The following is a 72,089-nucleotide window of genomic DNA, read 5'->3' on the forward strand; positions in this document are numbered from 1 at the left end:
ATGTGGAGAGCTAACAAGGAGTCCTAGACACATCTCAGTACCTTTCTGACATGTGAGGTTCTATAGAGAAAAAAATAAGCCTTGACTTTTTCTAGTTTTGAGGAACACGTTCTTTAACTGTAAAGGCATCAGTATTTATCTGATTTTTCAGACAGAAAGAACCAGCAGCTTCAAACACCTACCTTTCTTTTCATCATTTACATTTTGAGATGCTAAAATGTGAGCAGTAAAAGAATTTAAGAGATCAGATCCCACATCCTCCCACAGAAAAGTAGAAGCCTGTGTTCCATAGACAGAGTCTAACTTGTTTCCAAAACAAAAATCTGTAACTAAATTTGAACTTTTGAAGACCCTTAATGGAGGCAGCACTGAATGCAGCACTAAATGCCAACTGGAATTTCTAGTGTCATTTCTAGAACATTTAGAATTATGGTGTGATTGCCTATAACAAATTCAACCTCAACAGATTAATCTCCTACAGCAAAAACTACTGCAGCTTTCTCTACAACAGAGCCAACATATTTAAGTCTCCATGATGTAGCATCAAATGTGCCAGAGGACATCCAGTCTCTTGAGAAGAGGAAGTAGGCCTTCATGTCTGGCATTTTCAAATCAAGGATTTGCCCTAAGTTTATTGCAAATGTAATCTTTCTGCATTAGAACTAGAAACTCTTCCTAACTGGATGAGTTCAAAGAGAATCAAAAGCTACAGAACGATTCTGTTTGGGTGCCTAATCAGAACTGCGGACTATCTGGTTGCTTAGAGCTAGGCACACTTTCATGTTCAGCTGAATAATTAAAATTGAATATTCTCCTGCAGAAAACAAGATACTCAGGGCCTAATTTGCAAAATGTTTAAGTATTATCAGCTTGAAGACTCTGTCAAGCTAGAGAGGAAGCACTAAAGAGCCCACAAGTATCTAGGCTTTAAGTTAGGATTTGGTTTCCCTCATCAGAAGTTTAGCTTTACAAGGAAACCAAAGCTGGGGGAAGATGTCTGTTGAATAGTGTCTCTGCTTCCCAGAGACCCCATCTGTTTCAGCCAGGAAGGATTACAAATAAATCCATATGATCCAGGTGCACTTGCTTCAGTCATAATAAATAGCAGAGTAATGGTGGACTTGGTAATTTTTATCAGCAATGCCTGGTAGTTGTGAATTGCTTTTCAATTCTGAGTCTTTTACAAGACTAATTTATCATCACTGGGCAGCAAGTATTAAGGTTGTCCCATGAACTGGGCTCTAAAAGTGGCTTCCTTTCAGAGTCTGAGCATGTATGACTCCAGAGTAATCTCCCTCTGACTCTCCAGCTTCAAGTACAGGACTTTTGATTGACATGTTCAGATCCAAAAATTAAGTGAGATTTAAAGCAGAACTAGATATCCAAAATGTCTGACTCCCAGAACTACACAGGGAAGTTTATACACCTACCATTTAACATTTTCCTACGATCTAAACAACTTAATAGGCTGCGTGGTGTCAGATCATACTAGGGTGCAGTGCTAAAATACCCAGACTGGTGGCAAATGTCATTCAGATAGATATAGTAGCTTCAAGTAGGTTCTTTATGCAGAATCACACATAGAGTAACATGGATGCATACCATGGATATACCTGTGGTATTTTCTGTTCTAGAGCTTGATTTTTTTTAAGTCAGCTTGGCTATCTGTGCCTGGCACTTGTCTCTGTGTTGACATAAACACGCTAATTTAAATAAAAATCCCCTTTTCTCAGGATTATGGGAGATGATCTGCATATTCTTACCCTACTGCAGTGCTAACCCCCTTTTCCCTGCTGTGTGAAGCATGCTGAGGTTCAAACAATTTCCAGGTTAATCTGCTGACCAAGATAAAATAAGACACTTCCCCCTCAAATTCCCATCCTTGAGAGAAAATTGTGTTGCCAATTATCATTTCTGAAAGGCAGGAAAAGCTGACTTCAGGATAAACATTGTCAAAACAGAATACATGAGCTTTAGGGAGCTTTAGGGGCAAGAAGAAATGTAGATGCCGGATGTATCTTCATTAAACAAAAAGGGAGTAAAACACTCACACATGTGGCATAATCCCCACAGATGTTGATGAGACAAAGATTTTTCCCATGGCAGTGGCATTCGACTTTCACTGGATTGAGAGCAAGAGGCTCTGTGGGTTTATGAGTGAACAGGTAATAGAATTTACAACTATGAACACAGTTTTATTCAAATGCCATTATAAGGATCCCTGTATAAAGAACTGTGGCTGGTTACTTTGAAACAGCTTAGCACTTTAAAAAGACAGCTTTTTATACTGCTTCCTCTCTGTTTCAACCTTTGTTGATTCAGATCTTTTCGTGTATAAAGATCCAGGAGGAACAAGAGAAACTAGATACGATGCCTATCTTTTACTAGAAGGGAAGAAGGTGGCACTGGAAATTATAGATATCACCAGATAACAAAACAGGAACCAAAATGCTTCTGTAAAAAGTCATTTAGGAGAAAAAAAAAGAGCTACATTTATGTCTGAAATTCAGAAGTGTTTTTGACGCTGTCTAGAATGATGTCCTCATTAACCAGCCAAGGATTTTGATTCTAGAAGGAACAACATAATGTAATACAAAATTAATTGAAAAGCTTCTTCCCTCATGAGCAACCTCCAGTGTCTCAGCAACATTAGGAATGCCTCAGCTAAAACACTGTCTGCTTTTAGACCCTGAACTTTTAGAAAGATGTAGACAAATCAAGAATCTGAGTAGAGTGCTAGCAATGACAAGAGCTTAAAAACCAGGGACCCATAAGGAGAGGTGGAACAAATTGAGATTTGATGTAGAGAAAGCTAGATTTAAATATAACAATATAATTATCTTCCTATCTATCATCTGCAGGGGTACTAGCATCAGAGTGTGTTGAACATGACAAAAATTATCCTCATTTCCATCAGAGATGCTCTACGTGGGCTATTTTTGAGCATAATTTTTAAGTTAACAAAACACTGTAACTGACCCGCAGGGAGGATTTTAAATCTGCACCAGAGATTAAATACACATTTGCAATAGACTGTACATACATTCAGTAGTTATACTAGTAGAGGGATCTTCAGCTACAGGCTCTAGAGAATTTATTAAAATAGGCCAAGTTACTCTGATGGAAGGCTGTCTGCATTTATGTATTTTTCTCAGCCATATTTTTTCCTTCATGTGTGGCACCAAGCAGCTTTATTTGACTTGGGAATCAGTCCAGCTATAACGCACTGAGCTGATTTTGTGTCTGTGATGTAATAGGAGCTCCTGAGGACCTGACGTTCATATTATATGAGAGCTTCTTTAGGACTAGCTCTAGTCTGGTCCCATGGACTGAATAGCAGTTCAAGCAGTTCAAGACTCAATAGCAGTTCAAGCACACCACGTGAGGTCCTGTAGCACAGCTGTGCTACAGATCTGAAATAAACCAGTCCTTTCCACGTTCACTCTATGGCGAGAACCAAACTGCATGCAGCAAATGGGGATAACCAAGACGTTCACTTCAGAAGACACAAAACATGAACATAGTTGCATGAGGATGATCAGGGGGCTGGAGCACCTCCCGTATGAAGACAGGCTGAGAAAGTTGGGGCTGTTGAGCCTGGAGAAGAGAAGGCTGCGTGGAGACCTCATAGCAGCCTTCCAGTATCTGAAGGGGGCCTCCTATAGGGATGCTGGGGATGGACTATTCATTAGGAACTGTAGTGACAGAACAAGGGGTAACAGATTCAAACTTAAACAGGGGAAGTTTAGATTGGATATAAGGAGGAAGTTCTTTACTGTAAGGGTGGCAAGGCAATGGAATGGGTTGCCCAAAGCTGTGAATGCTCCATCCTTGGCAGTGTTCAAGGCCAGGTTGAATGGAGTCTTGGGTGACATGGTTTAGTGTGAGGTGTCCCTGCCCATGGCAGGGGGGTTGAAACTAGATGATCTTAAGGTCCTTTCCAACCCTAACTATTCTATGATTCTATGATCTATTAATTCAGACTGGCTCCAGTGAATCTCTATACTGTACAGACACCACTAAAGATTCATGAAATCTTCAAGCTTTGAAACTGCTCCACATTGGATTGATGCACGTACTTGTCATATTTGACATTAAGGTTATTCTCCATTTCATTGATACTATGACCATAAGTATGACCACAGTAGCTCAGTTAAAAGTAGAAGTTATTTTTACTTAGGTGAACACCAAAATTTACCAACTATAACCATGAAGGAGTGCCCCTGTATTTCATCTCTGTTGATAACATTTTTTTCAAAGAAAATTTAGCATCACAAAAACAGAAAAAAAACCCAACCCTCAAACTATTAATAAATCTGGCAAGATCAGACTTATTCCTTTGAGTTCAAAATGCCATTTTTTAACAAGTATTTGATCTCTTTAGACAGAACATAAATATAAATGAAAGGGAATCTAAATGAATTTTCAGTTACATTTCAGTTACACTGTAAAAAGAGAAAACCACGGGTACTTAACTCAAATACAGATGTTAACTCAGGCACTTAAAAAAACAGATAGAGAACCTAAAAGAGTTTTAGTTTGGATCACAAGTTAGAGGTAGATCTCCCAATGGTCTTCACAATGGTTTGCATCCTGGAGGTTTTGTACTGTGCAGTCTAGAACACTTTTGGTAAAAGTAACCTGGAAACCCCTCCAATAGCAATCTTAACTGCAACCACTACTGGGCTGACCCAAGGCTGCCAAGACCACTGGTCCAAAAGAAAATCAGAAATAAATTAATATGCTTTTATCTCTTTATTCAGGTCCAAATGGGTCTTTTCTCTTTCAATACTGAAATAACTTCATACGTTAGTATAAATAATCCCCAAATTGCACTTCTGAAGATCTCATTTAGATCTGCCTAATCTGCACAGAGTTTTACTGTTTCAGTTGGTGCTTTAACAGGAAGCTCACTCTATAAAGTCCTTTATTACTTGAGTCACATACACCCGCTTGGTACATCAGATCCCAGTACTGTGCTTGCTGCAGTGCTCATTGAAATGTACTCTGTATAGAACATGCAGGAATAAAACAGAGCTGGTGTCCTGTTAACTGGGCAGCTGCTTCTGGATGAAAGCATCCTTGTAGCACAGAGCAACAGGAACCTGTGAAACAGATGATGGCAATTATATTTGGAACACTGGGGGTTTAGGGCTCAACTCTTATCACAGTGCATAAGCAAATTGTTGGGATGATATTGTATGACACTGCTGCTGGATCAGGCAATATCCAGTGTAATATAGCAATATCATGAAATTAATTATTCCATACATACTATGACTTTGTAATGTATTTTATAATGTATCTTTATTGTAAATCATATTCTTCTCACCCTCAGCAGTCATGCACAACAGGAAATTAAACAATATTAGCTCCTGATGCTTCTCTGCTTATTTACCTGTTAATTGAACAATAAACCATAGATGCTTGCAATTTTGTCTTCAAGTCTGCTCCAGAGGTGTTCTCCATTTAACTACCACTGTCACGTGCTTAAAATATGATGAAGTTGAGGATAAGAACAAAAAAAGGGACAAAGTAAGAAAATGATTGGTAACACAATGGAAGGCTCCAACCAGAAGTTGAGATCATTTATACAGGACAGCTTTTGAAAGTCATAAATATTTATGAATTTTTCTCAAACTCTACGTTTAGGTAATGAAGTTGTTGCCTTCCTCTGGCCTAGAGCCCAATTCTCCGACACAGATTTTACAAATACAGAAATTCCTGGAGGTATACCAGAATTGTGCAACAATTCTTGTGTTAGTTGTACATGATCTTCCCTGCACCTACACACTGTAACCCAGTGTCCCACGGGAAAGTGCTGTGCTATGCCTGACGTTTCTCCCAAAGAGGAATCACATGTGTCGCTACAATAGTAGGAATGCACCACAGTGCCTTTGTTAGGCTTGCATTTCCATTTCTCTGCCAGCACATCACTTTCTATTATACAAAAAGTCATATCACACAGACTATACTGCTAATTCAACTCATACCAATAAACCCCTATCATTGTTCCAACAATGATGCTTACACTGCACCAGAAGACATGGTGACCTTGAAGAATGTGAGAAGGTACTTGTCCAAAACCATGGGCTTTTGGATCTGTGGTAGCATGTTCTCATCAGCTGTGGTCAAACAATTAACAACTGTCAGAGGTTTTAAAGAATTCTAGAAGTTTCTGAACTTTAAACCTTCTCAGTGATTCTCCCTCTCTTGCTGTTACCAATGATCTCCACAAGAGAATCTGCAGGCTTCATTTTAAGCAGGTATCATTCAGTGACCTTAAGCTTCTCAGCTAGAGTCCATCAACAGCTCTTCATTCTCTGTTGTTTTTGTTTTGGGTGTTGGGTGGTTTGTTTTGGGGGTTTTTTTTTTTTGGTGGGGTTTGGGTGTTTGTGTGTTTTTTTTTGTTTGGTTGTTTGTTTGTTTTGTTTGTGTTTTTGGTGGTTGGTGGTGGTGTGGGGTGTGGGTGTTTTTGGGTGGTGTGTGGGTTTTTGTTGTTTGTTGTTGTGGGGTGTTTTGGGTGGGTGTGTGGGGTGGTGGTGTGGTTTTGTTGGTGGTGTTGTTGTTGTTTTTTTTGGTGTGGGTTTGTGTGTGTTGGTGTGTTTGGTTTGGGTTGGGGGGTGGGTGTGGGGGGGGTGGGGGTGGTTTTGTTGTGTGGGGGGTCCCACTCTCACACCCAGTAAATAAAGGCAAGCCATCTAAATTAAGAGTGCTTGGGCACTTCAGTGTGCGTTTTTTCTTCATTATGTTTAGCCAAGCCCTAATCAAAGCATAGGAACTGTTGGTTTCTAGTCCTTACCTGAAAATCCTGTTGCATTTCAGATGTGCCAGCATATACAACAGGGGGGATGGAGTTACATGTCTATGACAGAGGTTCTGCCCATGTGAGTTATTCCCCTTTTTGTTCTCAGTGTTACACGACATGTGTGAGTTCCTGCCCAGCTGAATCTTCTCCCATATGTGTGCCAACACACTGGCACAAAAGGTGAGTTTCATGCAGGCAGATCCACCTCCTGGGCTAGATTGGGCCTCAGGATATCTTATCAAATGAGGGGTTGCTAAGATTTCCACTTTACCAGCTGATAATTCAAGCCAGTTACAGCTAATCTGCACCATCACCCTTTTAAAAACTCACCTCCAGTACAAATCCATATCGTTCAGCAGCCCTTTCCATCCTCATCACTTCCACACTGTGTCTGCAAATTCAGTCACACTCAGGCCTGGACACAGACTGTGCCTCATTACTAAGGTTTTAGTGATACACACACTCTTGGAAACACACTGTTCCACACATTAAGAATAAGGAAATCAGTCTTGTTCCCCAGAAATTTCTGTGAGGGAATTCCTCATACTGGTGTGAGAGGAAGGTAGCTCTGACTGATACCTTTGCCTCAGTTGCAGTATTTTTAGGGGTTCTTTCCTTTTCCCAGCAGTTTATTTTGATAAAACTTGTAGAAAATCTATTTTGTGGGGTTCTTCATGTCTCTGTTGAACTGAAATCAGTCAACAGAGGAAACCAAGCAAAATTAAACTAACTTCTCATTCTGAGAGAGTAATCAAGCTGAGATTTACATTTCTTGAAAAGTATTTATCTCCCAAAAGTTCAGTGAGCAACAACTACAAATGGTACTTGAAAGCCATGTCACATTAAAGGATCAAAGGTTTCTCTTGTGGAGAGTGAATGGCTAGTGTGCAACATGCTGGGTATAGTCTGTGTCACTGAGCATACCACAGAAAACACGCCAGTTTTCTTTTGGGGATAAAAAGATGTAAAAAGGAGGGAGAGAATAAACCAGGTAGATGTGATTCATCTTGTTTGATGTAGCAATAGAAAAAAACTTGTCAACTTGAGCCATTCCCAGGGTCACAGAAAGAGGGGTAATAGTTTTCATTCCTACAGACGTGATACTTCTAGGATGTAAAATATCTCCTTTTTTGTGCTGCTTCTCAGGAAGGATTGGTCTTTTCTTTCTTCTCCCCTCAGGTCTTTCTACTGCCCTACCGCAGGTGCAACCTCCCCAGGCAGGCAAAGCTATCTGGATGAGCACTGGGCTGAAGAGAGCTCTCATGAGCTGGTTTGCTGTCAGTAAAAGCACATGAAAACCACAAACATCATGTCCAGGATTTGTCTGCCTTCAGTATTTCTCCTGCTCTGAGTGCAGAGAAGGAAAATTTCCTCCTACCTGAAGTACCCCTTTGAACGAATCCACACCTGCAGGTCTGGGTGAGGGTCTCGGGGGCAGGACAGAGCCGCGAGGGATGCCTCTGGCTCCACAGCAATGGCAGCAGGGACAGGGCAGGTCTATGTATGGTGCCCAACATACTGAAGAAGAGAGCTTTCCATAAGAGCTGCATTTTCAGCTTTCAAAGTGAATGTAAAGAAGTTTTAAAAGTGCTGTTCAACATGAATGATTGATGGAGATTCTCCAGCCCCCATTCATGGCACAGATTTTAGTACATCTTCAGTTACGACGGAGTTGGGTATTCGCCATAAGAACAACAGCTTTACTAAGAAATGTTTCATACTGTAAAACAAATACCTTTTAAAATGTAATTTACCGAGAAAGCAAGCAACTAATTTACTTCCCCTGGTATTTGTCAAACAGCCCTTCCTCTTTCTTTCATGTGTGGCTGCAGTGATGAACTCCAGAGCTCATCTCTTAATGATGCTGGCCTATAGCCAGGTCCTCAGCTTTCCTTTTACCGCATCCTAGGAGGACTAAGCCTGATTGTAAATGAGTAAATCTGAATCCTTTCCAGGAGGAGAAATCTTAGCTGCTGTAAAGCACCATAATCTGGCATAAAGCTCTGTTCCAGGTGTGTCTGAGCCATCATATGTGAGGGGAAAGGCAACCCATACCTCCATTTCTCCAGCTGACTCACTATCACCTAGGCATTGCTCATCTCCAACAACATCAATGCAGCTAGAAAACCAGCTAACTTTAGCATTTCCCTTTGGGATCTTTGTGTCATCCTGTGTCAATAGCATTTCAGCCCAGGAGAAAATCCAGCCCAATACAATTTAGCATGAGATGTATGGCAAAACAGTGCCCCCGTTGCCAGCAAATGTGTCATGGTTCCACATACCACTGTTAAAAACATAAAAGCAAGAGAAATAAAAAACAATCTCTGACAAGTAAGACACCAATTTCTTATTTATCAGCAAGCACCATAAATAAATGGCTCTGCATAAATAGGAACCAACCAAACCAAAACAGCCAATTGGCAAAAATGGAAAGTAGTGTAAAGCTGTAATTCATCCTACATGTTAAACCTCAGGAAGTGGTAGATAAGTAACTTCTATTTATATATAGAACTAAGTGTATAGAGTAGTTCACAAAAACCCTGATCCCAAACACCTGATCATGCGAAGTCCTGAACTTGCCAATATTTACTTGCAAGTGAAAACCAGACAAAAGCCTTATCAGCAAAAGAAGTGAGATCCGTATTGATAGAATGAACTGAATCAAGTAGTTGATGATTTATGTCATATCCTTACCAGCAATAGCTTTCTGCCCATATTGTATTTTGACTTATGTTTTCACATTGCTAACCTGAAGATTTCTAATGGATTTGGGGTCATTAAAGTTTGCTGTGGAGATCACCAGGTTATTAAGTTCATGGGCTTCAGGGGCAACAAAGCATCTCAAAACATTAAGCTGGCTGGTAACATCATGTGCGTAAAAAATAAGGTTGCAGCAACAAAGAACCTCTTTCAGAATCCTTATGACCATCTAAATTCTAATTGTCTGACCAAAGCTCCTTCTATACTGAAGACATCACATCTTAAATCATGTCTGCCTTATCCCTGACTTGCTGCAGTCCCTACTTGACAGCTTACAAGAGGTAAGCTTTTGAGGTTGAGACGGACATGAATCTCTCTCTTGATTACAGTAAAATTCAGAACTCAGCATACAACCCAGCTGTGACACTCATCCTGACTGGTAACTCCTCAGCAGGCCATGCATGCTACCAAGCAGCTGTCTGCTGGCCAAGTCTTGTCCAGGAGATGGCATCTGGATAGGGTGACCACTGAGTATTTTGTGGACAGGACAACTAAGAACTTCGGGTAAAAGCATACAGGTAGAAAGGGAATGCACACATCCATCATGATGGATGATGGATGTGTGCAGCTATTTCACCTGCAGATAAATACATCCTGCATCTGCTTCCCAAGAGAAAACCAAACCCCTCAAAAATAAAAAGCCAGACGATGGACATGCGTAAAAAAGTGCTTATGAACATAAGCCCCAACAGCAACATCAGCCACATCCCTCCTGAGGTGTTCAGAAAGGCTAACTGCTCATGGGATTCTAGAGAGAGGAACCAGCACAGGCCACGTTAGGCAAAAGGAAGAATCAGGTTTTCAACCTAATTTTTCTTTTCTGTCTCAAAGAGAAAACAAAGATGTTGCTACAAGAACTCATAAATCCCAAGTCAGTGATCTTCTGACATGCCCTGTTGCCATGGATATATGTCCTGAAAAGACAGCTCCAGACATCTTTACTTTGAAATTACCTCTGCACAGTTTCCTTTTCTGATAAAAGTTTGGGTTTTCTGCCAAAGAAAAGACCCAGAAGAAAGGACGGAATCTCATATAAAAACCTTTCTCTAAAAGGAGAAAGAATGTATTTTGAAGTCATTGAGTAAGCATGATTGATGGGTCTAAAGGAATTTGGAATGGCTCTGCTTCAGTAATTCAAGAAGTTACTGATGTTGATATTAATAAAATCATTCTAGAGCTTAAGATAGAAAAAAACTGAAAACATCTGGAAACAGATACTATCTACAAATTTATAAAAATAAGCAAGCCCCTTTTAATCTTACCTATATTTCAAGTCATAGCAGAAGTCCAGACTTTTTTTTCTTCTTTTTAAAGTCCTTTTTAAGGGCTCCTTCTCTGAATTTTAAGCTGTATGCTGGCTTGGGTATTTTTGGCTTCCAAATGTTTGTTTATTGATTCAGCTAGTTTCTCAAAGCACCAGCATACGAACGTCTGAACCCCAGCAGGCTCATATATATCAATGCTTAGAGTTATTAATTTCCCTAAGCAGTACAGCCATTTGCAACCCGCTGCCATATGGCTCGCTTCTCTCCTCATCTTCTGTGCATGTTTTCATACATATAAACACACATGATACTCAATTTATTAAAAAATACCCTCAGCTTTCTCTGAATGTTTTCCTTAGCTGACAACAATCATACACCCTGTTTCCTCTCAGGTATCTTAATGGGAAGAAAATCAAAACAGCTCACAAAGCAGCACATCTTCCCTGGCCTGGCTTTTGAAGCATTTCTGTGAATGTGGGCTCTGTGCTGTCATCACAGGAACTCTAACCCACACCACAGCTAAAGGCACAAAAGTTGCCTCCATTAAAATAGAGAAGGAAGAGAGAGATGGCCCAGAAAGGGTGTGAAAGCAACATGCCGTGGTTCAGAAACTCATTGTCTCCCAGGAGCCCTTAGGGCCAGACCTAAAGATACATGCAACAGGCAGAATGAACAGCTTCAAAGAGAAAAATCATTACAGGTCAATCAGCAGCAATTTCAGTGATAAAGTGAATGAATTAGTATTCAGTGGATCTTACTTCTTTTCCCACAAAATCTCATTAGTTTTGATAAAAATAAACACGCATTACTCCTGCATCATTTCTTCCAACTTGAGGCATCTGCTCAGTACTTGACCTCTGAACTGTTTTAAGTTTGGGCATAATGCAATATGAGGCATCAGATATTAAATCCTCAGCAGAGGAAAAAAAAGGATTCATAACTGATGTTTTCACACAAAGCAGTTATCATGACATTACAACACATCTATGCCAGACTTAGAGGTGTTTGCTTTTTGATGTGGGACAACATCATGCATGGGAAAACTTAAACAATAAAGATGACAAACAAAAACGACCATACAGATTCCAAGAGGCCCTTGAATCAGGATTTCTTCACATTCAAGAACTTACTCCCAAGTGTAAATATGTGTTTTACCATGCAGCAAAATACTTATGCTTAAGGTCAGACTGCTGGCTTCACAACAGACAGACTTGTGATCAGGTTAATGAGGTTAATGAAGAATCTATGCTTTGCTGTGTGTAAAAAGTTACTGTCTGGAATTCACCCATCTTCCCCAATACTTTAAGGCAGTATGAATGTCTATAGGTGTGTGCATACATAGGTGTAAATGAAAACACAAATGTGCACACACAACTCTTGCACATGCAGAATACAACTAATACATTAAGAAAAAATAGTGGATCATGTACATTCATCATACCATAATAAAAGTGACTCTAAAATGATTTGATTTTTTAAAGTCGAGTTTCTTGTCTTGTTCTTGACAATTCCTTGCAAGTGCCAATTTAACACTGTCATGGTTTATAAAGGATATTTTGCCTAGATCAGTAAAGATTATAGCTAAATATTTTCCAGGTCTACATCTGAACATGTTAATTGACTCTATCATCATATTTTAATCAATACCCAGCTACCACATCATGATAAACAACTTTGTTAAAAGAAAATGATTTCTCAGAATTAACCTTTTTTTAAAAGGGGCAGAAAAATAAAAGACTCCAGCAAATGCTTCTCCAAACAAAGTAACACTGAACGTTGAGTTTGAATTTATCGACCAAAACCTGTACTTGATACTTGATTCTCCCTCAAATACTGCAGCTAAGTTGTTTTTTGACCTTGTTGACCTTTATCCATACTAGAAATGCAAACGCATTTTATGGGGAGGAGGGGAAACAGATCTCATCACATCTCCAGAGAGCTGTTATGAATGGCACATAGGACTGGTAGCACAAAATGTGTTAACTTAAAATACAACTTGTTATTACATGCTAATGTGTGATTGACTGCAGGCTTCAAGTTCATCTAATCTGCATACCAAGAACAGAAACTATAAATTGACAGAAGGCAAGGAAATTCATAAGTTATAGTGGTAATAATGTCCATTACAGAAACAAAGCACAGCAAACTGAAATAAAAGGCATCAGCCTTATTTGTTACTTTCACAGGATCTACTCCTCCATTAATGAGGAGCCACTTTTGACACAGGACATACATACGGACAAAATCCTTCCTCTTTTCCTTCACTCTCCTGCAAAATGCACCCCTGGGTTGAGGGAGAGAGAGAAGAAAGTGCAGCTCTCTCACCTTCTTCAATCTAGAAGGGTATGTCCCCATCATTTGGTTCTTGTACACAATGACAACACAAGAGGATGTAGCGTGCACTGTAACACAGGAATACACCTGAACACTTACCAACTCCCTGTTTACTACCTCTAAATTTTGACGTTGGTGGACCTGGGCCATGAAAAAGATTGCATGGGGGTTCTCACTGAAATAAACAGGGAGTGCAACAGTGCACCTTGCAGTGCAGACTTCACCCTAACAGAAAGCTCCTCCACATAACAACTATTATTTTAGAATCATAGAATACTTGGGGTTTGAAAGGACCTTAAGATCATCTAGTTCCAACCCCCCTGCCATGGGCAGGGACACCTCACACCAAACCATGTCACCCAAGGCTCTGTCCAACCTGGCCCTGAACACAATCTTGAACACTGCCAGGGATGTAGCATTCACAACCTCCCTGGGCAACCCATTCCAGTGCCTCACCACCCTCACAGTAAAGAACTTCTTCCTTATATCCAATCTAAACTTCCCCTGTTTAAGTTTTAACCCATTACCCCTTGTCCTATCACTACAGTCCCCAATGAAGAGCCCATCCCCACCATCATTATATGCCCCCTTCAAATACTAGAAGGCTGCTATGAGGTCTCCACACAGCCTTCTCTACTCCAGGCTGAACAGCCCCAACCTTCTCAGCCGATCTTCATATGAGAGGTGCTCCAGGCCCCTGATCATCCTCATGGCCCTCCTCTGGACTTGTTCCAACAGTTCCATGTTCTTTTTATATTGAGGACACCAGACCTCTACACTCACTCCAAGAGAGGTCTCATGAAAGCAGAGTTGAGGGGCAGGATCACCTCCTTCGACCTGCTGGTCACACTCCTTTTGACGCAGCCCAGGATATGGTTGGCTTTCTGGGCTGCAAGCACACACTGAAGCTGACTCACGTTCATTTTCTCATTGACCAGCATCCCCAAGTCCTTCTCTGCAGGGCTGCTCTGAATCTTTTCTCTGCCCAGCCTGTAGCTGTGCCTGGGATTGCCCTGACCCAGGTGTAGGACCTTGCACTTGTCATGGTTAAACATCATAAGGTTGGCATCAGCCCACCTCACAAGCGTGTCAAGGTCCCTCTGGATGGCATTCCTTCCCTCCAGTGTATCAACCAAACCACACAGCTTGGTGTCATCGGCAAACTTGCTGAGGGCGCACTCAATCCCACTGTCCATGTCAGCGACAAAGATGCTAAACAAGACCGGTCCCAACACTGATCCCTGAGGGACACCACTCGTAACTGGTCTCCAGCCGGACACTGACCATTGACCCCAACTCGTTTGCGCCATCCAGCCAGTTCTTTATCCATTGAGTGGTCCATTCATCAAATTGATGTCTCTAACTTAGAGACAAGGATGTCATGCGGGACAGTGTTGAATGCTTTGCACAAGTCCATTTTAAGGGATTCATTTTTATTTTTCAATTTTGTTTCAGTAGCATAGGAAGGATACATATTTGAAATGAACAGGAATCCTTTGGAATAATTAAAAAAACCCTTTATTAATAAGGTAACATTTTTTTCCATTTATTTAAACTAGTAAAGAAAATGCATGATACATTCCAAATACACAGCCAAGGAAAACACTGAAAAAGAATATTAGAAATAAATAATGCAAGTCTATAAAGGCCAAAAGTTTTCACAGAAATTCTGTAAACAGACTGTGATTGGGACCTCTCAGGAAGTACTGGGTCTTAAAATGTAAGATTTCAAGAAATAAAAAATTGAAGTAAGGTTCTCAGAAAACCACCTCTTTTAAATATCCACTTCCATACTTTGTATAAACGTACATTAATACACTAAACAAATAAGGATTAAAATTAAGTGTACACAGAAATGGAAATGCTGATAGGAAATGCCTCCCTGTGGCTTGCATCCATTTCATTCTGGTAGCTTGCTGTGCAACATGCATGCAAGGCTCCTCAAGGCAACAAATCCTTTAACTAATACAATAACCTTAACTCTCACAGAAAGCAAAATAGAAGAGAGACTATCCGACATTTCCTTTCCAACAACACCATGACTGCAATAGATGAGTTATATGGGATAAAGGGCTGAACTTCTTCCCCATGTTCAGTTTTTCCCAGGAGCAAACAAGAACTCCCTTGAGTTGTCATTCCATATCATAATTCTGCCTCTGAGGAGGTAACCATTTTACTTGACTTTGTTTTCTCTTTTTGCAGGACACAGCACAAGTTTCCAGGTATCACCCACAGCAATAAGATTTTGAGAAAGAAGTGCTGAAATTCTTCATCTATACTGAAGCTGCCTGCAATAGACCTGAGGTGACAAAACCCCTTCTCCTTTATTCCTGCATTCCCCAAATATCACAGTGTTCCTAACTCTGTGTTCCCAATGATTAAATCTCAGGTTACTAAGTAATATTCATATAAATCTATAAGCACTTTATGTTGCAAAGTAATCATCTATATAAAACCTTTTTTGATGGAGCTCCGCATGAACTCTACCACCTTGTTTGACATTACTGCCCAACAATGACAATGTAGATGCAAACCACACACGGAACAGTAATACATTCACTGAGCCTTTTTAAAAAACATTTTCAAGTCAGTTAAAAAAAAAACAAAACACAAAAACAAACAAATCAGAACAACCACCAAACACCAGAATGAGAAGGGAAGGTCTGCAAATCAAAGTCTGTTTTAACTTACGCAGATAAAAAACTTGACACTACTGGATATACAATACTGCTGCATGGAGGAGGAAAATCAGGTTCCTTGAAAGGCTCCTGCATTTGGAGGCATTTCTGCAAGTCGAAACTGCTTGTCTCCCTCTTCAGTTCTCACTACATGATTTAATAATTTCACTGACACAAGTCTGGAGAATTTACAGGAGAGTCAAAACAATCACAACTAAGAAACTGTAAGTCCATAAAAAAGGAACGCTTATTTTCCTCACAAGTAGATTTTTACAGAGGTCTGAAATAAGAGATGCACCATTAGGCCACCTGTTACAATTGTGTCTGTCTCAGTAATCTGTGGCTGTCTCAGTACTTTGGTACAACAGATCACAACAGCTTTCCTGCCAGTACACAACATATGAGACATTCTTTGCTATGGGGTTGTAAGTAAAATATGAATAAAAGAATGCAAAACACCCCAGGGTGGAGCCGTCACAACTGACCCGTTTTTGGTTTAACTGTATTGACAATGTCTATTTAAAATAAAACTAATACCACCAATGGGTAATCACACTGACCCTTACTTTGCTTCAGGAAAAAGCTACTAAAAGCTATTCTAGTGTCTCCTGAAATACGAACAAATTTTACTGCAAGTGTTAAGTCCCAAGTCAATAATCTAAATTTGCATATGCAACAAAATGATTCCATTTGAATTAATTACCTGTATAAGAAACATAATATTCCATTCATTCCATTTACATTTCACTTGATGCTACTGAATATTGAAATATTAAATAATTTTTTTTTTGGACAACAGCACTGGAATTTGGGATTTCTTTTCCTTACGATACACACTTCTTTGTATATTGTATGCTTGCAACAAAAGGCTTTATCTTTTTTATCTGACTACTTTTTTCATAGGTAAACAGTGGCATTTAAAAACAGAAATGAATTCTCAAAATTCACAAGTATGGGAAACAGTTGGAAAAAATAATGCATAAATCTATCCACCTATGCAGTAGCAGCTTCTGAAAACTGCTTTGAGAAAGCTGTTAGTGCAGAAGACATCTTCCCATAGATCTGAAAAAGCTTACTTCAGAGACAGCCAAGTTGAAAAACTTTCTATCTTACAGATAAATTTTAATGAAAAATTTTGATTCCCCTTTTTAAGCTTCAGCAGATAGTTCTGAACTTCTCAGAGCATTTACCTTGCCAATTCTTTAACAAATCATTAACACAAACTGCAGCAGAATATACTGAATAAATTAATTTCCAGAGTTCACCTTTATTAAAAACAAGGTTTTTGTTGTGAGAACAAATAATCTCTCACTTGTAGCTTGAAAGCCTAAGATAGGATCATTGGCTTCCAGGGTTGTTACTAGCTGCTTAGCAACCTGTCCGACTTGTCTTCCTTCCTTCCTGTTGTACAGAACTGTGGCCAGAGGAGTCGGCTGGCGATAGATGAAAACTCGTCGTAAACACTCACAGAGAGCAGCGTAGGAATAATCTGGAGCACAAGCCATGAACTTCTTGTCTTGCTTTGATGCTTGGACGTAACCTGCATAGCCCAAAAGGAAGTAGAAAAGCTCAGTAATATATTAGTTTCACCAGCATTTTAACTGGCTAAGACAAAAATCAAGCTTAGCTTAAAAAATAATAATGCAGTTAGAAACAAAAAAAGGAGAGAGATCTATGTCATTATTTAATAAGCCAATAGGTTTTGGAGGTCTGCAGTGGCCAATTTAATACCAATACATCTTCCCAACAGGTGCTTCTAATGCATGTGTGTGTACAGCTAGATACTGCTCCCACATCTAGCCTCTCAAGGTCTTTGATTTTCTCAGAAGGATCATAAAGCATGGATACACGTGACCCAATATTACTAGCCTAAGCAGAATAACCCTCTTCTCTCCTCTCATCTCCCAGTTTATAATTATATTTACAGTTTAAGATTTCTGAGCCTACCTAATCTTGAACAGGCACTTGGAACTTCCTTCAATTTAGAACTGCGTACTTTTCAACACAGTCACCTTTGCTAATGTTCACTAAGAAGAAAATCATTCCTTGCCTCTGTCATTACAGAACTCAATTAGTAAACAGATGTATTTCAGACCAATTTCCTTTCACACTTTCATAAAGAGACTTGAGACAAACTTTGTAAAGCGCTCTACCTGATCACTTTAGATCAGGTAAGATAATCTTCCTGAAAGGTTATCTGCTTAACTTCCATTGAACAATGCATGGCAATGGTTAACACTGAAAGACAGCATCTCTGAGAACAGCATGCATGACAAAGCTTACTTTTTTTTGGCTCTCCCTCTTCACTTACTATCAGAAGGTAAAGGTGAAAGTACTTGTACTGGAGCTGGCTGGGATGCGGTTAACTTTCTTCACAGCAGACCTCAAGATACTGTGTTTTGAATTTGTGACTAAAATACAATTTTGATCCAACAGGATTTTTTGGCTGTTGCTGAGCAGTGCCTGCACATTGCCACCATTGCTATTTTTGAAGCTCTGCCAGCCCCCAGTAGTCTGGGGATGCAGAAGAAGTTGGGAGGGGACACAACCAGGACAGCTGACCCAAAGAGCTCAACCCAAGAGTTTCTTGCTTTTGCTCTTCCTGTTCTCTCTCGTGTCCCACTGTGGGTAGAGAGGGGAATAGGAAGAGCAAGCAGCTCTGTGGTGCTTAGGTGTCCACCTGGGCTAATCCACAACAGGATCATCACACTTCAACATGCATTTCAAGCCTTGAGGTTATTATGGTTGTTCTTTTCTTGTTGTTTGGTTTGGGGCTTTTTTGCTTGTTTTGTGGTTGGGTTGTTTGTTTTCTATAATGTTAATCTGACTTCTAAATTTACAAATGCTTGCTACTGTCCTCAAAACACCATCTCTGTTCAAAGCCAGCTTCGCAGTTTTCACCACAAAACAACTAGTAAATATATAGGCAGACTATCAATTGACATGATTGCTGTAGTGGGAAATATTAGGACAGCTAGAAAAACTTTCCAAGTGTAGGGTTCGTTAATTTAATTCACACATTAAACATTGGCAATAACAGTAAGAGCAGGATTTAAGGTAGGATTGCAGGTAAAAGAAGCTTTTGAGCCGGGGGACTTGTATTTAAATGGAATTTGACAGACAGAAAATGGTAAGCTCTTGATTTATGTTCATTAATAATATTTAAAATACTGATTTTTCATTCATCATCTTTGTATAGCTTGTTTAAAGCTAATTCCAAAGGTTCAAGCAGAAGGAGGAGGAAACAGGGCTACTACCATTGCTTTGGTCAATACAGTGAATATGGTAGGTTTCCAGAAACTAGGAAACTCGCCTTTTAATCTAGAAAATACTAATTTTTACTAATAGCTCTTTCAAACTGCTTCTGAATTTGGCTGTAGAGAAACAAGGTGATGATCTACATCACCTCTGGCACTTAAAGGTGAACTAGATTAGTACAGAAGTGTAAACTTCTATATAATACTGTAAAATAATAATACAATAAGAAGAAAAAGGTAGAGGGCAATGTTGTTTTTTGCCACCTTAGTTACAAAAAGCTCAAAGATACCATAATTTCCTTCCTGTCATTTTCAAAACAGTAGAAACACATTCTTAAAACAGGAAGATGGAATCAGCCCAGAAACCTGAAACTAAAAGTAACTGGGAAAAAAAAAAAAAAATCTTAATCTTTGGGATCACTTTTTTCCCCCACCATAATGAAACCTGAAATGAGTAAACAAAGAACAAATTGTGAAATTAATCTCTCATTAGAGGATTTGTTAAGATGCTTACAGTTTAATTTGATCTTAAGTTAAAATAACAGTTAAAATCAGTTATGTGTTATGACAACCTCTGTGAGCTCTATAAAACAGCCAGTATCTTCCCTTTCATTCTGGACCCAGAGTAAGTGTGGTGTGATAAAACAAATGTATCTAGGGAAGGGAGGGAATAAATTGTCACACTCATTGCATTATTGAAGTATTGAACACTTAGAGAACATGAAGACTGTAATTGCCACAGCAGACGTAAATTCTAGACCAGATTAATTTTCATGAAAACTGATTTATCTGTTTCATACACAATAGGTATAATACTGGTCTACACAGACCGTTCTATTTGATCAATTCCTACTTCTGCATCTGTATTTTGCAAAGTACTTTCTGCTTCTGACCTTTAGGATTCTGCCTCTAACAAGTGGGTGAAAACAAATTCTTAGTCCTGAGTGCAAGAATACATCAATAATTCTTCACAATCACATTTACTGCTTTTCTGGCAGTCTGTGATTTCAGAAGAGCTAGGGGCTTCTTGAACCACAGCTAGAACAGTTATACTCTTGACTGATTTTTCCTGTCACAATAACTTTTTTATTTCCCTAAAATTCATGAAAACGTTCCATGTCCACTTTCTCTGTCAGAGTTCCATGAATTAAATGCACATGTTAAGTATTTCTTTGAGCTTCTTTTGAACATACTATGTGCCAGCAACATTTGATGCTCCTAGCTCTTACAACAGAAGAAACAGTGAGCAATCATGCCCAAGTCTTCAGATCTGTCACCTGGGACAAGGAGACAGCAAAAAATCTAAAGGTCACTTATTTAAACATCTTATTACCATAAGCATAAGCATTACCATCTAGACATGTCATGAATGAACTGCAGCTGCTTCCCTGATGATTGCTGTGTGAGAGTTAAGATAATGACTGTGCTTTGTAGTCTTTAACTCAAGTTCACTTATTCAAGGCACATTCCTTTTTTACTTTGCAGTACCGTGCTTGCATCCTGTATATGGTCTGAAAAGGCTTATTTTCCTCCCAAGGCACAAATATTTATTATGTTCTAGTATTTTAAAATTAAGTTACTATGCTACTATCAACAGAATCATATTACCTTTCATTCAAATGTAAGTGAAATATCAACAGAAGCCATACTAGGAGTACTGAGGTAGAAAAGTTTCAGGTACAGGAGTGTGACACAGAAGTTTACTTCCTACCTAAAGCATTAAAAGTTGCAATGTGTTCCCACATGTTCTCTGGTTGGTCAGAGTGGGGCTGCCAGAGAAGAGCATCAACATCATGCCTCAGGCAGAAGCATGGCATTTCTTTGGGATCCACAACAACTGAGAAAAGATACTGGTTGCTCCCAAGATTAATCTGAAACAAAACAAAGAAACACAAAACACTGACTAAAAGGATAAACAGCAGATTCTTTCCCACATACTGCCCAAGTAAGATGATCAGCAGCTTCGTGTTTGTTACTTGACAAAATGTTTGAATACATTATGTGCATCCCAGTGATCAACAGCTCAAGACACTACAGGTAGCTAATATATTTCAAGCAGACACAATTAAGTTTCTCGGGATATTACTGAGGGAAACATTATGTCCACTACATAAACAAATGAGAATGTGTCCTGTGTTGAAATGGCTTCCTAGGATAGAGGATCTTGACTTCTAAAGTTAGGAAAATATTCAAAGTAATCATGCCTGGTTTTCAGCAGTGCCACCAGGGAAGGAAATGCAGGAGTTTAAGCTAAGCTATTCAGAACTTTATTCAGACTGGTCTTCAAAACCTCAGGGATAGAGGCTGCACAGTCTTATGAGGCAACCTGATCCATGCTACAATTATAGTGTAAAAGCTTTTCCTTCTATCCAGTTTGAACCTCTTGATCCTACTTATGCTTGCTGCCTTTTGTTTTCTTATCATGCGTCACTGGACAGATAAAATCCATTTGAGGAGAGCTGCTTTAAAATGTCCTCCTACCAATTACAGATTTTATTTTATGCTGTATGTTACCTATTGCACTGTATCCATAAAACATACTACTTCCTTGGTGGAGCATGATAACCTTTAAAATTAATCTTTATTTCTCTAGCAGCACAGATGCACATGCAGGCATATATACACATATGTATACACACGCACACACAGAGAAATATACATATTTATCCATACTGTCAAAAGAAAAAAAAAATCATATTTTTTAAGGAAAAGAACAAACCAAGATCTGTAAGACACCAACTTTAAACTTCTTTCAGAGCTTTTCAGAGGAAACAGGAAATTCTGAACCAATTCAAAATCCTACCGCTTAACTAACACATTTTCTGTACAAGACATTATCCTACACTTTGTGTGACACAAAGTAGTGATGATCTGTAACACCAATGTTCATTACAAGCTTAGTAGAGACATCTTCAAAAAATCCCCTAACAACCCCAAGATGACAACTTAACCTGTGATGATTTCATATCACTATTTTGTTTCCTGATTTAGTCAATGGACCAGATCAAGTCCTAACTTGCTAACAACCCACATTAAGCCTCCTATTGAAACATTTTTCCTACAATCTGTTATTTCCATTAATTGACAAAGAAGTATCACAAAATGATCTGTACTCTACCTCCTTAATGAAAAGGGTCAACTTTCTACCAGGCTAGCTGCAAAGTTATTGAGAAAAATGTAAACTAAGTAATCTATAACAATTTTATGCCACTGAAAAAGACCCCTTCCTTTTAATTATTCTGATGTAACTTTGCGTTTTCAAATGGTTCACTTGTGAAAGTAAATATATTTTTAAAACAGAATAAAGAGAGCCTTGTTTTTCCATTAAAATGACAGTGAAGAACACATATTGCTTCATAATTTCTGTTGCTACTTTGATTTTACATTATGGAAGGAAACTGTGTGGTTCCAAGAGTTTCACGGATTTTGTTCCAATAACAGAATTCAACTTGCTTATCATTAAAAAATGCTTTAAAGTATTTCTGTAATAATTTGCAGCACTTACTACATGAGTGATTTTCAAGGTATCACCATCAAATCTGCACAAGCTTGCACTATCTTCAAGAAAAGCATCGCATTCTTCTAATTCTTGAGCATTACAAGGTGGATTTTCCTTCTCAGGGTTTGGATTCTGAAACAAAAAGACAACAATATACACTGAAAATCCAAGCTACTGAATATATATATATAAAAATCTCTTTTCATAACAAAAAAGTTCAATAGAACATGAAGAATTATTTGCATATACTTAAAGATCAAGCTACTACATACTTAATACAAATGAATAGAACCATTTTTGTTATGAAGGACAGCATGAGTAGTAGGTAACACAAAAATCAATTTCAGTTCAAGGAAAGGCACATATGCCACTAAAACGTAGACAATGAATTCCCTTCTGTAAGTAGCAAAAGTATACTATCCTGAAAACCTACACATGGTTTATTAAGTTTACATCAGTGTAAGCTTCTTTCAGCTTGCCATTGGAAATGCTATTAAAAAAGTCATCTTGTAGGTACCTCTAAATACATACCTCTTTTTAGCTTTGCTAATAATCATTTAAAATGAATACCTTTTTATGCAAAGAAAGAAGCACACGTATTTTTTCACATTCCACACGTTGAAGAAAGGAAAACCCATGACTTTTACTACTAATTAAAGAGTAAGAACATGACTACATAGAGAAAGAGCCTACTTCTGCTAATGACATCTTGGATAATTTTCAAAACAACCAAACTACGTTACCTTTGTGATCTATTTCAAGACCTAATTTCTTGATAACAGAAAGGGACCTTTATTTAACAGAAGGCAAAATATACACTTCCTCATCAACTATGAGTTTATGTTGCTTCTTGTCCAGGAAAAAAAGACACCATCTAGACAACTAATATAAGCTGAAATCTGAAGCCTAACAGAATGTGTAAGGGAAGATTAGAGAGGGCACTGACTCAATTCATCTGACAGGGAGTTCTTGAGTTCCTATGCTCATTTCTTCCTCCACTTCAGCTGATTATTAACTTTTTATTTTAGTTCAGTTCACAAAGTGCGGGAGATCACCACAATTTTTTTTTAATTGCTAAACAATTTAAATCCAAAGAAAACAAACATGAAGAAACAGATAATAAAGAAATGTCCTTAAATGGCAGAAACCAGAAAAAATTAAATGTCATATACAGCAGGCTAATGCACAAGACTTAAAACAAAGTATCTGTCTCTTTGGAGGCTAGATTTTGGGGGTCAGCTCTCTATCAACATTCTTGATTGCCCTGGTTTCCTTGTTCTGGTGCACAGACACTTTCACGGAAGCTAAATTCAGTCCCCCATGAGCATACTGCTGTTCAAAGTATATTCACAACTCAAGTGCCGTTACATTAACAACTTCAGTTAAAATGAATGCAGTTAGGATTCTGAACAGTAACTGAACTGATGAGCTATGTTAATGAAGTGCAAAATAACGATATCAAGGCAACATGCAAATGTACAAGAATTACAAGTGTTTTATTTTCAACTCCTTACCATTACTTCAGAGGTAAGATGCATCAGGCTTTCAGATATTTCAGAGCATTGCGAAGAGTCCATAATGAATTCCCCTCTTGTGTCACCAACTATCAGCTCTGGCCACTGGGGTCCCTCATTTTTCTTAATTAGAGAAATTTCCAAACTAAAATGTAAATAGAAGACAAAGAGTACTAATGAAAACACTGCATCCAGTTCTCAGACTAATAAACAAAAAGCTCTAAATACAGATTTGAGCACTCCAAACTGAATTAATAATGAAAATCATATAACAAAATCATTAGTATTTACTTTATAAAAAAACTATTCTAATGGAAAATATTCTAAAGAAAAATAGACCAAGGACACGTGATTTCTAAAAGCCCAAGAATAAAGACACTGTATTCATGCAAGTGTCCCTAAAAGTTTTTGATGTAAATGTAGTTTTCCCTGAAGCAGTCTTATTAAAATATTTTAAATATTACAAGGAGATGCCCTGTAAAGAAATCTATTCAAAGAGTAACAGTTTATTTGAAACCTAAGTACTACTTAATAGGGCTACTTAAGTGTGAACCAGCTTCATATAAGATCTAGGACAAAAATACTTGTATTTTATAGGCATCAAATACTACAATAATTTATTATCTACACTGTGTATCTAAAATCATATCTCAGAAGATACAATTTCTGTAATCTGCAAAACAAGCCAACAATGAATTTAGGAGAACCTGATATGAACGTTAGGAATAAGTAACTAAACAGAAAACAAAGAGACAGAGCCCAGTGCATCAATACAGCAATTCCATTTAATTACTGCATCAGACCAACAGATGGCTATAAAAATGAGAGTTAGTTTTATTATATTCACTTTTTAGATACAGGGTCTACAATGACAGTCTGTTACCTGACAGAAAAGGAAAACCTTCTAAGTTATTAATTACTACGTCACAGCAATAACTATTCAGTGAATGCTGAATCAAGTTTCTGAGGCAGTTGCACTGGTATTAGAAGCAGCATACTTCTACAGAAGATACTTGGAGCAAGTTTTATTCTTTTAATCAACAAATTTAAAGTGGTACTGCAGTACCAACATTAAGAACCAAATGCAATTTATTACACTGAAATGTGTAATTACATTTTTTCCATTAAAACAGAAGCCTGATATTCATGCAATATTGCTCACTTGACTAAGTAATAAAAACCCAGAGTTACTCAGCTGAGCTATTTTGCACTATGATACCTAATACTCAACAACCAAAAAGTCATATTTTAGTATACAGTATTAGCACAAGCTATATACTAATATTAATCCCTCTAATTCTTTCAGACATTTGCTATCAATAGGAAGACTAAACCCCATATACAACACCTTTTGTTCTCTCTAATTATCCATGTGCAGCTTTCATGGTCCACAGATGAATACAGTTTTCCTTCCATTAAGGGAGGCTGATCTTTCAGTATAACACATATGTTATCAGGGGAAAAGCGTACTTTTATGTCATCCTTAGTGATGTCTTCAGGAATGTGAACTGTTATTGTAACATCATCTTCGGTCTGCTGCCAGTAATAGAGAGGGTCTGCAATCGGAAAGATGCAGAATAATACAAACTAGATTACAAATGCTGTCCTGGATTCCAGTGTGCAATACTAGGAGATACAAAATACAAGTTTGTGAAGAGTAGGAATTAACTTTTACTCTGAACAACTGTCCCGGGTTCCGCTGTAGCAGTCATTTTTCTCCTCAGTAGCTGGTGCAGTGCTGTGTTTTTGACTTTCAGCCTGGGAACAGCGCTGATAACACCAATGTTTTTAGTTGCTGCTCAGTAATGTTTACTCTGACCAAGGACTTTCTGAGTCTCATGCTCTGCCAGGGATGGAGGGAAGCAGAGACAGGACACCTGACCAAAACTAACCGAAGAGGTATTCCATACCACAGCACGTCATGCCCAGTATATAAATTGGGGGCAGTTACCTGGAAGGGTTAGATCACTGCTCAGGTCAGGCTGGGTATCAGTTGGCAGGTGGTGAACGGATGTATTCTCTTCCCTTGTTATTTCCCTTATCATTATTATTAGTGGTGGTAGCAGCAGTGATTTGTGTTATACCTTAGTTACTGGACTGCTCTTATCTCAACCTGTGGGAGTTACATTCTTTCAATTGGAGAAACGGTTTTTAGCAATCGAGTTAATTTCTGTCCCTTTTCTGGAGAGCATTTTATATTCATGTCTACACTCAAACATGCTGACATGCTATACGATAAGCTATTACTCTAAATTTATTGTAGCATTACAAAATTGATAACCAAAATGTACTCAAAATACATTGAAACATTAATGGTTAATAATTTGAAGAGATACCAGGTGCAGTGGTACTGACAAGCTACTGCACACTCAGAATTATATTGTATTCAAAAATGTGGACATTTTTTCTTACCTATTTTGCCAGAAGGTACACTGACTATTCAACAGAAATAACTTTAGAAAACCAAATAGTCTTCATCTGCCTCAGTTGAAATAAAATTGCCTGCCCAGAGGTAACAACTGACTTCTGCTCCTGAGTACAGAATCCACCTGGTATCTATCTTGATTATTAAACTGCTACAAGCAGAGGACTTTTAAGAGAAACATTTATACAATAGGAAAGCGATGACAGCATTAACTGGGTAGTGCACAGTTGGTCACAGAAAACACAAGACGCATTCATTTTCTAAAAAGCAATCTTGTACATGTTTCCTTCCTATTTAGAAGAAAATTAAAGTATGGATAGACCCTTTGGATGCTCTCAAGTTACCACGTGACAAGATTTCACTGATCAGCATCAGCAACTCTGACCTTGGAAGGATTCTTACACTGCTGCCCCTTACCACAAATTTCCTGCTTGCAAGGGATCAGCCACTGGTGCTACAAGTATACTTCCCAGAAACAATTAGTATCTGAGATAAAATAACCTTCAAAATTCTAAACTTTGACACAGATTACATAAAATACTAAAAGTTTTGATTTATGAGACAATTGAAATGCTCCTAAAAAGTAGCTTAGGCTTCTCATCTCTCTTAAATAGGTATTAAAACTTCCCCCTGAACTAGGAGTTCAGGTTTCAGTTCTTTCTGTACCATTAGATTTCTGTGCAACAAGAAATTTTCTACAGATATTGCTGCAAGCAGTATTCCACATGTTACAGGGATCTGGGCTTTAGCAACACTGTATGTGCACAGCACAGCTCATTTCATGCATGTGTAAGAGCCATACAGAGGTCTTTACTGTGTTTCTTTAATCATACCTAGCACACAAATCAAGCCCTTAAAATCCTTAAAACAGTGAGCTAACTAATTCAGGTAACAACAGCAGAGGCACTGCATTATGGTCCTCAGTGCACTGAAGAACTCCTTTGCCTCAAGATTTATACCTACAGACTATTCCTATTACATGTACAATGTCACAGTTGTCACACCATGCAATATTTATACATTCCAGAAAATAGATCTTTTTATATTGTTTCCAAACAGATTTTTGCACCATGGACAAAGATTGTGCCAGTATCATTCAGTTAGGATCAGCTCATTAACTAATGCCTTCCAGTATCTGAAGGGGGCATATAGGGATGCTGGGGATGGACTCTTCATTAGGTACTGTAGTGATAGGACAAGGGGTAATGGGTTAAAACTTAAACAGGGGAAGTGTAGATTGGATATAAGGATGAAATTCTTTCCTGTTAGGGTGGTGAGGCACTGGAATAGGTTGCCCAGGGACGTTGTGAATGCTCCATCCCTGGCAGTGTTCAAGGCCAGGTTGGATGAGGCCTTGGGTGATACGGTTTAGAGCGAGGTGTCCCTGCCCACGGCAGGGGGGTTGGAACTTGGTGATCTTAAGATCCTTTCCAACCCTAACTATTCTATAATTCCATGATTCAGAAGCAAAATCAAATCAGAAATGACAGAGCTACATAAATATACATATTACAGAGCTCAGTGACAATTATGATAAACCAACTTTATTAATAATGATCTTAAAGGAGAAAAAGCATTGATAATTTTTGTTGAAGTTTACTTTTTTTTCCTGAACTGCTTTTTCACTGGAGAAAAGAATCTTTTACAGGATTCTCATTCTTTAAAAAGGTTTGAGTTTTTCTTTTGTTCTGTTTCAAGTTTTCTGTTTGTTTGCTTAGCTTTTGGTTTTGTTGGGTTTCTTTTAGGGGGGAAGGGAATCTAACCCAAGAGACAGAGCAGCCTATCACAATCTGCCAGGTAAGTCTTACCTTTCTTTTCCTTTGTTGCTTCTGCATCATCATTTTCTTCTGATTTGTTGTCTTCACCTTGCATAAATTTGAATGGTTTGTAGGAAACAATCATTAAACCATCCCCGCTTGGCTCTACTGCTGCATAATGGGGGACTGATTTTCCTTGCAAAACTCGCCTTTTCAAGATTTCATACCTGTGATCACCTATAAAATAAATTAAAAAAATATCTTACTGGTAATATTTTTCTAGATGGCAATTATTATACAAGAATCTCATTATACTGAAATATACCTACCAAACCAATTAATTCACAGTACTGTAGTTTAAAAAGAATTTATCTTCTGTTTTCCAATGAGTTTGTTAAATATGTAGACCCCAAAATTAATCTAACTAACCTAAAAGAACAAAACATTGTCCCTTTTTCTTATGAGGACTTTGCTAATCACAGCTAAAACCAGCAATTAACAAAACCACTCACAGCCTCTGCACAAACAAGTTTTCCAAGTACTTGTTTTGTTCCATTCTTCACTGTGAGGCCCTGGCACAGGTTACCCACAGAAGCTGTGGCTGCCCCATCCCTGGTAGTGCTCAAGGCCAGGCTGGACAAGGCCTTGAGCAAACTGCTCTGCTGGAAGGTGTCCCCACTAGCGGCAGGGTGTTGGAACTAGATGAGCTTTAAGACCCCTTCCAACCCAAACCATTCAGTGATACTTTCTGTGCTGCTGTCAGAACCTGAACAGAAGTGAAATAGCTAGTGATAACACTTTATTCATAATGGAAAATGCCCATGCCCATCTTTTTCAACTTTAGCAAAACACTGACCTTTAAAAGGTCCCAGGTGTTAGCTACTGGCATCAAGGACCATGCCATTCCAAAGCTCATGAGTACTGATGACTCAAAACATCATGAAGAGGGCAGGTTCCAGCACAATGTTTGTTCTTTTTCCATTAGACTCCTACTACCCACAGAGTCCTCAGTAATTGATCAACTTCTGAATAATAACCAGATGGCACAAATGGATTTTTAGCAAAAAACAACTTCATTAAATTCCCACAAGTGATAAAGTTATCCCTAGGAATTATTTAGTTTTTCATATGTATGCTTCATCTCTTCACTAAAAAAAAAAAATAAATCACTGCACTTGTAAATACAATTTTACTTGAACTTCTAACTCACTAAGACAAGACCAGATTATGATGATAGAAATCATGTATGACACCAGCACTCAAAAATATGTTCCTGTTTGACCTCAATGTTAAGTTTAAGAGAAACATGGAAGTCATAGAATACAGATAATAATGGATAAGCCAGATGTAACTTACGTCTTCTCAGTTGGTTATCTCGTTTGCTAAGCAAGTGGGGTAGAGAGTAACAACCAAACTATAACATAATTCTGGTACTTAATGGTGTTAGAGCCCCCTTCCTTCTCCTAAAATGTTAGGGCAGGGCGGGCGCATTAATTAAAGAGATTCAACCATCCAATTAGTAAGAGATCTACACAACCAGGAGACTGCAAGCGACAGAGTAACCTGCTTTAAAAGATTAACAAATTACTTTGTCTTAGATATATGACAAAAGAGAACATGTCTTTGTTGTAGTGGGAAGTTAGCCACTCATTGTACGAGCTGTTATTTGACTGAATTTAACTGTGCGCTGAACCACATCAAAATTGTTTGTGTCTCTCTTACAGCACATGCTCACTTGCTAAAAGGCATCACAACCTCTCAACTTGCCATTGTGTGACCAAACCTCTTGTGGAGTATTTTCAAACAACCTCCAACACTTCCAATTTTTTTAAGTCAGTCTTTGTCATCTTTTGGGTAAGTTCACAGTACATGATTTTTCCCGTGAAGAAGGTCAGAAGGAAGCTAAGCATTTAGCTTTTTCTGTTTTTTCTTAGACTTCTACGACAAAAACTAAAAGCATGATTTATTTTTTTTAAAAACATTAGTCGCCAGTAATATAAATGTAAAAGACTTACCCTCTTTGCTTCTCTCTGCAATTGTAACCCATTCCAAGGTAATATGAAATCCACTTCCTTTTGTGTCCAATTCATCTTTTTCTACCCTAAGCAGCAGCACAGCTACTGAATGAGTATCAGATTTTACAAATGAAACACTGTGTACTATAGTAAATGGACTTCCTAGTTCTTCATTAAACACAATCTAGAAGACAAAAGTGTAGTATAAAGTCAGTTGGTTAAAACTGGAAGTTTTGCTCTTTCTCAGAAAGCAGTGAAAGGCTCCAGTGAACGTCAAGCCAGTTAAACCTTACTTCCCACAAACCACACTGGCAGAGAGGTCATTATTGCTTCTATCAGAAAATCATTATATGGGTCATTAAACAAAGCATAAAGAAAACGCCTGCATTATGGCTGTCTACTACATAAGTAGAGATACAACTGACAGAGCAGGATCCATAAACACAGCATATCAACTGGGGGAAACAGTCTCACATTGAAGATGTAAGCATGTCACCAAGGCCCTCACCCCTTCTCTAGGCCCCCAACATCCTGAAAATTTCTATAGACCTTGACATGGGCAAACAAGAAGATAAAAAGGTCCAGTGCATTGGCTGCCAGTGTTTAACCATCAACCACTACTGAGGGAACAAGGGTTCTCTTTATTTGGCTATTATCTTTACAAAGAGATTCAGTTTTCCTTCTCTATAAAGTTGAAGGGGAGTAAGAAACAAAAGCCTATAATGAAATGAAGGCGTATAATACTAATGCACAGGAGAAGCTAGGGTTGTAAGTTTTTAATTTTTTATGTATACCATTTGAAAAAGTCCATCCAGTATTTAGATGGGACTAGGTGGGCAGAGTACATAAATATGTCATATTGAAAGGTTAATAAACACCACTGTAAACATTAAAAAAAAAATCACAGAAGAGGACTGCACATCTTGTAGTTTGAGACATTCAGCAATTGGTACCTCTAGCTAAAAGTTTTAATTCTAGAAACTATGTATTTCAGCCTTTCTCAAAACCAGTACTTATTCATCAAAACCCCCAAGAACATAAAAATGAAATTAATCCAAACAGCAAAGAAGAAGAAACAAAACATTGGCACACGAAACAAAAGAAAGAAATGACAAGGAATCAACCTAGTTGATTATATGATTCTCTGAATTCAAACTGCAGTGGCTGAACAATTACAGGCTCAATCCAGCTGTTGTTACTGAAACCAGTCAATAAGGTCTGAGGATTTATGGGGTTGGGATGCTAACATCACCCTAAACCACTGGGTGCTAGACATACTCAAAAAGTTAATTTTAAGGGTGACAGAACCTCAACATATAAATCTCATGGTTTTGTTAGCACTGGGAAGTCCAATGTCACTTATGTATGCACTAGCATTCTCATAGAACAGTATAAAAAACAGTTGGTATTTATTACCAACCATCTAAAGAACAGGGTGACTAATTTCCTAGTTACTCAACTCTCAAAAGGTGTAGAAAGAGCTAATCCATCATGCTGAAATCTTCTACTTCAGGACATATATCCGAGTTCCTGCCAGTATTAAAACCTCCTTGACTATTTCAGAAGCTGCCCTCTAACAGAGAAAATAGATGTGAAATGTGCCAGATTTATACCAGGTTCATCTTTCATGAATAAATAGGAACTAACCACATACCACGAGAGTCATAGGAGCTCAGACAGAAATGTAACTTAAATTACACTTGCTGTGTTCAGGCAGAACAACCAATATCATTATCAGTGTAGGAAGATCACAAAATCACCTCTTCTCAAGACTCTTTCAAGTAATTAATTATGTAAAGAATTTAATCATAAGAAATCAGATGCAATTTTAACAACTTGAAAAACAATTTTAAGTAAAAATATTAAGTACCAATAATTTTCCAGAGCTAAGTGCATAAACCAGAAATCTCTTAGCTTAAAAATGAACATTGCTTTTAGCCTGGTTGATAATAATTTCAGACTTTTAAAACATTGTATATTATTCCACAGGTCAGTTGAAATAGCAAACAATAAAAAATAGGGGGGGTAGAATCCTAAACAGGCATATAAATGGGTAAGGGAAAGAAGAAACAGTGTTTAGAAAAAGTTCCAACTAGACAATCACTTAGCCACCTATGCAGAGACGCTTTTAGTTAGATTTTTTCATTCAGTCAAAATGTTCCCTTTCCAAAACTTGCGTTTTAGCTACTTTGTGCATAAAAAACTCATTCTGTCATTATTCACTGAACACAATCCTGTATCAGTGATAGTTATGATTTAAAGCTTAATTCTTCACATTACATACATGCAATTCTCATCAGAAATGCAAGAGTAAGAATAATTTGGAAGGTGTACAATTCTTAAATATGCTATTGCAAGACTCACCTCCCACTTTTCAGATGTACTGTTTCCACGCTTGCCTGATTTAATTAAATACAGTCTTCCTGTACCATCAGAAAGGGTAACCCATGTGTAAGATGAGAAGTGTATTGAGGCACAAAGGCGATTATCATAAGCTGTCAGATCTGTAGGTAGCCGGAAAACTTCTCTCGGTTTTTGTAGAGCAGTGTCCTGTAAGGGAACAGTCACCTGCTAAGACTTTATGAAGCATTTATCAACTTCAATAACTATTACAGTCAAATTAAGAATAACAAATCTCAGTAGCAACTCGCCAGTTTCTTTGTGCAGTTGAGTATATTTGGAAAAAGGGGGTAGCGAGCATCATTCCCACGTATGTCGGAAAGGTAGTGGGATTTTGTTATTGATTTCTATTTACTGAAAACACAAGTGTTCTATAACTGATACTTCAGCATTCATATTTTTCTTTCCATTTTACAGCACTAGTTACTTAAAAAGGATTTTCACTACTTTTCCCCTAGCATTACAGATAATCACCTACCTCAAATAATTCTAGTCCCAGTAAAAATGTGGAGACTTTAAAAGAAATGACAGCCACAGAACTGTATTCAAGTTCATAAAAACTCATTTCTGAATTAAAAGGAATTCTAGCCTATTCTGTTATGCAGAATATCAAGCTGATATATCATTTCTCAGCTTTCCTAGAGCAGACATTTTATTAAGTCATTTTATTAACTATGATTAGCTAACAAAGCTGTACTAATTCATATCATATTTGCAAATAATTTTTCCATCACATGATGATTATCCTATGGAGTTAAATACAGCCAGAAGCCAGTCACAAGGGGTATTCTCCAGGGGAACAGTACTGGGGACAGATCTGCTTAACAGCTTTATCAATGATCTGGAAGAGGGGATCAAGTGCACTCTCAGTAAGTTCGCAAACACCAAGTTGGGTGGAACTGTTGTTCTGCTGGAGGGCAGGAAGGCTCTGGAGACAGATCTGGACAGGATGGATCAACGGTCTATGGCCAATGGTATGAGGTTCAACAATACTCAGTGCCAGGTTCTGCATTTAGGTCACAACAGTCCCATGCAATGCTACAGGCCTGGGGAAGAGTGGCTGGAAAGCTGTTTGGCAGAAAAGGATCTGGGGGTGCTGACTGACAGAGCAGAACATGAGCCAGCTTGTGCCCAGGTGGGCAAGAAGGACAGCGGCATCCTGGCTTGTATCAGAAATAGCAGGGCCAGGGAAGTGATCACCCCCCTGTACTCAGCACTGGTGAAGCCACACCTGGAATACTGTGTTAAGTTTTGGGCCCCTCAATGCAAGAGAGACACTGAGGTGCCAGAGCACATCCAAAGAAGGGCAAAGAAGCTGGTGAAGGGTCTGGAGCAAAAGTCTAAAGGGGGAGCAATGGCGGGAACTAGGGTTGTTTAGCCTGGAGAAAAGGAGGCTCAAGGGAGACCTTCTCACTCTCTATGTGGAAGGAGATTGGAGCAAGGTGGGTGTCAGTCTTTTCTCCCAAGTAACAAGCAATAGTACAAGAGGAAATGGCCTCAAGTTGCACCAGGGGAGTTTTAGATTAGATGTCAGGAAAAATTTCTTCACCAAAAAGGTTACTGAGCATGGGAACAGGGTGCCAAGGAAGTGGTGAAGTCACCATCCTTGGGGGTATTTAAAAGACCTGTAGATGTGGTGCTCTGAGACACGGTTTAGTGGTGAACTTGCCAGTGCTGGGGTAACGGTTGGACTCAACATTAAAGGTCTTTTCCAATCTAAAAGGTCCTGTGATTCTACAGTGGCACACTGCAATCTTATTTTTTAAGCTAAACTGCAAGCATGGATTGTTTTTGAGCATGAAGAGAGAGACTACAGCAGATGACAAGAAAAATAATACATAATATGACTTTTTTCTTTTCATAAAGGGAAAAAAGTCCACAACAAAACATAAAAATAAATCCAGTATTTCCTGCAATATAAACTTTACACAAATCAGCCTGATTGCATAATAGTGCAAAATTACTAATGTAATCTATACCACCAGTAATTGTTCTCAGAAGTCCTGCTTTATTTCTGTGTTGCCTTCTTCATTTCCTGATAATTCTAGCAGAAGAAACTGCTTTTGTGCTGTAAATTAGATTTCCAGCTGTTGTCATTAAGTACAAAGGCAAGTCTTCCAGGACATATTTTAGGGATTATTCTTTATCTTCTGCCTTCACTCTCACATCCCTTCTTTGTTGCTTAAGGCTTTGTAACTCTCTGCTTATTATTTGGCTTGCAGAATGCCAGCAATGCCACTGCCTGCACAGGACTGCAATTTACCTGCCTTTTGTGAGTTAAAGTAATCTCTGAAAGTCCAAAAGGCTTGTTAGAAAAAAACCCCAAACAAATATTTATGATTCGTAAAGAACTCGGTACTGCGGTTTACAAAGTGGTCAGTACATGCTTTACCAACAATTCGGCTTGATTTACTTATAAAGTAGACCAGGGTGCAGTATTAAGAGTACAAACAAAATATTCTTACAGAAAAACACAAGACACAGACTGCAGATTCAGCAACATCAGTCACACCTCTATAATCTTTCAAATAGCTGAAACAGAACTTAATTGCTTGAAGTTTTTCAACTGAACTAAGCAGCTACTAAATAAAATGGGCTCACAGTCTGTCACAAGAGGGGTCCCCCACAGATTCATTCAAAGCCCCATCCTGTTCAACATCCTCATAAATTACCTGGATGAGGAAACTGAAAGCACCCTCACCATATTTGCTGATGACAGCAAACTAGGTGATGAAATGGACAGACATGTCTTGCAGAGAGACACAAACAGCCTGGAAGAGTGGAGAAGCAAGAACATTGTGAAGATAAAGAAAGGCAAGGTCCTGCACCTGGTACAGAATAACCAAAGAGCCCAGAGCCAGCCAGGATCTGTGTGGCTGCGGAGCAGCCTTGCTAAAAGGGACTGGGGTGTCCTGGTGGACAGCAAGCTGAACATGAGCAAGCAGTGCACTGGTGTAGCAACAAGGGCAAAGTTGCTAAGCCACTGGCCATCATATTTGAAAGATCATGGCAGTCAGGTAAAGTTCCCGATGACTGGAAAAAGGGAAATATAACCCCCATTTTCAAGAAGGGGAAAATGGATGATCTGGGCAACTACAGACCAGTCAGTCTCACCTCTGTGCCTGGCAAATCTTGGAGCAGATTCTAATGGAAGGCACGTGAAAATCAACAAGGTGCTTGGTGACAGCCAGCATGGCTTCACTAAGGGGAAATCCTGCCTGACCAATTTGGTGGCCTTCTATGGTGGGGCTACAGAACTGATGGACAGGGGTAGAGCAGTTGATGTCATCTACCTGGATTGTGCAAAGCGTTCCAACACTGTTCCACACAACATCCTTGTCTCTAAATTGGAGAGACATCAATTTGATGAATGGACCACTCGGTGGATAAAGAACTGGCTGGATGGCCGCACACAAAGAGTTGGGGTCAATGGCTCACTGTCCAGCTGGAGACCAGTAACGAGTGGTGTTGCTCAGGGGTTGGGACTGGTCTTGTTCAACATCTTTGTCACTGACATGGACAGTGGGATTGAGTGCGCCCTCAGCAAGTTTGCCAATGACACCAAGCTGTGTGGTTCGGTTGATACACTGGAGGGAAGGAACGTCATCCAGAGGGACCTTGACACGCTTGTGAGCTGGGCTGATGCCAACCTTATGAAGTTTAACCATGCCAAGTGCAAGGTCCTACACCTGGGTCGGAGCAATCCCAGGCACAGCTACAGACTGGGCAGAGAAGAGATTCAGAGCAGCCCTGCGGAGAAGGACTTGGGGGTGCTGGTCGATGAGAAAATGAACATGAGCCAGCAGTGTGCGCTTGCAGCCCAGAAAGCCAACTGTATCATGGGCTACATCAAAAGGAGCGTGACCAGCAGGTCAAAGGAGGTGATCCTGCCCCTTCATTCTGCTCTTGTGAGACCTCACTTGGAGTACTGTGTGCAGTTTCGGTGTCCTCAGCATAAAAAGGGAAAAGTCCAGAGGAGGGCCACAGGGGTGATCTGGGGACTGGAGCACCTCCCATATGAAGACAGACTGAGAAAGTTGGGGCTGTTCAGCCTGGAGAAGAGAAGGCTGCATGGAGACCTCATAGCAGCCATCCAGTATCTGAAGGGGTGCTATAATGATGCTGGGGAGGGACTGTTCATTAGGGACTGTAGTGACAGGACAAGGGGTAATGGGTTCAAACTTAAACAGGGGAAGTTTAGATTGGCTATAAGGAAGAAATTATTTCCTATTAGGATGCTGAGGCACTGAAATGGGTTGCTCAGGAAGGTTGTGAATGCTCCATCCCTGGCGGTGTTCAAGGCCAGGTTGGACGAAGCCTTGTGTGGTATGGTTTAGTGTGAGATGTCCCTTCCCATGGCAGTGGGGTTGGAACTTGATGACCTTAAGATCCTTTCCAACCCTAACCGTTCTATTACATGATTCTAAATCGGGTCTGAACCTGCATGTGCAGGGGCATTAACAGCAGAGACAGAGACATGATCATCCCACTCTGGTCAGTGCTTGTCAGGCCACACCTGGAGTACGGTATCTAGTTCAGGTCCCCACAACTGAAAACAGACACAGACTGGAAAGGGTGCAAAGAAAGGTCATGAAGACAGTCAAAGGGCTGGAGAACCCGCCCTGTGAGGCAAGATCGGAGGACGTACGTATTGTCTCCCTGGGGAAGACTCAGGGGGGACCTCATGACAGTAGTCCAGTACTTAAACAGTGGCTACAAAGAGGACTGAGGCATTCCCTTCACGAGTCACAGAGAACACAAGGGTTAATGGGTAAAAGTTGCACCAGGAGAGGTTTCAACTCAGCAGAATTTCTACAGTGAGACCCACCAATGACTGGAACAGCCTCCCCAAGTACATGGCAGAGTCCCCATCACTGGAGGCCTAAGGTAGTAGATAACCTCATCCAGACTTCCCATGAAAGGCTGTAACCTATTCTCTTTTGTGATCCCTTTGAACCTGGGCTGTTCAATGCCACTAAAATATATAGTGGACACTAACAACATAATTCAAACAAACAAAAAAAACCACTACCTTGCCCTTTATACTGATTCATAGACTTCAGAATCTGATCTCAGGTCTCCAAAAAGGTCTTCCAGTAATAACAAACAAAACTAATTTCTGTTGTCTTTCTCCTGATGTCATGGTCCTTTCCCCTCATCATGCAGCTAGTTTTATTTATATACACATATATAATAAATGAAACAAAATTAGCTTCAACAGGTTTTGGCAGATATTTTGCAGACTACCATACCTCCATATATTTGAACAAGCATATATCTGAACAGTCATATCTGGAAAAAAAGTGCCTGACTGGCCTTTACAGGTCAACATTTCCCTTTTTAAACCTAATCTACCTTCTTAATAGACTATGTTGAGAACATAACTAATGGTCATAGAGCCAAACTGTTTTTAGTTTTATTTTACTAGGTTAATTTCCACTCAGTTGACCTACAATTATTTTAAAGGCCCACAAACCAGAAAACTCTTGCTTTAAAATGAGGAAATTCTTCCCTTGTTACTAAAAAACAGCATTAGTGTCACTAAAACTGAAAGATATTTAAGTTGAAATAGATCTCTAAAACAGAAAAACAGCATGTGAAGGAAAAATATTACAGGAACAGATTTGAAGGAAGATACTTTACAAACATGTTTAAAAGAAGCACTAACAGAAGCACATTATTGTATTGAAAACTGGGATGGGGGAGACAAGAATTCATCTACTCTATGCCACACAAAATGCACTCTCTTACTACAGTAAGGGTGGGCATGAGACTAAGAAATAGCAGTGAAAAAATACCAGATTAAACCAGCAACTCATCACAGGCCCTGGAATTTCAGCTGCAAATAATTACAGTATTTTTAAGCATCTCCTGTCCTTCCATTTTCACTTGGTCAGTGAACAGGTTGGGGGTAGGAAATCATCTCTACACAATACCTACTTCCAGAAAAAGAAACTCAAGTCTGATTTATGAAATAAAGCAAAAATATACATATAAAACACCACCTTTAAAAGAGTTCTTAGCACTTCAGCACACACATATGCTTCGCAAAAAGAGCACACTTGTGCTTGCAGAGCATGCCAGGACCTCATTTGTTGAGAATCCTGTATCTGAGCGGATTTTAAATCCTTAATATTTTCCAGATGTTATTAAAATCATATGCATTTAAAACATGTTCAAATGTAAGCAAGAGGAATTGGATTTGGCTAAGTACCATTTTAATAACCAAGAGCAAGAATGAGCAGATGACAAGCAGATAGCCTGCTTGCCATTTGGGCCTACTTGAATTCGTATTAGAGGGTTACTGTATACTCCAAAAAGGCACAAGGGCTGTTATGAAACCTGCAATGGAAAAGATGCAGATTTGATTTTTAATTATTGAAAACATTCAGGGTCACTCTGCAGATTTGGTTGAATCACTGTGCTCCTTGAACTATTCCACTAATTTATAACACATACAGGAAGCCAGAATGAAAGAATTGAAGAAACACACCCCAACAAACCAACCAATCAAAAAAATCCTAACCCAACAACAAGCCCAAAACACAAACCAAACAAAAATCCCACAATTAAGGTTTCATTGAAAGGAAGTGTTCTCTACAATAAGTGCTCCATTGTAACTAGCAATGACTTTGGTGCCTAGGGAAAGAAATAGTAACAAATTTCATGCATCTGATCATGGAAAGAAGCACCACCATCCCTCTTAACAATGATCTACAGGGCTATACTCTGTAGCATTAGAGAAGAACACACTTCTACCAGCTTTCAAGTGAATCTTAATAGTAAGCTTCAAATAGCTTTGTATGTAATTAAAAATCAAGCATCAACCATTTACTCTTCTAAAGCTCACATTAGATTTATCAGTACTAAGCAGGAATGTCAAGACTCAATATATCTCCTGAAAAAAAGTGAAAAATGATCTTCATTACACATTACAGAGTCTCCCTCTCAATAAGCAAGAAAGGAAATGCTTTTTTTACAATGTTCCTGATCACTAATTTCACTTCAGGCATTTATTAGAACAGTCTCTTACCTCAGTTTGACAACAAAAAGGATGAAGGATGAACTGTCTTGAACCAGGAACACAACCTGCGCTCAAAACCCTTCTGTATCAGATTTGCTTTTTGACTTACTGTTTCTCTGTGCACCAGCTGGTTAACAACGGTCAGTAGTAACCCCTTACTATATGAGGGGATGCCAAGATACTACAGTCATGCATTACACTAGCAAGAACTGGCTAAAAGAACTGTAGTCATTTCACCAGAAGTCAGGTTTCCTCACTGTAATTATGTTTAAATGAGAGCAACACAGTTTCTTTAAGAAGAAACTAGATGCATCTTCTTGTCAATCCAGTTCTCCAACTCCCTTCACTTCTCCACAGAGGTTCTTTGTTTAACTATTTTTCACTCCCAAGTGACAAGGTACCTATGCTTTTTGCCTTCACAGAAAACATCTTTTGAAACACCTAAGTTGCAGGGATAAGTCATGATTTATGGACAACTAACACACTGCCATATCAGAATCAAACTTGCAACCAAAATAGGAAGTAGAGCTAGAAATAAGTATGTGTTAAAAAGCCTATGTGTTCTTTCACTTTGAATTTACGATAAGCATGTTAAACTGTTACACCTTCTGTTATAAAGATGAGTGACATTAATTTTAACTGTGGCCATTGCTAACTTGTAAGTTATTCTTGGCTGAAAACAGTATTATTATTCGTAATACACATTTGCCTAATATATGGCCAGGCACATTTGTAATGAGACACCTTGTTCATGTTTCTGAAAACACACTCCTTTTTATGCATATGCAAACACATCTCCTTGCAAAACAGTCTGCATTGTGCATTAGGACACAGGATGGCAGCTATTTATTTCACAGTAGGGTGGAACTGAAACTCGTGACTAGGTATTAACCAGGTGCCACCTTCCTGAAGACTACAATAGCCCCACTAGTCCTAGGGAAGAATATTTATTATTTCAATTTGCTGCACATAAAAATGCAAATTACTGTTTTAAAATCCTTTATCTAGTAAAATCCTTTATATGCTAAGAAAGAAATCTGCACACTTTAGTGCCCTCCTAGTAATGGAATAAATTTGGTGTCTGTGTTGTGGTGGCAGTGGCGAGCTGCAGAGGTGACCTCTGTGAGAAGAGACCAGGGCTGCCCTGTGCTATGTATGCATGGCTGCTTCCAACCCCGAGAGGACCACAGTGGGGCAGATATTCCCCTGCAGCCCATGGAAAGCCCAAGACCAGCTCCTGAGAGGAGCTTTGTGTGACTTTGTTTCCCATCATCCTACTCCAAGTTTTTTTTGGCAATAGATTAAATTAATTTCCCCAAAGTATAGTCTGTTTTGCCTGTGATGGCAACTGGTAAGTGATCTTCCTGCTTTTATCTCAATCCACAAATTTTTTTCTGCTTTATCTTCTCATTGTCTTGTTGAAGACAGACCACAGAGAGTGTCTGGGTGCATGTCTGGTTGTGAGGCAGGGTTAACCAACCACAAAAAAAAGCACACAAAAAAATGATGCTGTGACAAGCTTCTTTACAAGCTTCTTTCTTTTAGACGTTCCTACTGGGAAACCAGGTATCTCAAAAGATCTGGAAGAAATCCCAGAAGATTATTCTGTTCAGCAAGAGTCTGCCAAAGGCTCCAACTGCTTCTACATTCCATGAAAAGTAAAGGAACTGTTCTGCAGCTTCAGTTTCCCATCTACCATCCTATGGAAACCTCTACTTCCTGAAAAATCCAGAACTACCACTTCTGGATTTTTCTCAGCTTGGCCTTGGACTAGTAATTTCCACACCAGAACCCTTCACAGAGTAAGCCATGCTCTCTCAAACTATCACAGATCTCCCTGTGTTTTTTGTCCTGCAGGGTTACAAGTCAAATTTTTTGGTAGCATGATAGTAGATATTTTCCTTTCCAGTCTTTTATTCCTTAATGACCAAGTACTACAATTGCATGTACCAGAAATATGGTGCCTATCACCTCCAGAATGTGTCCTTTCACCTCCAGAATGCAGAACAGCTCTGTACCGCAAACTAGTGCATCAATGCATTAAAATGGCTCAAAAGAAACAAAGTTTTACTACTTAAGAACATAGGCATAAAAGCAGAGAACTGTCATGTTTTTCCAAACGTGGCTAGCTTGCTTGCACTATTTCAGGTTTGCTCAAGGCCACCAGCATCTTTTTGCCTCCAAGAAGTGATGCCAAGAGTAAGCTACTAGCCCATAAAGACCCGGATTTCTAATTCTAATCCATATATCTTCTTTCTCTCCTTGTATCTACAATGTCAGGATTTTCACATTAGCAAACAAACATTAAGTAGAATAGGGGAGAAAAGAAGTGTCAGCAACTAGAAAAGAAGTATCCACTCTTTCTTCTACTTGTCACTGTGTCTATCTTCCCCAGATTGGAAGCAGGTGACTGAAAGCACTACTGCAATACTAATGCAATACTATTAAGGAAAGTGTGTCAGACACCTCACTTTAAATCCTTTCATCCTTCCTGGTGAACAGCACTTGTGTTAGTCTACCTTGTTCTCGGCAGTAGCTTCCCTCAGTTTTTGCATTCAGCTCCTAACTGCTATATTTTCTATCCTATGTCCCACTTTTTCAAATTCAGTAATTTTTTAATAAAGTTTATTCTTACCAGAGTCACTGACAGATTCATAATCCTTCCAAACTGATCAACATAGTAGACATTATCCTGGTACCAGGAATCAAGATGAAGATAATTATACATGCCAAAAGCACGCATGTGGTCAAGGGTATATTGATCATCACGAAGCTTCACTTCTGCTACAGCTGGTGGAGGTAAAAACAAAAACAAGAAAAAAAGACAAAAAGACTATTTAAACATTCATTTATCATGTAATAATTGACAGTTCAAACATAACTTAAGAATAATTCCTCCATCTTTTGTCGATAGGGTCTGGCTTATTTGAATAAAAATACATTATGCATACATAGTTTAAAATTTCACCATAAACTTGGAAAGCAGGTCATCCTCACTGAAGGCCAGTGCAGCTATTCACTGAGACCATCCAGTAACTATAACCATTAGTGGCCCATGGTGGTGGGCTCATCCTGGCTGGACATCAGATGCCCACCAAAGCCACTCTGTCACTGCCTTCCTCAGCTGGACAAGGGGGAGAAAATATAACAAAACATCCATGTATCAAGAAAAGGACAGAGAGAGATCACTCACCAGTTACCGTCATGGGCAAAATATACCAAACTTGGGGAAATTAGTTTAGTTTATTACCAATCAAATCAGGGTAGGATAAAGAGAAGTAAAACCAAATTTTACAAACACTTTCCCAAACTCCTCCCTTCTGCCCAGGCTCAACTTCACTCCTGATTTACTCTACCTCCTTCCCCCACCTGTGACAAAGGGAATAGGGAATAGGGATTGTGATCAGTTCACCGCGTGTTATTTCTGCTGCTCCTTCTTTCCCAGGGGAGGACTCCTCACACGCTTCTCCTGCTCCAGTATGGAGCCTCTCCCACACAAAACAGTTAGAATCATAAAACAGGGTGGGAAAAAACCTTAAGCTCTTTATTGACTTCTCCAAATGGAGTCCTTCCCACAAGCTGCAGTTGTTCATGAACTGCTCCAGCGTGGGTCCCTTCCATGGGTGCAGTCCTTCAGGCACAAACTGCTCCAGAGTGGGTCTCCTGTGTGGCCACAGCTCATGCCAGAAACCTGCTCCAGCCCAGGCTCCTCTCTCCATGGGGCTGCAGGTCCCGCCAGAAGCCTGCTCCAGTGCAGGTTTGGGACCTCCATGGGCTGCTGAGGCACATCCTGCCTCACCACGATCTGCACTATGGGCTGCAGGGGAACCTCCGTTCTGGTGCCTGGAGCACCTCTTGCCCTCCTCCTTCACTGACCTTGCTGTCTGCAGAGCTGTTTCTCACACATATTCTCACTCTCCTCTCTCCAGCTGCAATTGCTCCTGTGCAGTAACATTTTCCCTTCTTAAATGTATTATCCCAGAGACACTACCACCTTCACTGATGGGCTCGGCCTTGGTCAGGGCTGGGTCTATCTTGGAGCCGACTGGCATTGGATCTATTGGAGATGGGGGAAGCTTCTGGCAGCTTCTCACAGAAGCCACCCCTGAAATAGCCAAAGTGCCACCAAAATTTCCAACTAAGCTTTGTCTAACTGAAAGAAGCTGAAACACTGGCTGTTCGCTACTACAGTACCTTCTTCAAGGCAAGACAAATGCTACCTGTGCTCATCCACTTGAGGAAGATTTTTCCAAATAGAAAACCTCTCATCAGCTGCCAGTAATCAGAACTGGTCTTACCTAAGACAAGCCAAGCTTTTATCTAAACTATGCAGCTTTTTCTTCCTATTCCATACCTAGAGATCAAGCAGCTGTAGTTGCAACATCTAATAATACAGAAAAATCATCAAATTTCAGCCAAGACATCAGTAGAAGTCTAGTCATCCTTTTGCAGATAGTCTCAGACAGACTGGAACTCCAGTTCACTCTCTCGTACAGTCATCTCAGGATCCTTAGCTTCCTTGCAGGAAGTTTATCTTGAACTTCACACAAGGAAAATCCTTTAGACAGTTTTAAGTAAACTGTCAGCCCATGACGATTAGCCTTTAAAACCAGAGTATGGGGAAAGCACCTCAAGGCTAATCCTTCTCACAGCAACAGTTACTTTAATTCCTCCTATTTTATCTTCCACTTTCTTCTCTTTTCTGCTCAAAACCAGAGCAAAGCTGTTTCCAGTATTTCACTTCCATCCACACTCATATCAGGGGTCATTCACAACTTTATGTAGCAGTCCCCATCTTAGACCTCTTACGCTCTTTAGCATCTACTTAAAACCTACTGAAGAACCAGTAATTTCCTCTGCTCTGCCAGAACACCAATTACAGCAACAGCAGATCATTTTGCAGTGCAATCAGTGCCACTGCACAGCTGTCACAAAACCATCCATCAGACAGTGACTGGATGGCTCAGTGAAAACTGACCCCATCAGGGACATGGGCTATTAATATTAACATAAAAGTGACTACAGGAAACTGTGCAAGATTATACTGTCCGATTAATAAAAATACCCAGTCACACTATGCAAAATAATTAGCAATTAGTCTCCTAATCACTGTTGATATTTGCAAGCCAACAGTATTAATTCCACTCAGCTCAAATCATTATTCACATTCACCACACAGGAGGGATTTCTGTATCCCTCCAATTAATAAATTGCTGTTCCCTTGAAGAGCCAGGGCCCTTCAAAACAAGCCAGAATATCCACAAAGGAGCCAGAAGAAAATGCACCTTACATAGTGGGAAAGACTGCTACCCATTACAATGTCTACTTTAAATAATTAGAATATTTTACAGTAAATTACACTAAAAGAAATTTACATTACAGTAAAAGAGATTAGAAGGATATGTTTGTTGTGAAAATGTTTTTAAAGCTGTTCGTACAATCAAGCTTTATCACAGAGATATATTTTCTAACATGACATAAGATGATGTGAATATTCTGAAAACAATTAAAGACAAAATCAAATATAATCCAGGATAACTGTTTCCAGTGAAACCAAGTAGATGTCATCTACTTCCTGTATAGTTACATTAACTGATCTGAAATTAAACACACATGCGGAAGCATGTAAAGCTTTTTTAACACAGATAACCTAAAACTCTCTTACTTCAGAAGGCTTTTCTTCTCCACTTCTCCCTCCTCACCCCCTAGACATGTTGCTACTGTCAGAATTGCAACTGAAACACATAGTGAACATTCCAAGTTCGATGCTTCCTGAAGCAAGTGTACAACCTGTCAAGAAAACTATTGGAATAATACACTACTGGTTAGCTAATTGTAATGTGATGAGCTTTATAACCATGAATAAAGTTTTTGGCCTTGAGCTTTTCAGCCTGAAATGCTGACACACCTAGAATACCAAGTGATTAGGAATACTGCACAATTGCAATATTGAATTAATTCTTCAGAAACAGGAGTCAGAAACTATACAATATATGGGCAATTTTAAACCAGGAACTCAAACAAATCTCTACTGCACTGTCATAAAACACTTTAAATAAGGTTATCAATTGCTTGCAGAATGTATCCTGTATATATAGCTCTATGCCAAGGAGAACTAGTTAGAGTAACTATTCCACCTTCAATTAATTGAAATCCATTCTGTGATCAAGTGAAATGTGTGCACAAATGCCATCTGCTATCACATACCATGTGCTCAAATAGTTTATAGGAGATTTTACACTAGGATGAAGTTCATTCCTTCTTTCTACAGCCTTCCAGGTTCAAGTTTTCTTGATGGTCCTTGGAAAAATGAGGAGAAAACCAACAGAGCTGAGTGCAGAATAATAAAGGACAAAAGAGAGAAGAAATAGAGACTTTTAATAAAGCAAATTCAGGAAAAAGAGAAGTTAATATAAATGGAAAAGAAAAAATACTTAGATCACCGCCTCATTCAGTCACACAGTTTTGCCTGGCTTTTGTTTGGTCAGAATTTTTTTGCTGATTTTTGCTGTTGTTAGGTTTATGGTAGGGTTTGTTGTATGGGCTGTTCTGTGCGCTTTGTTTGGGGTGTTTTGGTGTGTTTTTTGGGGGAGGGGTTGTTTGTTTAAGAGCCTAGCACTGGGCTCTTCATTTTTTGGAGGCTCAATTAACAAGCAGCAGTTAATGACAGCTATTCAACAGAATGATGCATGGTCTCCTTCAATGTTGATAAATCTGCACTACTAAAACCCCGGAACATTGATTCATACTCTGTCATACCCCAAAAGAGACCAAATATACAGAATGTATAAATTATATCCCATCGTTCAATATTATTTCTCAATAACCCTGGTTAGGTGGGATATTTCAGACTAGTACAAAGAAAATTATGCCACTTTTCTAGAATTATATTTACCTCCAGTTTCATGCTTGAAAAAGTAATTTGATTCAAAATAGTTCAAAGATAATTAAGCAAAGAGTTTCACACATGTCACCTTTACCTAAAAGAAAAAGCACTAAATGCAAAGGAACTCATAAGAATCAACAGGAGTGAGACATCTCTGACCTAAGTGGATCTTATTATAATTATTACTCTGCACTGAGAAAAAGAAGCTCCTCTGAATAAAGAACACTATCAAGGGACTATACTTTAAATAAATAGAGGAGTCTTATCTGCCATCAAACATGATACAGCAGAACTGAAAAAAAAAAAAAGGAAAACTAGTGAGGAACATCCCCTCTATCCCCCATTTTTCAGTGTTTACTGAATACATCAAAACAACTTTACAATACTGGAAAATATGTAAAATAATTATAACAACATATTATTTGGTGCATCGAATGTTATATGCTTGTATGTCATAGTTTGATCTGCAATGCCACCCAGTGGCCGTAATTCAGTATTTCATATAATTTTATATCCTCACGGAAGAGCTTAATTTATTTTCTAGTATCAGCAACCAAAGATCTTTCTAACCCTGCATTAATTCTTTTTCTTTTAATATCAACAAATATCCTTTTATAGTTAATGGCAGCATCATCTCATTGCTGCTGTTGAGTAAAAGTACAAGGCTTGGTTATTCTACTGCAGTACCTTAACAGGCTAAACATAAAATGTTCCTGTTTTAATAAACATCTAGCTTGCTGAAAACAAGCATAGGCTGACAGATACAGAGAAAATAACAAGGGAAGGGACTACAATACCACCCACCGAAATGAGTCTGACCCCAAGAAAGAGCCCGTGCCCTTCCAGGGAGCTCTCAGTTACCTCCCCGGGCATGACGTGCTGTGGTGTGGAATACCTCTTTGGCTAGCTTGGGTCAGGTGTCCTGTCTGAGCTTCCTCCTGGCCTCCCTCTTCCCTGGCAGAGCATGAGACACACAAGTCCTTGGTCAGAGTAAACATGACTTAGTAACAACTAAAAACATCGGTGTTATCAGCTCTATTCCCAGGCTGAAAGCCAAAACTCAATGCTGCACCAGCTACTAAGAAGGAGAAAAAATTGACAGCTGCTGCTAAACCCAGGACAACAAAACGTCTAGAAAACAGGTATCTCGGCCTCTGTGATATGGGAATTGGAAAATGGCACACATACCAATCTTCTGTCACACAGGCTACTGAAGTTATTACATAAAATATCTGAATAGACAAGAACTGGCTAGATTCATCTCTCCATTAGCTACTCCATCATTCCAGAAATTTAATAAGAATCTGTAAACCTCACCTACTGAGAAGAGGTGCACAACTGACTACCCAAGAACCACAGACCTTATCTAATCAAAGGCAGAGTACCAAATAAAGGGCAAACTAAGAGGCTGTACCTACACCACACTAATTGCTGTCATCTTTGACACAGCTGTAATACACTCCTAAGACACATTCACTTATATTTGGACTGTCTTTTAAAAGTGGGCACCTAAATTAGTCTTACAGTAAAAAATATCAAAGTACATAACAAAAATGTTACTCTTTTTGAATTTTCCAGCCCTACGACAGATGCACATACAATACCACCTCATGTTCATTCACTCCCGCAATACACAGTTCACAAACAGCTTCACATTCTGCCCACAATTTACCATGGCAAACACACCTTTCTGACCCACTACTAATACCATGTATTTAACACAAACCAAAGTAACAAGTAATAGTTAGCTCTATAGACAAGCACATAAATCAGCAGACATACAGAGGCAGACATCAGTCCACCCAAATTACATATTACTCTCTCAGAAAAGTAACTCATCTGCCTACAAAGCCCATATCTTTATTTAAGTCTTTTTGTAGGTGGATGAGAGATTTCAGGGGGCATGCCTAAGGTTGTAAGCACATCTCCAACATCACTTTGTGCTAACATTCTTCTCAGCAAATTAGTCCATTAATGGACCAGTACCTCAAATGTTACTCATAACACTTAGCACAAAAAGTAGAGCACGGAATAAACAACCCTTAGATCCTTATCTGAACTGTGGATAGAGCAAGAAAGTAAAAAGACTAACTGCTGAGGTCTGTAGGAGATACTGATTTTATACATACTTCTATAAATCACCTGCACTCCATCACATTCACATGTACCCTGCCACTGTGAACACTATTGCGTGTGTACAAGGCAAAGCCAGATTTATCACACAGATTCCCTTACTAATTTAGAAACTCAGTTCAAACTCACAGGGGCAGGCCATTGTAATGTGCGGGGATGTAACAACAGCCTGAGACCTTGATCCACCACGGAGCTGGGTGAACACACGGGGACACCAAAGACAACGGTGCAGCCAATTGTAACGAGAGCAACCAAGAGGAAACGCTAGGTATGCCAACCGCCGACTGTTCCGACCCAGGAGAGGCGCGCAGGCCGCCCATCACAGCGGGCCGGGCTGCCCCCACCTCGGGGAACGCCTGCAACTAGGGCCACTGGGCCTCCCAGGGGAGTACCGCAGGAGGACCCTCCAGGCCACAGGGCGAAGGGGAGGCCGGCTGTCTCACCCGCCCAGCCAAGCCGTGCCGCCCCGCCCCACTCCTCACCCGCGTCGAGCTCCAGCTGGTAGCAGGCCAGCGGCTCCAGAGACAGCTTGTAACCCTCGAATTTGGGGTCCAGGAGCAGGCGCTTGGCCTGCAGAGAGCAGTGAGCCGCCATGCCGCGGCACCGGGAGCAGCTCGGAGAATAGGCGGGAGCCACCGCGCAGCACCACGGGGCCGGGACAGCGGGGCATGCCGGGAGCTGTAGTCCCCAGCCGCACTTCCTGTCGGCGCCCGAGCGTGAGGTGCTCCATCTCGTGCCGCCGAGGCCTGTGTGTGTCGTGCTGCGGCGGGGGTGAGCCCGTAGCGACGGATCGTGGCCTGCTGGGGCCTTGCCCCGTGCTCGCAGCTCCGATTCGGCCGCGGGGGGAGCCCGGGCGGGCGGGAAGGGAGGGGAGGAGAGGAAGGACGGGATGCGGGGAGTCCGCGCCCGCTTCAGCGGCTCGGTTAGCTACCGGCACCCCAGAGCGAGGCAGCCCGGCCCGGCGGGTGCTGTTCTGGTGCTGGTTCCGGGGCTCTCTCCGGTCGTTAGCAGCGGGCGTGGTGCTGTCTGTAACTGTGCGAGTGACTTTCCTTTTGTTATGTTAGTGACACGGATGGTGGTCAGCCCCTCATCTGCGCCCTGTCGTTTGTGAAAAACCTGGACTTCCAACATGAACAAAGATGCCCAGATGAGAGCAACCATTAACCAAAAGCTAATAGAAACAGGAGAGCGAGAACGGTAAGCAGGCTTCTGATTCCGTGCCACTTGAAAAATACCATCGAACATGAGCCACTCCTAGAAGTAAAGATTAAGTAGATTTAACGCTAAATCCTGCAAATACCTGCATGTGAAAGCCTTATGTATTATGTAAAGCTGTATTAAAAAATATCTTATTTTTGCCTTTGGAGCAGTTTTATGTTAGTTTTTCACTTGAAAAGGGGAGATAGAAAAATAAAGGAGGGGGTGGTTGGCTTATGAACTCTTAAACTCTTAGCTTTTTCTTATTCCAGCATTTTTTGCCCTTGGTTCTTATAAAAATCACCATTAAAATGCACTTGTTGCAGTTAAATTTTGTTATTTCCTGATAAAGAGAATGAGACAAAGCTTCCCTATTTGACTTTCTCCTGTGTATTTGTCTCATGTTAGGGAAGTAAATATGCAACGGAACACATAAAACAGCACTTGTGCAAGTCATTCTAGCGATCCCAATAAAGGTAAACAATTGAATTATGCAGTGTGGTGTGGCAGCTAGGTTTTGGCCTTTTGTTGTCTCTTAAGTCTGTTTTATTTGCATTATAGTTACATATCATTAGCAGACTTATAAATAGTTTGGGTTGGAAGGGGCCTTCAAAGCTCATCCAGTCCAGCCCTCCTGCAATGAGCAGGGACATCTTTAAATAATCAGGTTGTCCAGAACCACATCCAGTCTGGTGTTGAATGTCTCTGTGGATGACACATCCACCACCTCTCTGGGAAACCTGTGCCAGTATTTTACCACCTTCATTGTAAAAACTTCTTTCTCACGTCCAGCCTGAATCTCTCTCTTTTAGTTTAAAACCATCACCCCTCGTCCTGTCACAAGGGCTCCTGTTAAAAAGTCTCTCCCCAGCTTTCTTATAGGCCCCTTTAAAGAACTGAAAGGCCACAACAGAGTCTCCCTGGAGCTTCTCCAGGCTGAATGACCCCAACTCTCTCAGCCTTTCCTCACAGGAGAGGTGCTCTGTCCCTCTGATCATTATTGTGGACTTTCTCTGGACCCTCTCCAATAGGTTCATGTCTTTCCTGTGCTAAGAACTACAGAGCTGCACACAGTACTCTGTGTGGTGTCTCAGCAGAGTAGAAGGGGGAGAATCATCTCCCTTGGCCTGTTGGCCATGCATCCGCATCATCATTTCACTATACTCATAACACCATGCACCAAAAGCTCCATTTCCTTTATTTCTCAAGGCGTGTATGAGAAGGAGTCTTCTCCTTAAGTCATCACATAGCCCTGTGCCCAGTGTAACCTTTCATAGACACGGTGTCTACACTGTGCTCCTTTCCTGGTTGTGACCATCCCACTGGAGATTTCACAGCGCTTCAGCAGAGCAAGCAATTTCTTGAAATGGTATTGGGAACTATTTTAGTCTAACAGTGAGAAGAGTTTTGTCAGGACATCAAAAGCTGTATTATAAGCAAGTTTTATCAGAGCATTTCTATGATCAGTACTAATTTTCACTTTCTTAGCTAACTTTCAATATTCTCTATTGATACATGGAGTAGATGTATCATTGCAGCAGATTGTTGTAAGTCTTGTCCATTTTAACGCCTGAATCCTTTTTGCTTATGCTTATAATTGCTAACCACATTAGAAAGATACCTGGTCCCTTTGTCTTCACCGAACAAGAGGTAAAGCATAACTGGGAAGATAAACTGCTGTTGAAAACAGTTGTATGGAATTCTTCTTTTAGAAGGGAAGAGGGAAGATTTTCTCTTGAAGGCCTGTTTTCAGGTGAAATATTTTAACTTTTAAAGTAAGCATACATATGCTGACAGAGTAGACCTGAGCAGTTCAAGTGACTCAAGGGCTTCTACCTCTTTTCTGTGGCTGCAGCATTAATGCTGCCTGAAAGAAATACTGTGAAATTAGCTTCTGAGCTGCCAACTCCTCTCAGTCCAACATGGTAAACTGAAATTACTACTCATTCACGTTAGGGTTCACATGCTGTTCAGCTGTTTCTGCTGCTGGTCTGGGAGTTCTGTTGTGTGAATTGTAGACTTAATTGTCATCCTGAAACATAGTTAAGCTGTCAGGAATGTTTTCTGTTCCTAACAAGTTTGTATATTGTCTTAACAGCCTTAAAGAGTTGCTTAGAGCCAAATTAATCGAATGCGGCTGGAAGGATCAGCTGAAGGCACACTGCAAAGGTAACAAGGGTCAAATAACTAATGTCCTTTGTAATCAGCTGAAGTTCTGGCCAAGTAAAAGTCCCAGATGAAGGCTTTGCTGTGTAATACTCAATTTAAATAAGACATGGGCAAGAGGAAGGTATCCCTGGCAATTGGTTTTCCATGCAAGAAAGCAGCTTGCCATCTTGCACACTTCTTTTCTGATCTGAACCTTCTTAAGTTCAGGAGGAAAAGTCTTGGAATTGATTCCCTACATATTCATGATGATACAGCTTTTTGTTTTGAGAGAGATGACTTCCTTACCACTGGAGAATAAAAAACAATATAGAAGAAGATGGAGCAAATAAGTGATACGCAACTTAACAGCTTGAAAGAACTCTGTTTGCACATGGGAGATGAAGTACATTTGTACTCTTTCCAAGTACAATTCTTGAAAGTAAGATCACCTACTTAGATGAGAGAAAAGAAGCTGATGAACCTCTAGATATCTGAATCTTTAGTTCTGAGTTAAGTATTGAGCATTGCTACAATTTACTGGCTTGTAAATTATATGAGATTTACAAATAGTATTTCAGCAACCAGGAATACTACCACGTAATGAAATTTCCTTAAAACAAATAACAAATGCCTGGAGCTTTTGCTTTAGTTCTGATTTGGTCTATTGTGCCCAGCTACTGAATATTCCATCACAAAACTTTTCATTTGATAGGGCTGAGTGTGTTGCTGCAGAATATATATGGACTCAGTCAGAAATCGGTATGATCAGACAAAAGACGTTTATTACAAAGCCTTAACTCCTTGTATACTATTTCTTACATGTGCTTACAGTGATTTGGCATATTATGATTGGATACATGTCTTGAAGACCCTTAGTGACTAACATATAATTGGTTAAACACAGGTGTGAGAAATTGACCTCAAAAGCTTGCCAGCAGTCCACAGTTCTCATAACTCAGTGAATTCCAGGTTCTTCTTATCTTGCTTGCTTAAGCTTCTTTGGGCCTCTCATGGCCTTGCTGTATCTTTCAGGATTATTCAGAGCTTATGTAACAATTATCCATTCTCCTGTGAGAACACTGTCTCCACAGTGTGTTGTTTTCATAGGTGGATTTGCAGAAAAGGCTGAAATGATCCATGCTGGCAGTTGTCTGCCTGATACCACTGCCAGAGGTTCCCCATTTCAGTAGTACAGGTAGTGGAAGGGATGTTTATCTGCTTTCTCAACTTTATATACTCTGCTATAGGAAAGTTATGTAAAATGTTTGGTTTATATTAGTACTTTGAACTGTAACTGCAAGCAGAAGTTCATTTGTCCCTGTTAAGGGCCCAACAGCCTCCAAAGGAAAGGACAGAGAGGAATTGGGGGGGTGGGGTGGGGAGTGTCTGTTGTTGTTATTGTTGGGCTGGGGGTTTTGGGGTGGTTTTTGGTAGCTTGTTCTAGAGCTTCTTGCCATTGTGGGTTACAACCAGTAATTGAGCAATCCAGGGTTATCTTCAACAGGAAATTCAGCCAAGAAAAACAGTGTACTAATAGTTCATGTGATGTCAGTTCAGAAAATGGATTTAGTGTCTTGAACAGTCAGTCCTGTGGATACAGTTAAAAACATTCACATTTCCACAAAAAAAAACCTCAGGTTTATGCTGCTGATTGGAAGTTTCTTCTCAGCATTGATTTTGCATCTTTAGGTCTTCAAGGTACTATAAGTAAACAGTTGTTTAAATGCTAATATGCATTAATCATACAGCATATCTTAATCTAGGTTTTGCTGTAGATGCATATCTTCTTTCAGATATGCTTTTTTACTTTGTTGAAATACAGAGGTGTTATTTAAACCAATTAGGAGGAGTAGTGAGCATTTACTGTCACTGTGTTCTCTCTTGCTATATATTCCAGAGTCTTTTTCCAACCGCATTTCTTTATCCCTATCATGTAAATAATGTGTTTGAAGAGATAAGCGCTACAACACTCAAGCAATACAGACACCTGGTAATGCTCAGATAATCTTAAACTGTGTTGTGTTTGATTCTAAAATATGAGCTGATCAAGATGCATCAGTAATTCCAAGTTTGCATTGTTAAACCCATGGTATGAATGAGAGGATAAATCCACTGTGCAATGCAGTAGGCACTGAGTTACATTTAGGTCACATGCTACTTCATATCCTCTGATGACCTACGTTTGCAGGTTTTGTCTCTTAATTATTGGGATAGGTTTTGTCTTCTAATTAATGTGCTAAAAGACTTAAAAATATAATTCTTGGTCTTCCCCAGATGTTATTAAAGAAAAAGGATTAGAGCATGTTACTGTTGACGATTTGGTGGCAGAAATCACTCCCAAAGGCAGAGGTAAGAAAATGTAAACATGGATGTGTTAGGACATATAAATACACCATTTTAAATGGGAAAAATATAGGTGTGCTATATGAGAATCAAGTAGCTTCAGTTACTTTCAGGTATTAACAGAATTGCAAGAACAAAAAAAAGAATAGCTGTTGTGAAAGGTCAGTATTAGCATATTTTCCATGTTGTCCTGGTTTTTTACTTCTTGCTTTCTTATTTGTGTTTCAGCCTTGGTACCAGACAGCGTAAAGAAAGAACTCTTGCAAAGAATAAGAACCTTCCTTGCCCAGCATGCCAGTCTTTAACTTTGATATTCGCCTAGGATAGTGTTTCTGTATTATGTCAGTCATGTCAGGATGGGAATGCAGTTTACATACTTAAGGATGATGAGTTGAAGTTCCTTTGCACTGCATTGATTTCTTAAACTTGGTGTTATTTTAATAAAAAAAAAAAAAAAAAGTGGATTTGTGGTTCTAAGGCTCTTCTCTGTGTCAGTGCACTGTGATATGGCATCACCTGTTCCTGGTTTTAATAAGCCATAATTTTATATGGCTTTGCAGAACTGCTCACATTTTAAAAAAAAAAAAAAAAAAGCAGCATATGAGGTAGAAATACAGAAGGGAGAAAGAAGTCTGTGAAAAATGGGATATGACATACTACTGAGCGTATCCTTTCTAATTTTCCCTTAGTAAGTAGCTGGATGGCATGAAGAAGTTAAGACTACATGAAAAAGTTGGTGGCATTCCTCCCAGTACTTCTTTGCTCTTGAGTGAGTGGTTTGAAGTCCACAATTTGTGTTGTTAAGTATTCACGCAGTAATTTTGAACTCTGAATTTTTCAAACAAAGGCAGTTGTATCTCTTCACATTTACTTGAATTAGAGTCACTATTCTGATCCACAACAACCACTGTTTTCTAGCTTTGCCTGTGTTATTGGTAATTAAAAATTATGTCAATCTTTAGGGCCTCTTTAAAGTGTAATACAATCATTTGCCAACATAAGTCTCTTTAAATTCTTTTATCGGTATCTGCAACATCAGCCAGGTCTATAAATGGCTGCAAAAATAAAGCTGATGAATAGAGAGAATTGGGAAAGGGGCTTTGAAGTGAGAACATTCAATTTTTGCCAGCTTCAATTTGAGGCCTCTAACAGATGATGAAGTGGAGAAGCACAAGCAAAAACTGATTGAGTAATTAGACAGTGTCGTGACTCGGCCACTGTGAAAAGTTAATTGACTCAATGTAAATCTCTATGCTCCTAATTACAAGAATACTCTCAAAATTGTCACTTAGAGTGGGGGCTCTGGAAGCCGTGCCTGCTCCCATGGATTTGTGGATTTCATTCCCCAGTTGTTGCTGCGAGCACTTCCCCAAGGATCCTCCCGGGGGAGCCAGTACCTCATGCATGGGGTGTACAGTAACCTTTGTAACCTTATCTAGATGTTCCTGCGCCGGCAGGGGGATTGGACTAGATGATCTTTTGAGGTCCCTTCCAATCTCTAACATACTGTGATACAGTGATACAGTGCCTGTGCCTCCTGGTTCCTTGGCTGTGGATGAGAAAAATAACGTGCTCTGGTTCATAGCAAAGCGCTTGTGCTCACTGGAAGGCAGGCTGTGGATGGGCTGAGCTCCCCCCTGCACAGGGATGGGGCAGAACAGCAGTGCAGGGCTGTTGGTGCCAGGCTGCGAGTGTTCAGTTATCATGTCTGCGCAGTCTGAGCTGGGCAACAGATGTGAGAGGAGTCCAGCAACAGCCAAAGGTGGTTATTGTTCCTCTGGCACTAGACAAAAGTCAGTCCAAACTAGGTAATACTGACTGTCAGTGAGTGGGACAAGACATAATCAGTCATGAACACCTTTTGCCTACACAAGACCAAGTTGCTGCTGAGACTGGAGCATGGCAGGAGCCAAAACTGGGGTCTGCTGCAGGACAGATGCCCCTTCTGAGAGCCTGTGCTGTGCTGTTTTAAAACTATCTTCCTGCCAGGTTGAGTGCACTTGCTGTATGTCATTGTCTTTGCTAAATAAAGGTGGATGTCAGAAAGAAGAAAATTCTTTCTTCCACTTAAAAGTTCATCCTACTTTTAAAATGCTTATTTGCATTAATCCCAGCCAGCAACTGAGCCCCACACAGCCACTCACTTGCTCTCCTTGGTGAGATGAGGGAGAGAACTAGAAAGTTGAAAGTAAGAAACTCATGGGTTGATATAAAGACAATTTAACAGGTAAAGCACAAGCTCTACATGCAAGCAAAGCAAAGCAAGGAATTCACTCACCACTTCCCATGGGCAGGCAGGTGTTCAGCCATATCTAGGAAAGCAGGGCTTCATCACACATAACAGTTACTTGGGAAGCCATCATTCTGAACTTCCCCCCACTTCCTTCCCCCAGCTTTTCCTGCTGAGCATGACACCATATGGTGTGGGATAACCCCTGGGTCCGCTGGGGTCAGCTACCCTGCCTGTGTCCTCTCCCAGCTCTTGCGTGCACCCACAACCTACTTACTGGTGGGGTAAGGAGCAGAAAAGGCCTTGACTCTGTGTTAAGCACTGCTCAGCAGTAACTTTCTTCCTCCGCTCCCGGAGGCATGGGGAGGATAATCAAAAAGAATGTAACACCCACAGGTTGAGATAAGCACAGTTTAATAACTATGGTATAACACAAACCATTACTGCTACCACCAATAATAATAATGATAAAGGAAATAACAAAGGAAGAGAATGCAATACCACCCACCAACCGGTAATACCCAGCCCAATCGAGCACTGACCGATACCTAGTCTTGCCCCACAGTGAACTAGCCCTTCCGGGTAACTCCCAATTACATCCCGGGCATGACGTGCTGTGGTATGGAATACCTCTTTGGTCAGTTTGGGTCAAGTGTCCTGTCTCTACTTCCTCCCAGCTTCCCCTCCTCCCTGGCAGAGCATGAGGCTCAGAAAGTCCTTGGTCAGACTAACCATTTGAGCAGTAAGTAAAAACATCGGGTGTTATCAACACTGTTCCCAGGCCGAAGGTCAAAAACAGCGCTGCACCAGCTACCAAGGAGAAAAAATTGACAGCTGCTGCTAAACCCAGGACATTGTGGCACCCTGATAGTTTGGCTTTAACTTACTTAGTGATTGAGCTTTTATTAGAGCAGTGAAAAATATCCAGTGCTTTTACCTGCTGGCTTTCTTTAAATTTCTAAATATTTGCAATTGAAATCAGAATTGTATTCTACTTGGCCTGTTTTTCTCAAGCTGTTAGTTTTTAGAAGAAACAGCTGTGGCTGCAGAGCCAAATTTGTAATGGCTGGAACCCAAAATGAGGAAAAATGAATTCCTCATAAATAATTTATACTTAACCACTTTAGTGTAATGAATTAGTTAATAAGCATTCTGCTTGGAATGAGAAAAAGCCTAATCCCACTTTAGTGTATTTCGCATATATGATGATGCTTTCCACCTGAACGGTATTGTTCTTAAATGCTTACCTTAAAACTAGTGAAGTAGTTGGAAGTAGAGCACAAAAAAATACCCCTCTGAGAAATCCCTGCTTATTTCTGTTAGTTGGAGTTGCTAGGAAAGTGGTTATCCATTCTTTCTATCATTGATCCTGAGCTAACATATTGAGTTGCTGCTGCTAAAATCTGCATCTGGCAGCCTGCGGGTGAACACTGACAAGGGCAGAGCAACTTGGCCTCTCCTGTTGGCTGGCTCCCAACAACAGTCTGGGTACAAAGTCAGCACAGCATTGAGTTTTTTACATCTGGTGCAGAGGGCAAAAGCGATATTTAATTTCCTGGAAGCAATGACACTTATTAAAAGGAAAGCTGACAGAAAATATGGTTGTGATGTGTCAGAATCTCCTCAGGGAGAAAACAGGAAACACAGGGCACTTTAACAGAGAAAGGCACAGAATCACAGAATGTTGGAAAGCACCTTAAAGCTCATCCAGTTCCAACCCGCTGCCACGTGCAGGGACATCTTCCACTAGATCAGGTTGCTCAAAGCTCTGTCCAACCTGGCACTGAAAAAAAAGCTGCAAGGGGAAAAGGGACATAAAGATCAGACGGAAATAGAAGTCAGACAAATTCAAATTTAAAACAAGATGACACTTGTAAAAGTACAGAAGCTTAATCACTGGAACAAGCTATGAAGAAACATGGTGGATCCTTCATTTTTCAACACTTTCCTGAGTACAAGATGCCTTTCTGGAAGAGCTGCTTCAGTTGAGAGTTACTCAGGCTTTGTGGAAATGCATTATTTGCCTATGAGTGTTCCCTAGAGCTGGCAGCAGCAGCTCAGTTTCTTCCAGCTGAGAAAGGTAAAACCATAATAAATACTCCACATTTATACTTCTGCTTCTTTGTGAAAGAAAGAGAGGCATCCCCCAGAACGTAAGGTCCAGAGCAGCTTGCTGATTTGTAAATGTCCTCTGCTAACTCCTGTTCCAGAAAAGCTCAGCAGCATCTCAAATGCTATTTTCTAACACTTCCCAAGGTAAACCTTCTAATGAACTTGCCATAGAGAGAAATGCTGCTTCAAGCAGTAGCTGTTAGCCCCAGTACAGGTGTAACTGGCTGGAATGCAGTTCCTTAAATCGATGACAGTAGTCACAGCAGCAGTTAAGCATCACAAAATCTTTTCTTTGTAACTTGCACTGAAAAATGTGCCTGTCTAACTAATCTGTTAACTTTTCCATGTGCATGTCACTGAGACAAGTTTCTGCCCAAATCCCAGATCCATTTGGTAATATCTGAGTAGTTCAAATTAAATTTCAAAATACCCATTGACATATTTTTTGCGAGGAGAAGTGTTTCATCAAACAGTCAATTGGGAGAAGAGGACTGTTCTTCCTCTGCTGAGTGAAGATCAGAAAGACTATTATCTGTGCTTGGTTTCTGCCTACTGACTGCTGCAACGATAAAGATGACTTAAAATGTTTCCTTGCTACCATGAGGTAAAGAGGAAAACTGGGTAACAAATTAAAAAAATTATTTAATTCACTTCCTCGCTTCCCTTCTTTGACTGCTGTCTCTTCTTAACTGTATATATGAGATTATGCAGTTATATTCAAAACCAGCTGTTAAATTTTCCCCCCACAAAAACTGGGCTTTAGGTGTCCCAATCCAAATTTTACTGAGACAGTGAAGTTAGTCTGAAGCTGGGATTGATTTGAGTCAGATTTTGGGAGCTCAACACTTCCAACAGCAACTTGGGTTTGGCACATAGGTGCTCAGACAAGAACTTGAGTTTTGAAGTTTTTGAGTTATAACATAGGTCTTTGTTGCTGCATTGATTTGTTTTAAAATGGAGAAAAGAAGGAGTCATGATTAATTTAATTTTATTTTCTATTATTTTCCCAACTTTGGAATAATTCTTTTAGAAAATTCTTCTAGAAATGAGATTATTAGATTTGGCAAAGGGCATGGAAAAAAGAAATGAAACATACATTTTACCAATAGATAGAAATTCTTCTAACAAATGATGAAGCATGAAGAAACATATTTTCATGATTCCCATCCCTCCGATGAACTCTAGATAGAAAATCCTTTGCTTTCCTAAATGCATTTCCAAACAAAACTCCACGACTATCTATTTCCATGCTATGCACTCTCTCCTATTTCCCTAAATGCAAACCATACACACCCACATGCAAACATATCCATGTAGATAACTATTTTTGTAAAGCAACATGCTAAATACTCAGTATTTTGAACTAAAAAATTCTAACACTATGCCTAGGATCTGTCTTCTAATAACTTGAACTTAGAGCTTCCAAAGGATTACTTGGGATGTGCGGGATGTGCACCTTTTCGCAATTTCAAATATGATTTTTCCTGTATTATACGCTTACTAAAAGTCAGGTTTTTTATTTTTTCTACAAAGGTCTCTCACCAGGATCACCAGTCTGGTAATTCCCTCAACAAGGCATTTCAAGCCTAAATGTGCATGAGGGAAGGAATTTATGGTACACTGGCAGAGGCAGTGGAGGTAGAGCTTCAGCCTGGAAGCCTTTTAGAGAGAAAAGAGGCTGTCATGACTACTTGCCTACTTACTTGGGAAAGGGGCAGATTTTTATACATGGTAGGATACACATTTGCCTAAACTTAGGCAAACTCTTAGACAATACTTAGACTTTACCAAACCCAGGTGCTCAGTAATGCTACAAAGGAATGGAAAATACGTCTCTCATCTAGGATTTCAAGACAGTTAATGATGACATTTCAAAAAGCAGAATATGAATTTGTAGCAGTGGCACAGAAATCTACTTGCAAATTTTACAGTAAAAGCCTGCAATTTTTCTGTGGTTGAAACTGTGAAAACTCTTTACTTTGGCCAGAATCAAACACTTGTCCAGGGTAAAATCTCTTCTGCAAATGTAAAACTCCAGTTACTGCACAATTCAACAGGACTGTAACTCGGGAAAAGCACCCTTAGATAAAAGTTATTTGTAGCTTTAACAAATGACTGAACAGTGAGAGAGCACACAAGCAAAGGAAGCACAGATATTGGAGGAATTCATACTGAAAGAGAAACTGTATCCTTTTTATGTTCAGAAATGGACATACTAAATAGAAACACAAATGTCATCAGACGGCATCTATCCAGTGGCTGTGGAACCATGAAATCATGAAGTGACAGAAACTGCTTTGCATGTAAAGAACTGACACTAGCAAACTTGCAAATTGTCAGGTGATGTCACATGTATGTTTAATCCTTAATACCTGCAAAAGAAAAGCATAAAAAAAAATGTAATTCCCTAATAAATTTTATTAGTTCACTGTAGCAGTGCTACACGTGCTGTGGCAATGAAATATCTAGGATTTAAGACCATTCTTTGGCATAAATCATGTTAAAAACTTAACAGCTAAGAGTTGATGGCATTTTTTAACAAGGAAATATTTATCCCTGCATTTATTTTGAAATAATGTTTATATTATTCCCAAATTTGAAGTTGCATAATTATATTTTCTACAAAAACAGCTATTCTCCATTTGTGGTCTGTCAATTTTCAGGGGTTTTTCCCATTAACACATCAGAAACACACAGGTCTGCTGTGTAGTCAGAGTGATAGGGTGGGCGAGCCACTCTGGCAGTTTTTGTATTAACTGTGGGTATTTATATACATATTTTAAAGCATTTCGTTCTCACTGTGGCATATTCCCTATTGAGTATATAGACTGTAATGCCAAAGCGAGTGTGTTCTTAAAGGAAACGATCTCTCCCACTGTGCCGTGCTTTTTTGAGTGAATGCACATGAAGATTATTTTCCAGTTTCTGCTTTAGACAGAACGCTGTCCTGAAAGGCTTAACTCTTTATTACACAAATAGTTTTGAAATAATGCTTAAAATTAAAACCAGCATTTAATGTATTGAGTTTCTCTTACTGAATGCAGGTTTTGCAGGCACAGCTACATCAGTCCCCACCTGAGCAACAATGCAGGAGAGCTGCCCTGCAGCTCAGCCACTGCTGTGCCCTGACTGCTATGGACTCTATAGATCCTGGACCAGCAGACTGACTCCCTGGCTTGTCCTCAGACCTGCCTTATCACCAGAAAACCACCTGTTGGTCTGGACCCTGAGCTGCAGCCAGCCTGCCTTCCTGAAGTCCTGGTTGGAGAGGCCCCTGCCCTGCCACCAGCTATGTCATGCTTGGCTCCTTGTCCCTCTGGCCTCTGCTTCCAGATGAAGAGTTGCAGAATGCAGTTACAGTGCCTGCTGGGATGCTAGAAGAGAGAAACAAAGGAATCCTGTTCTGTTCTCCCAACAAGAACTATGCTCCTAGTACTCACCTCCTCACTGCCTGAGCCAACAGTAGAGGAGACAGCAGTTAGGAGGTTCGCTACACAGCAGGAAGTCTGTAAGTGAAGGCACCTAAGGAGAGCAGAACCGAGCAGAGGAAGAACTGGGCGGTATGATTTGAAGGGGCGCTGTATGAGCTGCCTTGCAAGTTGACTAGGCCTCCCAGTGAGCAGGGATTGCACTGTCAAACGCGGCTGGAGGCACACACGGAGCTCTGGAAAAATCACAGGTTACTGAACATCTCCCTCCTCTTTTCTACACATCATCAGGGAATGAATAAACTGTGCCCGGAGGCCAGCCAGTTCGCACATACACAAGCCCTTCTTAAGGCGTCTGGATGAACAAATGGAGACACTGGCAAGGCCCCAGGACCCGCTGCCAGCTAAGGCTACACCCTATCAGAAGCTACTGCAGACAGTACTTTTTATCAGTTTCCAAATGTACAGCTCAGCATCTAGCCAACCACAACTGGTCTACCTGTACAACCACCGATGTAGCACCCTGATTTATTAAAGACCAATGCTTTTTACCGCAGCTCCCCGAGCTCACAAAGACCCCTCTCGGACTCCCGCGGGGCGAGGCAGCAGCCGTGCCGCGCGCAGCAGAACGGGCTGGGGCAAGGGGCAGGGGGCGCGGGCTGCCGGCGGGTCTGTCCCTTTGCAGAGGTCTCGCCGCATCCTCAGCAGCCGCCCGCTCCGCCACTGTCGGCAGAGCAGCCTCACTGTCGACGCCATGGCCACGGGAGAGAGCGAAGGGCGGGTCAGCGGCGCGCTGAGAAGGGGCGCGGCCGGAAGAGGCGGGCTCATCTCCCGGGTGACCGGAGGCCGACATGGCGGCGTGGGAGGTGGCAGTGCGCACCGGGCTTTGAATGAGGGGCGTCCGGCCAGGACGCAGGCTGCGGGAGCGGCCCCTGGCGCCCCGCGCCCTCCGAAGTACCCTTCCGTGACAGGCAGGTGAGTGGCGGGCCTCGTCCTTCTCCTGCAGGTGCCCGTTTCCGCTTTGCTTCGCCTTTCCGCTGCGCGGCTGGGTAGGGGGCCCGGTCTCGGCCCTTTCCCTCCTATAGGGCAGGCCGTCGCTGTTCTTCCCCAGGAGTGCTCCACTGCGTTCCCCTGCGTGCTCGGGACGCCGCGTGGCGCCTCGTGGGTCTCGCCCGCCGGCAGGCCTGCCCGGGAGCACGGGGCCCGCGGTCACCCCGTGTCTGATCGGTGCGGGGGCACCTCACGGGCTGGGCAAAGCGACTGAGGAGTAGATCGGCAGCGTTTGGGGAGCGGGGGGGTTTGGCACCCTCTGGGGAAAGGGGGAGGGAGCACGTCCTGTCAGAGCTGCCGAGCTTAAGCATTTCTGGTGTTTCTTGGGGCTCTGTGGGACCGCGCTTCTTGGGGTTACCTAGTGTGAAATTTTCCTTTGTTTCTGCTGACAGAGGGCACGAAAGTTAACGTGAAAGTTGCTTAGTACAGTTTTAAAGACTTAAGAATCTCTAACAGGTCACAGAAAACTTAGGTGCTGCCGTTTGGCCTCGGTGCTGCCTGTAATTGAACACTTGAGCCCGGGCTGTTCTGTAGAATGGTGGCACACTATGTAATGGTAATGAATTCTCAATGTGTCTGCGTTGCACATATAATGTAAACAGCATAGTTTGCTGCTTTATAGCCCTTCTGGAAGTACTGACATGCTTTGTAGAGATTTCTTTAAGCCCTCTTGTACAGCATGTCTTGTAGTGTATCTTGATTGTAAATGAAAAAAAAACTGTCAAGACAGCTGATGTTGCAAGATGATTTTACGGTGCTGACAATGAGGGTGTCTTAATTTTTTATCTCTGGCTTTCCATGTAGCTACAGATAACTAAAGTCTGGGATGACTAATAATGACTGGAACAGAACGGGGGTCTCTTGAACTGTGGTTTTGTGTCTGAGAACTTCTCAGTGTTGTGATTTAGTACATTATGTCAAAGACTTCAAATGTGAACAAAGTTGAAGTGAGTATTGTGGGATTGCATGACTTCAATGCTTGTGTTCTGTATTCTGGTTTTCAGAAGGCAGTGGTTTATATAGATAAGGATTGTCAAAGAATGCCTGATAAGTGAGTGGACATAGACTTTTTATTTTAACTAACTTTGCCTTGTAAAATAGAAGTTAGAATTTCTAATTAGAACAGAGAGCTTCATGAGTTCACATGAACAAGATTGGAACTATGTTCAGTTTCTTGCAGAGGAAGGGGTGAGATGAGGTGGTATTACTATAGCAGTTTTGTGGGTTTAAGAGTAGCATGCTTTAGAAGAAGTTGAAACTCCCTATGTCGTGTGATGGAGTGTTGGGTGTCCAGGAATAACTTGGTTATAACCAGCGTGCACCAGTTTTTACTGCCTTTAATTAAAGAAGCACACGTTCCATATTGAATTTTGATATCGTCTGCAGCTCCTGATAGTCTTGAAATCTCTTGCTGGGTTTGAGCACTTTGGATCACTTAGTTCACAGGTAGTCTTTTCCTAGCTACCTGGAGCATTAGTATTGGAACTACAGTATATATTACGGACATCCACCAACTACCTACTTGTAGGTAGACAGGAGGTGACTCCTGATCTTTCCTTTGGATTCTACTCCTTTGTCTCAATCCACAGTAGCATGGCTTCAGGGTTCAGTCGCCATTTAACCTCTCTGTTTATCAGCTAGGTGTTGGGGACACTGACAAGTTCTTTCCTCCTGTCTTTGTGTTGTAAATATTGTGTCTCTATGTAAAGTGATAAGCAAACAAAACCCAGAAAACCACAGAAATCAGTCAGGAAGAAGGGAATGTAACCTTCTCATTAGGCTACAAGACTCATGGTTACTCACTTTGAAATGCAGTAGGTGCTGATTGTGTCTTTCAGTACCTGACTGAATCATAGAATCATAGAATAGTTAGGGTTGGAAAGGACCTTAAGATGGTCAAGTTCCAACCCCCCTGCCATGGGCAGGGACACCTCGCTCTAAACCATATCACCCAAGGCCTCGTCCAACCTGGCCTTGAACACTGCCACGGATGGAGCATTCACAACCTCCCTGGACAACCTATTCTAGTGCCTCACTACCCTAACAGGAAAGAATTTCCTCCTTATATCCAATCTAAACTTCCCCTGTTTAAGTTTGAACCCATTACCCCTTGTCCTACCACTACAGTCCCTAATGAAGAGTCCCTCCCCAGCATCCCTATAGGCCCCCTTCAGATACTGGAAGGCTGCTATGAGGTCTCCACGCAGCCTTCTCTTCTCCAGGCTGAACAGCCCCAACTCTCTCAGCCGATCTTCATATGGGAGGTGCTCCAGTCCCCTGATCATCCTCGTGGCCCTCCTCTGGACTTGTTCCAACAGTTCCATGTCCTTTTTATGTTGGGGACATCAGAACTGCACACAATACTCCAGGTGAGATCTCACGAGAGCAGAATAAAGGGGCAGGATCAATTCCTTTGACCTGCTGGTCACACTCCTTTTGATGCAGCCCAGGATACGGTTGGCTTTCTGGGCTGCGCGCGCACACTGTTGGCTCATGTTCATTTTCTCATCAACCAGCACCCCCAAGTCTTTCTCCGCAGGGCTGCTCTGAATCTCTTCTCTGCCCAGCCTGTAGCTGTGCCTGGGATTGCTCCGACCCAGGCATAGCACCTTGCACTTGGTATGGTTAAACTTCATGAGGTTGGCATCAGTCCACCTCACAAGTGTGTCAAGGTCCCTCTGGATGGCATTCCTTCCCTCCAGCGTATCAACCGAACCACACAGCTTGGTGTCATCGTCAAACTTTCTGAGGGTGTACTCAATCCCACTGTCCATGTCAGCAACGAAGATGTTAAACAAGACCGGTCCCACCACCGATCCCTGAGGGACACCACTCGTTACTGGTCTCCAGCCGGACACTGACCATTGACCCCAACTCTTTTTGTGAGGCCAGCCAGCCAGTTCCTTATCCACCGAGTGGTCCATTCATCAAATTGATGTCTCTGACCTTTTTAAAATACAGAAGGTCTCTATACATGCTGTCATGTACATGATTTGGAGGAGGATTTGTGTGCTTAGAAATAAATAGTTTTTTTAGCTCTGTCTAGTAACCTTCTTAGAATTCCATCTCCGTACAAACCTAGTTGGGCATCTGCGGATAGATGTGGCCACTCTACTTTTGTAAAATATCATACAAAATAAACTTCTAAGAAATCCTGTCCTTACCAGTGAAACTTTGGACTAGTTTTATGGTACTTGCTAGTGAAGACACACTGGTTCAGCTGTGCTTTTGTGGAGTTTTGGTGCTGACAGATGTAAGCACTTAAGGCTATGTTAAGTCTTTTGTACTAGGAAGTGAACTTCTCATTTTGCTTTAGAAGGGTGAGGCTTTTTCTATGGCTGCTTATGTAAATATGTACTTAGCAGGGAACCTTTCAGTATCAGACATTATTTTTAGTCTCAGTTTAGACACCATCCTTTGGCTATTTAGCTAGCTGTGTTTAATGTAAGTTAAAGTCACTGTTGCCAAGTTGTCTTCATGTGTTCATTGCAGAGGCACAAATGAGCTGATGTTAAAGAATGTAATCAATTCAGAAAGCACTAGTAATTTAAGGCAGAAATTTTGAAGATGGTGACCACTAAATAAAACTATGCAGTAACGATCAGTCCTCATTGTAGAGGAACAGAGGAGAGAAGAACAGGTGCTCTGTGAGTGTTTTAACAACTTTTTCACTGATAGTAGGAGCTGAGCTCTCTGAGAAGGAACAAGCCTATAAAGTGATTTTAGTGCCACAAAGTGACTTTATTTTAAAATCGGCTTGGTCTTACGAAATAGTGTTTAAGTGGCACATTTAGGTATGTGCAGTTAGGTATGAAAGAGGAAGTGCTTCCCCACATGACTACATGCTCTTTGTACAGTGATGGCCAGTAAGAGTCTTGCTTATTGAACCACAGTTAACTGGCTCAGATGGACTACATGTGCCATGGATGATTTGATTATTTGTGTCAGTAAAGTCAGAGGTGCCAGAGCTCTAATGAGGCCACTGCTGCAAGCTGAAAGCAATTGAAAAATGCTTCAGTTAGTAAACTTCTGAACTTTCCCTCTCTTCACTGTATTTCTTTTATGGATCTGTAAAATGTTTTCAGGGATGAGTTACCTCATTCTTCTGATCTGGGTCTAATGTGTTTCACATCTTACTGCTGCTGTGCTTTAATCCTTTCTGTGCCCATTTTCCATGTAAGCAACTGCTGGGATTTTTTACCAATAAAAGCAGTATGAGCTACACAAGTCAAACTCCAGCTAAATTTAGTGTCTGTTACAAGACTGTTGCATTGACTGATAGAATCAAATTAATTAGGATACATGTCCTGATTTATTTGCTTTCTGTTGTAATGGAACTTAAAATTTCAGTTGACAGGAAGTCTGATAAATGTAATGCATTAGAAGCAATCTCAATAATGGGAGAAGGAAAGTTCCATTGCATTTTACAGATGGGAAGCTGAGGCATGAGGCATGTTACGCACAACAGCGTATCAGGCTGACAGACAATCTTAACAGATTTCCTGAATTCTAGTCTAGTGTTTCACCTTTGCCATCTGTTTAGAAACGTTATAGGACTGTATATGTCTCTGTGCCATCCTGTATCATAGTTCGCTGCTAATGTAATTGTAGTTCATTTTGGGATTGATTGTCAAGGAAAAGCTTAAGAAAGGAAAGAAGGATGTGGCCCTACCATTGAGCATTACGCTGTCCAATATTATTTCCCATTCATGAGATAAGGAGCACATCGCTGTGCTGCTTAACAGTGTTTGAGAAAGATGGACAAGAAAAGAATGAGCACTTTGTTTCACTTGAAGTGTACACAATTGTTTACCATTACACAGTTTAGTGTAATGGTATCAGGGGAATTAAGTTTGTAGTAAACTCAAGAAATACTAAGGTTCCATGTGTACATATTTATTCATGTTAGTGCTTCAGAATATAAAATCATGTACCTTTGAGAAAATTCATTAAATTTGAAAGCAAAACAGAAAAACACAGAACCACAAACCCAAACTAACCAAACGTAACCCCAAAGGCACAAAAAAAAAAAAACCCTCAAAACCTTCAGCTAACCTTTAACTCTTCTTTTTGGGTAGTGCTGTCCTTAGAGCAACACTGCAAATGCTTCAAGTGCTACTTCAGACACTGGGGAAGATGCTTGACTTGTCTTAATATTGAGCCAATAATTTATTCACAATCCTGTTTTAAACAACTTTTAGCATATTGCAAAAATTAATGTATATATACTGCTTCATGTCTTAATTAGCAGTATAGAAACTGGTTATACTGAGGAAAGTACTCTTTAAAGGCAGATGATTGCTAGTACTACTATGGCTAGCTGACAGCATATTGTTGCTGAAACTCTGGTTGTGCATCATACATACTATCTGTAGTGTCCAGAGCTTAACTTAATTGGGAAAACTGGAGTGAAGAGGCAGGCCAGACAGTACTTACTGTCTTGAAGGGCCTAGCGCTGCCAGAGTTGAAGTGAAATGCAGCTCTAACACAAATACATGATGTGATTGCTTGTCTCATCTCAGAAACTTTTGTGTGACACATAGAAAGTGGAAAGGAACAAGTTACCTGATAGCCATTAAACTCTGGCAGACAGGCATGCATACAGGTGATACTGGAGTAGTCATTCATGTATAGGAATGATGTGGGACAAAAGGATTAAGTTCTGGTGGCTAACTTTTGTTAGCAGTGGGCTTCACAAGCTTACAAGACAGACTTCTTGTGAATTCTGTTGGGGCTTTTTTGTTGTTTATATTGAGCCAATAGAATATACAATTTGGTATATAAAAAACGGGGATGAATTGAAAAACTGAGGTTATATATCTGATTTACAATATATGTAACTGATACATGAGTATTATTTTGTTTTTAGTTCTGCACTTAGGTAGTAAATTTCCCAGTCCTCTCAATTCCAAACTCTTGACTAATCCATTCTTCTGTCACCTAGATATTGTCAAAATTGCTTATTCCAGAAGGTAAAAGAAGTGCTTGAGCACAATACGAAATGCTAGTCTTACCTTTAAAACTAAAACCTAAATGCGTTGTACGGTGTCTGCTGTTCTTGCTTCTTTGTGGGAAGTTTGAGTGTTTCTTGTTAGATCAAGAGCCCATTTAATTCCCACTCTTGTATAAGGTTCTCTAAATTTAAGTCTCCCATGAAAGGAGACTAACACAATACTAGTGTTGAAGTAGAGGTGAAATGTGTCCTATGAGGCCTTTCTCTAGCACTAGAGCTTGGTACTGTGGTCTGTAATTTGGCATTTACTCGTTGACTTAAGCCTTCCCTTTTACAGTAAAAGAGCCTGTTTAAAAATGATTTCTCAGCAGAAATTCCAGATCTGGTCTGTATGTGAAGCAGTATTTCCAGGACTATATTTATATAGTGTTTAATACTAGTTACATTATCTAACAAATGAGCACCAATTAAAAAATAAGCTCCATGAAGCTCACAAATTCCATTATGTACTTTTTAATAAAATCCTCAGGGCAGTATTGGAGCAGCCTACCTAATGATCCACCTTCCTGACTCTTCCTAACTTAAAGCCTGGAATATAGAAAGTGATTTAAATGACATAGCATATTTGAAATCAAGCTGTCCTTCCATGGAGTACTCATGGCCTGAGGAAAATGTCACAGGGCTGCCTTCTCTTCTCATCAGGAGGTATGTTAAACTTGCAACAGAAAATGTTGTTACACGTGTAGACGTATATAATGAAAAGCTATTTGTGAAGCATAACCTCTTATTCTTTACTCTGAAATGTTCACTTCTAGAAGAGAGAAGGATCCTTGAATTGCAGCAGATTATTCTGATTCAGTCTGTACCTGTGTAAGGGAATCTGTTGGAATAGTGTGAAATACTGAGTATGAATTCTTTAGATTATCAGTTTGACACTGAAACAAGCCTAAATGGCTTCAGCCAAAGATGATTATTTTTTCCTGTCTGGGTTTGCCAGCATAATCCAGTCTGGAACAGGAATACTGATCCAGGGGTTAACTGCTGTGATAGTGCACCCAGGTTGAACAGTCTTTCTTTGCTGATGATTTTTCAGTGATGCTGGTTCTAAAAGAAACGTTTGTTCTCATCATGTATTTCCATCAAAACGGAAGCTAGACTTAAACAGCCAATTTTGGGTTTTGATTTAATGACTAAATTTATAATTTGTATGTGCAAGACTTGCTCATGCAAATGTGAGCTTCTTTCTGATGATTATTCTGTTACTCTTGCATTCCTAGTGTTCAGTGCCACTGTTAGTGCATAAACCAGCAGCTGTACAGTCACTGCGTTTAATTGCCTGCACTTCCCCTTTTAAAATATCTCTAACTGTGACTTTATTTATGATAATGTGCTGTTTCTTTAAAGGCTGTATATATTTAGTACTTGTATTATTTGCATCACTGAAATGTCCTGATAGTAGGTAGGTAGAGTCTGTGCTCCAGGTACCTCCTCTCTCTTCTTGCATTAATATAGTTTCATAGAATGCTCCTTGCTTATCAGCAGCTAAGAAGTTAACTTTAAGAACCATGTAAATATGTATAACCCTCTATTTCTAACTTCTTTTCTTTTGCAGGGAGGGTTTTTCACCATGGCCATAACACAGTTTCGACTCTTTAAAATCTGTACTTGCCTGGCAGCAGTGCTCTCTTTCATTAAAAAGTTAATATGCAGGTAAACAAGCATGGTTTAATTTGGTTACCTTGTCTTTTTTAATTACAGGTTCTTGCGCTTCTTTCCTTCTCCCAACACCCACCTACCACTTTTCCCAGTTCTGATTTTACTAATGGCAAAACAAGACAGATAAAAACTAAGTTAACGTTCATGCTTTAAACTTCGTATTTCTTCAGAATTCAAAAGTTTACGTTGTGCAGTTGTGAGTGTACTTTGTGGTATGATAGTTCTAATGAGTGTTTTCTAAAGGACTATAACAGGGTTTTAAAAATGCCTTTTAAAAATATCCCATGTCAAAGCAAAATTGTTCTTTGCATTTTTTAGAAGTACTTGATAAGTGATACTTTGTTTATTAAGAGCCTTGATTAATGGCAGCACCCATCAAGTCGTCAGTAAGCTTTCATTACAAATGTGTGATTCTAATCCTGCTTTGTCAAGAAACAGTTGCCTGAGACTTCAGATTCTTCTTCCGGTTGAAGTTCTTTCAGAAGTTTGGAGGAGAGTGATTAAAGTTCATGGGAACTTTTTTCTTTGTTTTTTAATGAACAGAACTTATTTTTTGATTACTCTTGTAAGTCATACATAGTGTTCTTTTGAGTTGTAGACCCATGAACATAGTGGTGTAGCACCTAGAAGTGTTCAAAATCTCTCAAGAGTTATGGTTGTATATTAGTGAATAGAACAGGAGCAGGTTACCTGAGGTACCTCTCAGCTCTGCTGTCATGGGAAGTACTGCTGCTTCTTGCTACTCTTGCAGAATGTTGTTTTACATAAACAAATAGCCATTTAGAGAAATGTGTTGTTTTGTGTATGATGGCTACTACTTTGCCAGTGAGGTTAAATCATACACAGAATATGTGGTAGACACAAATTAAATGTCTATTTCCTGTTCACCTTACTTATCCCAACAGTAAGAGCAGCTCTCAGCTGGCTGGTAAATTCACTACGGATATAGTGAAGCTTTACAAAGATATATTTAAATGCTGCATACAACTGTATAGATGCCAGCCTTAGTTCTGTGATTTCAATTCCAAATTAAATTAAGAATACTTGTTGTATAAGTTCTAAAAGAAATCAAAACACCGAGCTGATGATAGCTTCTGTGTTATGTAGACCCTTCATCTCTCTAAGCATTAAGATAGCTTTTATAAGCAGATAATTGT

General features: G+C 40.2%; 3 protein-coding genes across 6 annotated transcripts in view; 2 read left to right on the forward strand and 1 right to left on the reverse strand.

Annotated features, from left to right (window-relative positions):
* Positions 1-14,697: 14,697 nt before the first annotated feature.
* On the reverse strand, positions 14,698-49,394 carry NUDCD1 (NudC domain containing 1). Of its 2 annotated transcripts, none has more exons than XM_061373395.1 (10): positions 49,238-49,394; positions 42,372-42,526; positions 32,677-32,862; positions 30,313-30,496; positions 28,349-28,534; positions 25,464-25,677; positions 24,116-24,260; positions 22,608-22,733; positions 20,814-20,973; positions 14,698-17,385 (listed from the first exon to the last, which is right to left on the reverse strand). In XM_061373395.1, the coding sequence occupies exons 1-10, from the start codon at positions 49,347-49,349 to the stop codon at positions 17,093-17,095; spliced, it is 1,761 nt and encodes a 586-aa protein (XP_061229379.1). In that variant the 5' UTR covers positions 49,350-49,394; the 3' UTR covers positions 14,698-17,092. The 2 variants fall into 2 exon arrangements, with proteins under 2 accessions (XP_061229379.1, XP_061229380.1); XM_061373396.1 differs by having other exon boundaries at positions 25,464-25,671; positions 49,238-49,393.
* A 245-nt stretch (positions 49,395-49,639) lies between these two features.
* Positions 49,640-55,186, forward strand: ENY2 (ENY2 transcription and export complex 2 subunit). Its single transcript, XM_061373417.1, has 4 exons — positions 49,640-49,952; positions 52,051-52,121; positions 54,375-54,449; positions 54,672-55,186. The coding sequence occupies exons 1-4, from the start codon at positions 49,885-49,887 to the stop codon at positions 54,746-54,748; spliced, it is 291 nt and encodes a 96-aa protein (XP_061229401.1). The 5' UTR covers positions 49,640-49,884; the 3' UTR covers positions 54,749-55,186.
* Positions 55,187-63,064: 7,878 nt separating this feature from the next.
* EBAG9 (estrogen receptor binding site associated antigen 9) overlaps positions 63,065-72,089 on the forward strand; it is a 21,122-nt gene continuing 12,097 nt past the window's right edge. For 2 of the 3 annotated variants that reach the window (XM_061373404.1, XM_061373402.1), the window contains exons 1-3: positions 63,065-63,188; positions 69,746-69,921; positions 70,829-70,926. Coding sequence is in view for 2 of the 3 variants with exons in the window: in XM_061373402.1 (XP_061229386.1) it covers positions 70,844-70,926 (83 nt within the window). In the remaining variant the exon portion in view is untranslated. The remainder of the gene's footprint in view (positions 63,189-69,745; positions 69,922-70,828; positions 70,927-72,089) is intronic. The other variant, XM_061373403.1, reaches the window with a different exon arrangement.

Source organism: Neopsephotus bourkii, unplaced genomic scaffold (assembly GCF_033783945.1).
Source record: "Neopsephotus bourkii isolate Nb327-2 ecotype Australia unplaced genomic scaffold, CSIRO-AGI_Nbou_v1 NB_1630, whole genome shotgun sequence".
Taxonomy (NCBI): domain Eukaryota; kingdom Metazoa; phylum Chordata; class Aves; order Psittaciformes; family Psittacidae; genus Neopsephotus; species Neopsephotus bourkii.

Coding starts and splice junctions, on each gene's coding strand:
- NUDCD1 (XM_061373395.1), bottom strand. CDS start 49,349: ATGGCGGCTCACTGCTCTCTGCAGGCCAAGCGCCTGCTCCTGGACCCC. Junction 32,863..42,371: donor TGAATCTGTCAGTGACTCTG/GTAAGAATAAAC, acceptor GTTCCCTTACAG/GACACTGCTCTACAAAAACC. Junction 30,497..32,676: donor GTACATCTGAAAAGTGGGAG/GTGAGTCTTGCA, acceptor TTTGTCTTCTAG/ATTGTGTTTAATGAAGAACT.
- ENY2 (XM_061373417.1), top strand. CDS start 49,885: ATGAACAAAGATGCCCAGATGAGAGCAACCATTAACCAAAAGCTAATA. Junction 49,953..52,050: donor GAAACAGGAGAGCGAGAACG/GTAAGCAGGCTT, acceptor TTGTCTTAACAG/CCTTAAAGAGTTGCTTAGAG. Junction 52,122..54,374: donor GCTGAAGGCACACTGCAAAG/GTAACAAGGGTC, acceptor GGTCTTCCCCAG/ATGTTATTAAAGAAAAAGGA.